Genomic DNA, 72,089 nt, shown 5'->3' with positions numbered 1-72,089 from the left:
TTGCTTCCTTGAAGAGGTCATTCACAAAGTGTGTGCCGTTATCTGATCTTATCACATCACATATTCCCCAGCGAGAAAATACTTCTTGCACCAGGAACTTCGCTGCACACTTCGCGTCTGGGTGGGGACATGGACCCGCTTCCACCCACCTTGAAAAAGGACATACCACCACAATTAAATACCTTGCTCCGTTACATCGCTCTCCCATGTCCGCGTAATCTACGTGGAGTTCCCTAAATGGTCCTGTTGGTCGGGGCAGGGTACCACGCAGTGTTCTCAATGTCATCCCTGAATTGTATGTTTGACATGTTACACACTCTGCAACGAATTTTGACAAGTGTTCCTGTAAATTAGGAACAAACCAATGTTCCTGGATGTCTGCGGCAATGTGTTGTTTTGCTACATGACCTGGGAAGTGCAGCTGTTGGAATGCTACTTCTAGTAATTCTACTGGCATCACTACCTTTCCCGTTGTCTCTTGTCTACAAATTAGGTCTGTGGCTGATTGTTTGCACTCCCGTTTGCTCCACAACTCTTGCTCCTCCTGTGGTGCTCTCCTTTGTAGTTCTATTATCTGCGCTATTGGTGTGTTACTGTACACCTCTTCTAGTGGCTCTGTAATGGTTGTCTTTACAACGCATTCGATTGTTGGTGTTGTATTGAAATACGAGGCCTCCTTCACTGCTGCGTCGGCTGCCGCGTTTCCCAATGAGACTGCATCTGTGTTGTTGGTATGGGCTTGGCATTTCACCACTGCCACTACCGATGGTACTGCTAATGCATCTATCAATTCATTCAATAATGTGGCGTGCTGTACTGGAGAGCCATCTGCTCGTCTGAATCCCCTTCTACGCCAGCGGGATAGTCCTGAATGCACTGTGGTTGTTACGTATGCTGAATCTGAATATATAGTCACTGCGCACCCCTTGGCTGTACGCAATGCTTCAATCAATGCAGTTAATTCCACTGCCTGTGCGGAGTAATGTGATGGGAGGCGCTTTTGGACAATTGTTTCATAGTTATCTTCTTCCATTCGTACTACTGCCATTCTCACATTCTTCTCCCGTCTCTGGGTTTATCATTGCTGACCCATCTATGAAGTATATTTCTCCCTCCTTCAGGGCATTTTCACTCGCTTTGGGAATGTCATCACCCTCCCCCTCGTAGGTGGCGCAGTCGTGTTCCTGCATGTCCTGTGTTGTACACGCCTCTGTAATGAATGTCGCCGGGTTCACTGTCTTACACCTGACCACGTGCACGTTGGGACTCAAAATTATTATCTCATATGCAGTTGCTCTCTGGGTTGTCAGTGTTGATTTTGATCGCTCAAGAATTGCAAATAATGAATGCTCTGCATATAATGTCACTGAACATCCCATCACAATCATAGCACTCTTTTCAATTGCGAAGGCCGCAGCTGCGAGGGCCTGTTCGCACGCGAAGTGACCTTGCATCACCGGGTCTAGTGTTCCGCTATAATAGGCCAATGGTTTGTGGCCTAGTGATGTTTTTTGTGTCAGTACTGCTGTCATCAGTGTTCCATTACAGTGTGAGAACAAGAAAAATTCCCTCTCATAATCAGGGTTCGCGAGAACTGGGGCATCCGCAATATGGTATTTTAGTTTGAAATACTGGGTCATCATATCATGTGTCCATTTTATTGCGGCTCTACTCTTCTGTGCTTCTTTTAATGCTTGTAGTAATGCACGTGTGTATGCCGCGTAATCAAGGATCCATTCTCGGCAATAGTTACATATGCCAAGAAATTTTTGCATGCCCTTTACCGTTTTTGATATGATTATGTTGCGTATGGCAGCTGCTCTGTCTGGAAGTATTCGTTTTCCATCTTTTGATATTAACTGTCCGAGGAATACAACCTCGGCAAGGCAGTATTGTAGTTTCCCTTTGTCCACCTTGTACCCCTTGGTTGTTAACACATTTAACAATGTTATGGAGTCTTCTCTGCATTTTTCTTCTGTTTGGCTGCAGACGAGCAAATCGTCTACGCATTGTATAATGGTGCTCTCTACATCTATATTTCCAATATCTTCACGTAGTACTCTGTTAAAAATACTAGGGCTCTCGCAATACCCCTGTGGGAGTCTGCGATGTTCGTACCTGTTGTTCCCTAATGTGAATGCTGTCAGGCATTGTGATCCTGGGTCAAGTGGTATAGAGAAGAAAGCATTCTTTAAGTCAACCACAGTAAAACATGTAGATTCTTTAGGTATGCTGCACAGTATTGATGCCGGGTAAGGCACTAATGGGAACTCTTTTTGAATGACGTCATTGAGTGGGCGGAGATCTTGGATCATCCTCCACGCCCCTCCTTTTGCTTTTTTGATTGGGAAGATAGCTGTGTTACACAGGGAGTTTGATGGCACTATAATACCTTGTTTTATGAGTGCATGTATTGTTTCCCTAATCCCTTCCTCTGCTTCTCTGGATATGGGATATTGCTTCACTCGTGGCGGTATGGCACCTGGTTTTAGTTTTATCTTTATTGGTGTCACCTCATGGAGTAATTCTACATCGTGGGGGCCTGTAGTCCAAATTTCAGGCGCCACCTTTGCCATGTCTTCCTCAAATATTGTCGGTGGGGCATTAACACTAGCCATGAGTGGATTGTGTACCTCTCTGTACTGGATCATGATGTCACATTGTATACTTATTTCCATTATTACCTCTCCATCATCTTCGTTATCAGTGAATAATTCCTCATCAGTTATGTCTCTTAGCATTATGTTTGAGCCTATGCATAACACAGTTCTCCACTCACACCCATGCGCGTCCAATCCTATGACGACAATACGTTTGCTTGATACCTGAACTGCCTCAATGTCTATGGACATGATCGTGCCTGGCACGACATCTGTGTGTGCAATTGGGCGGAATATAAAATCTGATGGTGTTCTCCATTCTTTTCTCGTTATCTCTGGTACTACTCGGGCTAAAACTTTGATACCATAGATAAATATGTCTATGTCCATGGGTATTCCTCGCACACAATAAATTGATTGGCGCGTCTTCGTGGTACAGTAAGGGTGCGCGCACGGTTTCCCCCCCCCACCGTTATATCAAGATCTTTGGTGTAAGGAACTTTTAAAATAGCCCCAGAGAAACCCTGCGTTTCCAAATTCCTGCCTGAGAGCGGAAACTGCCCTTCCATAAGACATGATTTTTCTGCTCCCGAGTCTACCATGAAGATAAACTGCTTGTTTCCTATCTCTGCCCCCACTAGTGGTTCCTCTTCTGCACGTAGGGTGGTGGATAGGACTGGACAAGCAAGTGCTCCCTGTGCGTCAGTGGAATGCACCACGGTTCCATGGCCCATACGAGGTCGTGTTTTGCACGCCTACGGCAGTAAAGGTAAAGGGCCTAAAGTACTGGGTGCATTTGACCGACGTACGAAGAGCGTATAGCACTGTACAGGAGGAGGTACAGGAGGAGGCACAGACAACAGCAAACAGTGACGCCGAGAAGAAAGACTGAATATGGGTTTGTGCGTGTGACAGTGGTGAACTTGAATAAAACAGTGGCTGACAGGTGTGCTTGGAGTGAAGAGATGGTACCAAAACGAAAAAAAATATATATATATATATAATGATTTTTTTTTCCTTTTGAAAGAGTTTTTTTTTTATTTTACGTGTGAACTTATGTGTAATTATTGGTGTAATTAAATGTACGAACTGTTTACTACCTTGTCTGTGAATACCCTTCCCTGCAACCCTTCCCGCTTCCATTCCCCGTCAAAATATACTTGGCACTGGTATTGCCAACAAAATGTTTACATCCATGCACTTAATGCACTTTTATATCTCGAACAGGAACTACCATGGCATCTAACGGGCAGCCCGCAACGGATAGAGTTACTAGAATTAGAGAGTGGTTAACTGAAAAATGCAGATACTCGTATGAATGTGGACTATCAGTGTGCATTATATTGTTTTTTACACTAATGGTTGGCCTGATTACATACTGGTTCGTAGCGTTCATCTCTATCGAGATGAACGAGGGGGGAGGGAATAACAGCACTATCTTAAATAATGCAACTGCAAGTGTAAATGCTAAGGAAGGTGATTTCTTGGTATGGGACGGAACTAAACTTGCGTGGGGCTATTATACTACACCAGCCAATGCTGTTATCTCACAAAATGGGGGGCCACAAGGTAACATGCAAAATAACACAAGGTCCCCGCCAGAGATGTCTGATTACAATGCTCACAGCCTAAACGACCGAAACCCCTCCGCCATATCCTGGTTATATAACACCCCTACCAGCCAACCTGCCCCCATGGCCATAGATACATCAGCGGATAACAAAATGGAAGAAAATAAGAGAATGAAAGCAACACACGAAATATTATATGATGATTGGGCTAAGGGGGGCGGGAATGAGGAAGGGGGGTCTATTTTGTCCATTACTCAGAAGGCTGGGAGGCACCTAAGGAATAAGAATAACAGACGGAAAAGGGAAGCGGGGAGGAGGAAGTATGATGAATACTACGGGTTGGGGCTAGATAAGATGGAAGACCCTCGACAGCCCCACCAAACAAATAAGTGGTATGCAGACATGAGTGCAACAGCCAAACAAACAACAAACGAGAGCTGCTATGTCTGCTCGCTCATTCCCCATGCTTCAGGCACACCCAAAGTATTGTTACCGAAAGAATTGCCTATTGTGGATGCCCAATGTCTCCTTCATCTCACGCTATGCAGAATTAAGAACACCTTCCAGGCACATGAAGTAACTTTTAGAATGCTGCAGAATGAGAAAACTTGTTATCCAAAGACAGTAGGAGTGGTATGTCTTAAGGAACCATTTTTTGTAATACAAGGGACACTTTTTTCTGACAACAAGTGGAAGGATGAAAAAGTAATGTGTAAAGCTGAAGCACTGAGGGGTGTGGCACCAGAGAAGTTGCAATGGATAGAAGAAACGTGCACACCAATATGGAAGGAACACATTTCAAAATTAACATGGGTAACAGCCATTGAAAAGCCCTTCAAGTTGCAAAGTGAAATAGACTATGAACTGTGTTTTAAAGGAGAAGGGAGAACGTCCATGGGGACGAACAAGAATTGCAACAAGACCCTCACCATCCCAGATCTGAAAAAAGGGACAGCGGCACTAATGGACACATATTGGGTATGCGGTAACCAGGCATACCTGCACCTTCCCCAGTCGTGGAGTGGCAGCTGCTCAATGGCCACTCTGCACTCAGCCCTAATGGTGATCCCAGAAAGCCATATTAACGGGAACAAAAGAGGACAAGGAACAGTGCAACAGAGTGCGGCCCAGCCTACTGCAGAATCACATATCTATGTCCTGTCTTCCGGGGACAAAGGAGAAGCACTATCACGAAACAAACGAACATCAAACTACATATCAAAGGCATCATCTGAATTGTTGGCACAGATCCCAGACAGGTATCGATTATTCAGCTCTGCAGAAACATTTTTTGCTTCACTCATCTCAAGTGTCCAAGCAAGAGCAAACGCAAAATGGCTCCAGATAACACGCTGGGAACTGATTCAGCTACCAAATGACACTGAAGAGGGGTTCAACGTCATAAAGGTGGAACTAAGAGCTTTACGACTGATGACCATGCAAAACAGGTATGTCCTGGACCTGTTGACAGCGATGGATGGAGGTGTTTGCCGAAAAATCGGAAGTGCCTGCTGCACTTTCGTACCTTCTGAAGACGCAGAAAATGGCTCCCTGTCCCATGTGATCGAAGCAGTGCACAACCTAGGCGAAAGAATGAAGATGGAAGGTGGAGCAGAAGACAGCACGTGGTTTGACAATATTTTTTCCTGGGTCCCCTCTTGGCTTGGAATGACTGTGAAATTTTTGGTGCCAGCCGTGGTGTTCCTCCTTGTCATTTTTTGCCTGTGCCAGGCGGGTCTTCGATGTTGTGCTAACGCAGTGCCAAATGGTGCAATGATGATGGTGACAATGGGCAACTCCCACGGTACAATAAAAACGATGCAAGAAGCACAAGTCCAAACAGGAACAGATAACACACCTAGATACCAGCTGGTACCTATGTACCACGATAAGGATGTTGTAGATAAATTGTGGCACACCACCATCAAAGAGCCCCGTATCCTAGAATGGTACGAGGAAGTTTGGGTAGATTTGGAAGGAGATGGTGGATGTATATATTTAACGTGTACCCCAGATGAGTACGCCAGGAGAGGTGAGAGCTTAAGGGGGGTGTGCAGAGCATGGATGCCCATAAAAGGAACTCCTGCATGGGATGAGGCAGTGATGGACGAAGCAGAGTGTAGGAGGATAGAGGATTTAAAGTGTTTGTTACGTAAGTAACGAAAGGGGGGAAACGTAGGGGAGGGAAGGTCTAAAAAGGCCCCCCCCTTGCCTACATCCGTCCCCAGGTGAGGGCCATGGCTCGTTGGGTGTCCCCTCGTCCACCCGGGCCCAGGTGGTGGAGGGTTCACCTGCTGAAAACATTGCCCACACGTACTGAATTTAGCTAGGCCTCAGAAACCATTTTGTCTGACAAAGATGGTGTGAGCTCAGCGCACTGTAGCGCGGCCCCCACCCTCGGAGAGTTTCAATTATTTCTGCTGCCACAGCACCCTGGCAGATCCACTGTGAGCCCGTTCCCACGAACAAGACGGACATGAACTAGCATAAGATACTAACACTGTAACATTTCACCTTCCACAATGTGTTACTGCTCCCAGCATGACCCGGTCAGCAAGGTCTGGGCGATGGGGAAAAACTGTAGAATGGCCATCCGACAAAAGCAGTAAAATACCCAAGTATGAATGCCAAAAATTACTTGTAATACGCGTCCCTGCTCCACAAAACTACTTCTACTAAAGGAACCTGTAAAATTATGTAATGATTATGAATACGCATGCTTACATAACACCAGCCATGAAGGATCCACACCCCGCGGTCCCGCGCCACAACTGAACTAATGCTGCTATAATAAAAGGGAGAACGAATGCAACTGTACATAAGGCTTGTGTGAAAGACGTGTGCAAATGCGCCAGTCATATGTATGTGTCCAAGCCCTTATATGTCATTACCGCCACGCATAGTGGCGGGTCTCGTTCTCTGCGCTCCACCAACCATGTCACTACCTCACTTAATGCAAACGCATATGCATATAACTAAATGTTGTAATTGTTGAAATATAATGTACTCATAAGGTGCTCAGACTGAATATATCCAAAAAACGTTTAATGAAGCTGAAATGTATGTCCTAGAGTGATCTAAGTGAATATTATAAGAGTGTTTAAATGTTTGTAAATGTTTTCACATTAAAGTTGGCAACACACGGGGAAAATACCTTTGTGAATATGCACAAGGCCATTTTCCCTCCCACCCTGCGAGGTCTGCCAAACAAGAGAGCTGAGGCCTGCGCCGTACTGCCCCACCTCCCCCCTACTAGGCTGGAGCCGCTTCAAAGATTTGTAGGTCCCGCTACAGCACCCAAGGCCACGGCCTGCCACCTGCGTTATTTACAGTTTAGCAGTAAACCTCTGCTTGAATCCACAGATCCACCAGCGCCCCCTCGTAAACCCCTCAGTCCACCAGATCATCTTAAGACTTATGACTCTGTGTAATCAAGACACCCAACACTGGGGTAATATACAGCGGCCATTCATAATAACTTCTAACAAGACAGAAAGACACGTACCGGCCGTCCCATGCCCCAGGACCCGGCCCCTCGACCTATGATACCGGTCAACAGGACACAGGTAATCATGCCCTGACAAACGGCCACCAGGCCCCTCACAAGGTGCATTCCTCCTGTGTTGCATTAACCTGTAGAATAACCTATTGAAAGATTTACTAAAGAGAATAATATTCCCATGACTGAATGACTGCGGTGTGCATGGCCTAGGGCAAATAAGTCAAGAAAGGCATTCATCTCTGCCACAAGCCACGTTGGCACAACAACACCGCCCGGATGAACTCAAGCCGACCTACCAGGCCCAGCCCAACCCACGAGGCTGACCAGTGACGTCTTCCAGCCAAGACCAACCACGCCGCAGCAGCACCTATAGTTAGTCGTCGCCACCCAATCCCAATGAACTTGTGCCCCCTATAGTATGTAGGTTTTTGATGACGTTTTTTGTAAATATATACGCCTGTCTTTGCTATTGTCAGACAGAGCGCTCTCGGAGTTTGCAGAGTTCTTTGCATGCCCTATTCTGTTGATAAACTCCGATTTACGCTCACCCGCACTCTGTCTTGGCCTTATCATTGCGGGGAGGATCGTGCTGGTTGGGGACGCTTGCCTTCATCCGTTATACATTTATTTCAGTTATGGAGAGAGAGAGAGAGAGAGAGAGAGAGAGAGAGAAGACGAAAGAGGGAGAGAGAGAGACGAAGAAAGAGAAAGAGAACGAGAAAGAGAAAAAGATAGAAAAAACATGGTACATGTCATAAATTTTTTTTTCGCAGATTCTTTTTCATCAAATAATCTTGTCATTACTTTTCAATCTCATTTGTAGTATTACTAGCACGTTCCTGTTCGCTCTGAGGGTTTGCACTATCGCGTGCTCTCCTCACATCTGAGAGGTGCACCCAATATTTCAATCCCTTAACTTTCACTGCAGTGGGTGTACTATATACGACCTCGTAAGGGCCGTGAAACCTGGGTGAATTCCATCTCCTTACAAAACTCCTGACATAGACCTGTGCTCCTGGCATCAGTGGTCCACTTGGGCTGTCTGCAGCTGGCGTTGTAGTATCAGTTGCTACATTCTCAGTAAATGGTGGTGCAATTTGTCGCGCTATGCTGCGGACTGCGCGCGTCAACTGGGTTAGATATTCCTTCAATTCCTCCCCCAGCACTGCGGCAGCTCTGTGTGCGTCTGACGCTCTCCGAATTGGGGAAACTGGTGTGTGTATTCGCCTCCCATTTACAATCTCATGGGGGCTGAGATGGTGGTCCTTACATGGTTGTGTTCTGAGTTGGAACAGTGCTAGGGGTAAGCAATATACCCCATTTTTTTTTCAGTGTATTACACAATTTTGATAATTTGCTCTTGACTAATCCATTGATCTTTTCCACCATCCCATTGGCCATCGGATGATAAATGGAACACAGTTTGTGCTTCACCCCCAAAAGTGACGTTACTTCCTTGAAGAGGTCATTCACAAAGTGTGTGCCGTTATCTGATCTTATCACATCACATATTCCCCAGCGAGAAAATACTTCTTGCACCAGGAACTTCGCTGCACACTTCGCGTCTGGGTGGGGACATGGACCCGCTTCCACCCACCTTGAAAAAGGACATACCACCACAATTAAATACCTTGCTCCGTTACATCGCTCTCCCATGTCCGCGTAATCTACGTGGAGTTCCCTAAATGGTCCTGTTGGTCGGGGCAGGGTACCACGCAGTGTTCTCAATGTCATCCCTGAATTGTATGTTTGACATGTTACACACTCTACAACAAATTTTGACAAGTGTTCCTGTAAATTAGGAACAAACCAATGTTCCTGGATGTCTGCGGCAATGTGTTGTTTTGCTACATGACCTGGGAAGTGCAGCTGTTGGAATGCTACTTCTAGTAATTCTACTGGCATCACTACCTTTCCCGTTGTCTCTTGTCTACAAATTAGGTCTGTGGCTGATTGTTTGCACTCCCGTTTGCTCCACAACTCTTGCTCCTCCTGTGGTGCTCTCCTTTGTAGTTCTATTATCTGCGCTATTGGTGTGTTACTGTACACCTCTTCTAGTGGCTCTGTAATGGTTGTCTTTACAACGCATTCGATTGTTGGTGTTGTATTGAAATACGAGGCCTCCTTCACTGCTGCGTCGGCTGCCGCGTTTCCCAATGAGACTGCATCTGTGTTGTTGGTATGGGCTTGGCATTTCACCACTGCCACTACCGATGGTACTGCTAATGCATCTATCAATTCATTCAATAATGTGGCGTGCTGTACTGGAGAGCCATCTGCTCGTCTGAACCCCCTTCTACGCCAGCGGGATAGTCCTGAATGCACTGTGGTTGTTACGTATGCTGAATCTGAATATATAGTCACTGCGCACCCCTTGGCTGTACGCAATGCTTCAATCAATGCAGTTAATTCCACTGCCTGTGCGGAGTAATGTGATGGGAGGCGCTTTTGGACAATTGTTTCATAGTTATCTTCTTCCATTCGTACTACTGCCATTCTCACATTCTTCTCCCCTGTCTCTGGGTTTATCGTTGCTGACCCATCTATGAAGTATATTTCTCCCTCCTTCAGGGCATTTTCACTCGCTTTGGGAATGTCATCACCCTCCCCCTCGTAGGTGGCGCAGTCGTGTTCCTGCATGTCCTGTGTTGTACACGCCTCTGTAATGAATGTCGCCGGGTTCACTGTCTTACACCTGACCACGTGCACGTTGGGACTCAAAATTATTATCTCATATGCAGTTGCTCTCTGGGTTGTCAGTGTTGATTTTGATCGCTCAAGAATTGCAAATAATGAATGCTCTGCATATAATGTCACTGAACATCCCATCACAATCATAGCACTCTTTTCAATTGCGAAGGCCGCAGCTGCGAGGGCCTGTTCGCACGCGAAGTGACCTTGCATCACCGGGTCTAGTGTTCCGCTATAATAGGCCAATGGTTTGTGGCCTAGTGATGTTTTTTGTGTCAGTACTGCTGTCATCAGTGTTCCATTACAGTGTGAGAACAAGAAAAATTCCCTCTCATAATCAGGGTTCGCAAGAACTGGGGCATCCGCAATATGGTATTTTAGTTTGAAATACTGGGTCATCATATCATGTGTCCATTTTATTGCGGCTCTACTCTTCTGTGCTTCTTTTAATGCTTGTAGTAATGGACGTGTGTATGCCGCGTAATCAAGGATCCATTCTCGGCAATAGTTACATATGCCAAGAAATTTTTGCATGCCCTTTACCATTTTTGATATGATTATGTTGCGTATGGCAGCTGCTCTGTCTGGGAGTATTCGTTTTCCATCTTTTGATATTAACTGTCCGAGGTATACAACCTCGGCAAGGCAGTATTGTAGTTTCCCTTTGTCCACCTTGTACCCCTTGGTTGTTAACACATTTAACAATGTTATGGAGTCTTCTCTGCATTTTTCTTCTGTTTGGCTGCAGACGAGCAAATCGTCTACGCATTGTATAATGGTGCTCTCTACATCTATATTTCCAATATCTTCACGTAGTACTCTGTTAAAAATACTAAGGCTCTCGCAATACCCCTGTGGGAGTCTGCGATGTTCGTACCTGTTGTTCCCTAATGTGAATGCTGTCAGGCATTGTGATCCTGGGTCAAGTGGTATAGAGAAGAAAGCATTCTTTAAGTCAACCACAGTAAAACATGTAGATTCTTTAGGTATGCTGCACAGTATTGATGCCGGGTAAGGCACTAATGGGAACTCTTTTTGAATGACGTCATTGAGTGGGCGGAGATCTTGGATCATCCTCCACGCCCCTCCTTTTGCTTTTTTGATTGGGAAGATAGCTGTGTTACACAGGGAGTTTGATGGCACTATAATACCTTGTTTTATGAGTGCATGTATTGTTTCCCTAATCCCTTCCTCTGCTTCTCTGGATATGGGATATTGCTTCACTCGTGGCGGTATGGCACCTGGTTTTAGTTTTATCTTTATTGGTGTCACCTCATGGAGTAATTCTACATCGTGGGGGCCTGTAGTCCAAATTTCAGGCGCCACCTTTGCCATGTCTTCCTCAAATATTGTCGGTGGGGCATTAACACTAGCCATGAGTGGATTGTGTACCTCTCTGTACTGGATCATGATGTCACATTGTATACTTATTTCCATTATTATCTCTCCATCATCTTCGTTATCAGTGAATAATTCCTCATCAGTTATGTCTCTTAGCATTATGTTTGAGTCTATGCATAACACAGTTCTCCACTCACACCCATGCGCGTCCAATCCTATGACGACAATACGTTTGCTTGATACCTGAACTGCCTCAATGTCTATGGACATGATCGTGCCTGGCACGACATCTGTGTGTGCAATTGGGCGGAATATAAAATCTGATGGTGTTCTCCATTCTTTTCTCGTTATCTCTGGTACTACTCGGGCTAAAACTTTGATACCATAGATAAATATGTCTATGTCCATGGGTATTCCTCGCACACAATAAATTGATTGGCGCGTCTTCGTGGTACAGTAAGGGTGCGCGCACGGTTTCCCCCCCCACCGTTATATCAAGATCTTTGGTGTAAGGAACTTTTAAAATAGCCCCAGAGAAACCCTGCGTTTCCAAATTCCTGCCTGAGAGCGGAAACTGCCCTTCCATAAGACATGATTTTTCTGCTCCCGAGTCTACCATGAAGATAAACTGCTTGTTTCCTATCTCTGCCCCCACTAGTGGTTCCTCTTCTGCACGTAGGGTGGTGGATAGGACTGGACAAGCAAGTGCTCCCTGTGCGTCGGTGGAATGCACCACGGTTCCATGGCCCATACGAGGTCGTGTTTTGCACGCCTACGGCAGTAAAGGTAAAGGGCCTAAAGTACTGGGTGCATTTGACCGACGTACAAAGAGCGTATAGCACTGTACAGGAGGAGGTACAGGAGGAGGCACAGACAACAGCAAACAGTGACGCCGAGAAGAAAGACTGAATATGGGTTTGTGCGTGTGACAGTGGTGAACTTGAATAAAACAGTGGCTGACAGGTGTGCTTGGAGTGAAGAGATGGTACCAAAACGAAAAAAAAATATATATATATATAATGATTTTTTTTTCCTTTTGAAAGAGTTTTTTTTTATTTTACGTGTGAACTTATGTGTAATTATTGGTGTAATTAAATGTACGAACTGTTTACTACCTTGTCTGTGAATACCCTTCCCTGCAACCCTACCCGCTTCCATTCCCCGTCAAAATATACTTGGCACTGGTATTGCCAACAAAATGTTTACATCCATGCACTTAATGCACTTTTATATCTCGAACAGGAACTACCATGGCATCTAACGGGCAGCCCGCAACGGATAGAGTTACTAGAATTAGAGAGTGGTTAACTGAAAAATGCAGATACTCGTATGAATGTGGACTATCAGTGTGCATTATATTGTTTTTTACACTAATGGTTGGCCTGATTACATACTGGTTCGTAGCGTTCATCTCTATCGAGATGAACGAGGGGGGAGGGAATAACAGCACTATCTTAAATAATGCAACTGCAAGTGTAAATGCTAAGGAAGGTGATTTCTTGGTATGGGACGGAACTAAACTTGCGTGGGGCTATTATACTACACCAGCCAATGCTGTTATCTCACAAAATGGGGGGCCACAAGGTAACATGCAAAATAACACAAGGTCCCCGCCAGAGATGTCTGATTACAATGCTCACAGCCTAAACGACCGAAACCCCTCCGCCATATCCTGGTTATATAACACCCCTACCAGCCAACCTGCCCCCATGGCCATAGATACATCAGCGGATAACAAAATGGAAGAAAATAAGAGAATGAAAGCAACACACAAAATATTATATGATGATTGGGCTAAGGGGGGCGGGAATGAGGAAGGGGGGTCTATTTTGTCCATTACTCAGAAGGCTGGGAGGCACCTAAGGAATAAGAATAACAGACGGAAAAGGGAAGCGGGGAGGAGGAAGTATGATGAATACTACGGGTTGGGGCTAGATAAGATGGAAGACCCTCGACAGCCCCACCAAACAAATAAGTGGTATGCAGACATGAGTGCAACAGCCAAACAAACAACAAACGAGAGCTGCTATGTCTGCTCGCTCATTCCCCATGCTTCAGGCACACCCAAAGTATTGTTACCGAAAGAATTGCCTATTGTGGATGCCCAATGTCTCCTTCATCTCACGCTATGCAGAATTAAGAACACCTTCCAGGCACATGAAGTAACTTTTAGAATGCTGCAGAATGAGAAAACTTGTTATCCAAAGACAGTAGGAGTGGTATGTCTTAAGGAACCATTTTTTGTAATACAAGGGACACTTTTTTCTGACAACAAGTGGAAGGATGAAAAAGTAATGTGTAAAGCTGAAGCACTGAGGGGTGTGGCACCAGAGAAGTTGCAATGGATAGAAGAAACGTGCACACCAATATGGAAGGAACACATTTCAAAATTAACATGGGTAACAGCCATTGAAAAGCCCTTCAAGTTGCAAAGTGAAATAGACTATGAACTGTGTTTTAAAGGAGAAGGGAGAACGTCCATGGGGACGAACAAGAATTGCAACAAGACCCTCACCATCCCAGATCTGAAAAAAGGGACAGCGGCACTAATGGACACATATTGGGTATGCGGTAACCAGGCATACCTGCACCTTCCCCAGTCGTGGAGTGGCAGCTGCTCAATGGCCACTCTGCACTCAGCCCTAATGGTGATCCCAGAAAGCCATATTAACGGGAACAAAAGAGGACAAGGAACAGTGCAACAGAGTGCGGCCCAGCCTACTGCAGAATCACATATCTATGTCCTGTCTTCCGGGGACAAAGGAGAAGCACTATCACGAAACAAACGAACATCAAACTACATATCAAAGGCATCATCTGAATTGTTGGCACAGATCCCAGACAGGTATCGATTATTCAGCTCTGCAGAAACATTTTTTGCTTCACTCATCTCAAGTGTCCAAGCAAGAGCAAACGCAAAATGGCTCCAGATAACACGCTGGGAACTGATTCAGCTACCAAATGACACTGAAGAGGGGTTCAACGTCATAAAGGTGGAACTAAGAGCTTTACGACTGATGACCATGCAAAACAGGTATGTCCTGGACCTGTTGACAGCGATGGATGGAGGTGTTTGCCGAAAAATCGGAAGTGCCTGCTGCACTTTCGTACCTTCTGAAGACGCAGAAAATGGCTCCCTGTCCCATGTGATCGAAGCAGTGCACAACCTAGGCGAAAGAATGAAGATGGAAGGTGGAGCAGAAGACAGCACGTGGTTTGACAATATTTTTTCCTGGGTCCCCTCTTGGCTTGGAATGACTGTGAAATTTTTGGTGCCAGCCGTGGTGTTCCTCCTTGTCATTTTTTGCCTGTGCCAGGCGGGTCTTCGATGTTGTGCTAACGCAGTGCCAAATGGTGCAATGATGATGGTGACAATGGGCAACTCCCACGGTACAATAAAAACGATGCAAGAAGCACAAGTCCAAACAGGAACAGATAACACACCTAGATACCAGCTGGTACCTATGTACCACGATAAGGATGTTGTAGATAAATTGTGGCACACCACCATCAAAGAGCCCCGTATCCTAGAATGGTACGAGGAAGTTTGGGTAGATTTGGAAGGAGATGGTGGATGTATATATTTAACGTGTACCCCAGATGAGTACGCCAGGAGAGGTGAGAGCTTAAGGGGGGTGTGCAGAGCATGGATGCCCATAAAAGGAACTCCTGCATGGGATGAGGCAGTGATGGACGAAGCAGAGTGTAGGAGGATAGAGGATTTAAAGTGTTTGTTACGTAAGTAACGAAAGGGGGGAAACGTAGGGGAGGGAAGGTCTAAAAAGGCCCCCCCTTGCCTACATCCCTCCCCAGGTGAGGGCCATGGCTCGTTGGGTGTCCCCTCGTCCACCCGGGCCCAGGTGGTGGAGGGTTCACCTGCTGAAAACATTGCCCACACGTACTGAATTTAGCTAGGCCTCAGAAACCATTTTGTCTGACAAAGATGGTGTGAGCTCAGCGCACTGTAGCGCGGCCCCCACCCTCGGAGAGTTTCAATTATTTCTGCTGCCACAGCACCCTGGCAGATCCACTGTGAGCCCGTTCCCACGAACAAGACGGACATGAACTAGCATAAGATACTAACACTGTAACATTTCACCTTCCACAATGTGTTACTGCTCCCAGCATGACCCGGTCAGCAAGGTCTGGGCGATGGGGAAAAACTGTAGAATGGCCATCCGACAAAAGCAGTAAAATACCCAAGTATGAATGCCAAAAATTACTTGTAATACGCGTCCCTGCTCCACAAAACTACTTCTACTAAAGGAACCTGTAAAATTATGTAATGATTATGAATACGCATGCTTACATAACACCAGCCATGAAGGATCCACACCCCGCGGTCCCGCGCCACAACTGAACTAATGCTGCTATAATAAAAGGGAGAACGAATGCAACTGTACATAAGGCTTGTGTGAAAGACGTGTGCAAATGCGCCAGTCATATGTATGTGTCCAAGCCCTTATATGTCATTACCGCCACGCATGTTGGCGGGTCTCGTTCTCTGCGCTCCACCAACCATGTCACTACCTCACTTAATGCAAACGCATATGCATATAACTAAATGTTGTAATTGTTGAAATATAATGTACTCATAAGGTGCTCAGACTGAATATATCCAAAAAACGTTTAATGAAGCTGAAATGTATGTCCTAGAGTGATCTAAGTGAATATTATAAGAGTGTTTAAATGTTTGTAAATGTTTTCACATTAAAGTTGGCAACACACGGGGAAAATACCTTTGTGAATATGCACAAGGCCATTTTCCCTCCCACCCTGCGAGGTCTGCCAAACAAGAGAGCTGAGGCCTGCGCCGTACTGCCCCACCTCCCCCCTACTAGGCTGGAGCCGCTTCAAAGATTTGTAGGTCCCGCTACAGCACCCAAGGCCACGGCCTGCCACCTGCGTTATTTACAGTTTAGCAGTAAACCTCTGCTTGAATCCACAGATCCACCAGCGCCCCCTCGTAAACCCCTCAGTCCACCAGATCATCTTAAGACTTATGACTCTGTGTAATCAAGACACCCAACACTGGGGTAATATACAGCGGCCATTCATAATAACTTCTAACAAGACAGAAAGACACGTACCGGCCGTCCCATGCCCCAGGACCCGGCCCCTCGACCTATGATACCGGTCAACAGGACACAGGTAATCATGCCCTGACAAACGGCCACCAGGCCCCTCACAAGGTGCATTCCTCCTGTGTTGCATTAACCTGTAGAATAACCTATTGAAAGATTTACTAAAGAGAATAATATTCCCATGACTGAATGACTGCGGTGTGCATGGCCTAGGGCAAATAAGTCAAGAAAGGCATTCATCTCTGCCACAAGCCACGTTGGCACAACAACACCGCCCGGATGAACTCAAGCCGACCTACCAGGCCCAGCCCAACCCACGAGGCTGACCAGTGACGTCTTCCAGCCAAGACCAACCACGCCGCAGCAGCACCTATAGTTAGTCGTCGCCACCCAATCCCAATGAACTTGTGCCCCCTATAGTATGTAGGTTTTTGATGACGTTTTTTGTAAATATATACGCCTGTCTTTGCTATTGTCAGACAGAGCGCTCTCGGAGTTTGCAGAGTTCTTTGCATGCCCTATTCTGTTGATAAACTCCCATTTACGCTCACCCGCACTCTGTCTTGGCCTTATCATTGCGGGGAGGATCGTGCTGGTTGGGGACGCTTGCCTTCATCCGTTATACATTTATTTCAGTTATGGAGAGAGAGAGAGAGAGAGAGAGAAGACGAAAGAGGGAGAGAGAGAGACGAAGAAAGAGAAAGAGAACGAGAAATAGAAAAAGATAGAAAAAACATGGTACATGTCATACATTTTTTTTTCGCAGATTCTTTTTCATCAAATAATCTTGTCATTACTTTTCAATCTCATTTGTAGTATTACTAGCACGTTCCTGTTCGCTCTGAGGGTTTGCACTATCGCGTGCTCTCCTCACATCTGAGAGGTGCACCCAATATTTCAATCCCTTAACTTTCACTGCAGTGGGTGTACTATATACGACCTCGTAAGGGCCGTGAAACCTGGGTGAATTCCATCTCCTTACAAAACTCCTGACATAGACCTGTGCTCCTGGCATCAGTGGTCCACTTGGGCTGTCTGCAGCTGGCGTTGTAGTATCAGTTGCTACATTCTCAGTAAATGGTGGTGCAATTTGTCGCGCTATGCTGCGGACTGCGCGCGTCAACTGGGTTAGATATTCCTTCAATTCCCCCCCCAGCACTGCGGCAGCTCTGTGTGCGTCTGACGCTCTCCGAATTGGGGAAACTGGTGTGTGTATTCGCCTCCCATTTACAATCTCATGGGGGCTGAGATGGTGGTCCTTACATGGTTGTGTTCTGAGTTGGAACAGTGCTAGGGGTAAGCAATATACCCAATTTGTTTTTCAGTGTATTACACAATTTTGATAATTTGCTCTTTACTAATCCATTGATCTTTTCCACCATCCCATTGGCCATCGGATGATAAATGGAACACAGTTTGTGCTTCACCCCCAAAAGTGACGTTACTTCCTTGAAGAGGTCATTCACAAAGTGTGTGCCGTTATCTGATCTTATCACATCACATATTCCCCAGCGAGAAAATACTTCTTGCACCAGGAACTTCGCTGCACACTTCGCGTCTGGGTGGGGACATGGACCCGCTTCCACCCACCTTGAAAAAGGACATACCACCACAATTAAATACCTTGCTCCGTTACATCGCTCTCCCATGTCAGCGTAATCTACGTGGAGTTCCCTAAATGGTCCTGTTGGTCGGGGCAGGGTACCACGCAGTGTTCTCAATGTCATCCCTGAATTGTATGTTTGACATGTTACACACTCTACAACGAATTTTGACAAGTGTTCCTGTAAATTAGGAACAAACCAATGTTCCTGGATGTCTGCGGCAATGTGTTGTTTTGCTACATGACCTGGGAAGTGCAGCTGTTGGAATGCTACTTCTAGTAATTCTACAGGCATCACTACCTTTCCCGTTGTCTCTTGTCTACAAATTAGGTCTGTGGCTGATTGTTTGCACTCCCGTTTGCTCCACAACTCTTGCTCCTCCTGTGGTGCTCTCCTTTGTAGTTCTATTATCTGCGCTATTGGTGTGTTACTGTACACCTCTTCTAGTGGCTCTGTAATGGTTGTCTTTACAACGCATTCGATTGTTGGTGTTGTATTGAAATACGAGGCCTCCTTCACTGCTGCGTCGGCTGCCGCGTTTCCCAATGAGACTGCATCTGTGTTGTTGGTATGGGCTTGGCATTTCACCACTGCCACTACCGATGGTACTGCTAATGCATCTATCAATTCATTCAATAATGTGGCGTGCTGTACTGGAGAGCCATCTGCTCGTCTGAACCCCCTTCTACGCCAGCGGGATAGTCCTGAATGCACTGTGGTTGTTACGTATGCTGAATCTGAATATATAGTCACTGCGCACCCCTTGGCTGTACGCAATGCTTCAATCAATGCAGTTAATTCCACTGCCTGTGCGGAGTAATGTGATGGGAGGCGCTTTTGGACAATTGTTTCATAGTTATCTTCTTCCATTCGTACTACTGCCATTCTCACATTCTTCTCCCCTGTCTCTGGGTTTATCGTTGCTGACCCATCTATGAAGTATATTTCTCCATCCTTCAGGGCATTTTCACTCGCTTTGGGAATGTCATCACCCTCCCCCTCGTAGGTGGCGCAGTCGTGTTCCTGCATGTCCTGTGTTGTACACGCCTCTGTAATGAATGTCGCCGGGTTCACTGTCTTACACCTGACCACGTGCACGTTGGGACTCAAAATTATTATCTCATATGCAGTTACTCTCTGTGTTGTCAGTGTTGATTTTGATCGCTCAAGAATTGCAAATAATGAATGCTCTGCATATAATGTCACTGAACATCCCATCACAATCATAGCACTCTTTTCAATTGCGAAGGCCGCAGCTGCGAGGGCCTGTTCGCACGCGAAGTGACCTTGCATCACCGGGTCTAGTGTTCCGCTATAATAGGCCAATGGTTTGTGGCCTAGTGATGTTTTTTGTGTCAGTACTGCTGTCATCAGTGTTCCATTACAGTGTGAGAACAAGAAAAATTCCCTCTCATAATCAGGGTTCGCGAGAACTAGGGCATCAGCAATATGGTATTTTAGTTTGAAATACTGGGTCATCATATCATGTGTCCATTTTATTGCGGCTCTACTCTTCTGTGCTTCTTTTAATGCTTGTAGTAATGGACGTGTGTATGCCGCGTAAGGAACAAGTTACTTACCTGTAACTGTTGTTCTCCAGCATGGGTCTGGCATGGATTCACATGCTCATGAATATTCCCCGTCGTCAGGCTGGGAATCCTCGGTAAAGAAAAAACCAGTATCAGTTTCGTTTCTGATCTGTCTTTCGTAGTAATAACCAATCACTGGTCTCTGCGTCATACTGACCACAGCCAATGACTGCCCTCTACCTAAGCACCGCCTCTGGCAGCCATCTTCAGATTTGGAAGCACGTGAAGTGGCAGTATGACCAAGTGAAGAGCCGCAGAGGGGTAGGCGGGAGGGTTCGCATGTGAATCCATGCCAGACCCATGCTGGAGAACAACAGTTACAGGTAAGTAACTTGTTCCTTCTCCAGCATGGGGTCTGGCATGGATTCACATGCTCATGAATAAAGAATACATAGCAGTACACACATGCACAACCACGGGAGGTGGCAAAGGCTCAACATTAAGCATCACATCAACTCAACATTAAGCATCTTACCTCCTCACCAGGCTCACCTCAGGCGAACAGGTTGCGCAGCACTGCTTGGCCGACCCTGGACTCCTCCCTGGAATCCCGGTCGACGCAGTAGAATTTCGTGAAGGTGTGCGTCGACCTCCACGTAGCAGCCCTGCATATGTCCAGCAGGGGCACACCAGATAGGAACGCCGTGGTAGCTGCGATCGCTCTGGTGGAATGGGCTCTCGGACGGCCAGGCAGCGGTCGGTTTGCCAACCGGTGACAGTACATGATACAGCCGGAGAGCCATCTGGAGATGGAAGCCTTCGAGAGAGCCTTCCCCTGATTGACAGGTCCAAAGTTCACAAAGAGTTGTGACGTCTTCCGAAAACCTTTCGTGCGGTCCACGTAGAACTTCAGCGCTCTAGCTACATCCAGCGAGTGCAAAGTCCTCTCAGCCGGCGACGAAGGCGACGGGAAGAACACAGGTAACACCAAGGGTTCGTTGAGATGAAAGTCCGACGGTACCTTGGGCATGAAGGAGGGGTGCGTCCTGAGCACTACCCTCGTGTCGTGGAAAGTCAAGTACGGTGCCTTGCAGGAAAGGGCCTGGATCTCTCCCACTCGTCGTGCGGAGGTGATGGCCACGAGAAAAGCTGTTTTCCACGATAGAAACTTCAACGGGGCCGAGTGCAGGGGCTCGAAAGGAGGTCCCATGAGTTTGGTCAGTACCACGTTGAGCTCCCACGCCGGGGCCGGAGCCTTCACCGGCGGGAACGATCTGAACAGTCCCTTCATGAACTCTTTCACCAGACGATGAGACCACAAGGACGTCCGGCCCGTGGTTCTGGTGTATCGGGAGATCGCAGCAAGATGAATCTTGATGGACGCGTGTGCCAGACCAGCTTTGGCCAGCGTCAGCAGGTACGGCAGCACTTGGGGAGCCGTAATCCGTAGAGGGTTAATCTTCTGTGCGTGGCACCAGACAGAGAACCTCTTCCATTTGTGTCCGTAGCATTTAAGAGTCGAGGACGCCCTGGCCTTTGCAAGAACCTCTCTGCAGTCGGCCGGTATGTCGTATCCTCCAAACTCTAGCGCTGCAGGAGCCAGGCCTGCAAGTTCAGCGACTTCGGGTCGTGGTGGAGGATGGCGCCTCCTTCCCTGGAGAGTAGATCCGCGTCCGCCGGCAGCTTGATTGGCGGGGACGCCGACAAGTCCAGAAGGTCCGGGAACCATATCTGCCTCGGCCACGCAGGTGCGACGAGGATCCAGAGGCAAGGGAGGGAACGCGTAGAGGAACAGGCCCTCCCAGGGGAACGAGAAAGCATCGCCCATGCTCCTCGTCTGGGGAAACCTGCTGGCGAACCTCCGGCACTTGGTGTTCGTCGCCGTCGCGAACAGGTCGATCTGGGGTGTGCCCCACCGTCGGAAGAGGCGATCCACCAGATCCTGCCGTAGTTCCCACTCGTGGCACGAGCGCAGCTCCCTGCTGAGTGAGTCGGCGATGGTGTTTTTTATCCCTGCCAGATGAAACGGCACCAGAAGAATCCCTTGGGCGACGGCCCAATGCCACAGGTCCTGCGCCTCCTTGGACAGCGCTGGGGACCTGGTTCCGCCCTGTTTCCTGATGTAAAACATGGTGGTGGTGTTGTCGGTGAAGATCCTCACCACCTTGCCCTTGAGGGACGGAAGGAAGGACCTGAGGGCCCAAAACACTGCACGGAGCTCCAGGACGTTGATATGCAGGGACTTCTCCGTCGGGAGCCAGAGTCCCCTTGCGTGCAGATTTTCGGTGTGCGCTCCCCACCCTTCTAGGGAGGCATCCGTGGTCACAGTCACCTGGTGGGCTGGGGTCTGGAAGTCCATGCCCGCCGTCAGATGCGCGCGGGTGCCCCACCACCGTATCGCTCGTCGGAAACTCTCGTCGAGCTTGATCCTTTCCTCGAAGCTGCCCGTCGTCTGGATCCAGCGCGCATCCAGGAACTCTTGCAACGGGCGCATCCGGAGCCTGCACATGGGAATGAGGTAGATGCAGGAAGACATCATCCCGAGGAGGGACTTGATGGACCTCACCTTGGCCGCGTCGGCCACCAACATCCGTTGCACCTTGCCCAAGATGGTCCTGGTCCTCTCCTCCGACGGGGAGGCCAGAAGGGACACTGTGTCGAGCCTCGCTCCCAGAAACAGTGCGACTTGCGCGGGCACCAGGTGGGATTTGGCGTAGTTCACGGAGAATCCCAGGTCCGTGAGGAGTTGGACGGTCCTTGCCGTGTGGACCACGGCGAGCTCCCTCGTCTTGGCGCGGATGAGCCAGTCGTCCAGGTAGGGGTAGACGTGAATCCCCTCGCGGCGCAGCTGCGCCGCCACCGGTGCGAGGCACTTGGTGAAAACCCTGGGTGCCGACCGCAGTCCGAAGGGAAGGGCTTTGAACTGGTAATGACGCCCTTGGACCACGAATCTGAGGAATTTTCGGTGCCCCTTTAGGATGGGAATGTGGAAGTAGGCATCCTCCAAATCCAACGACGATAGGAAGTCTCCTTCCTCCAGCTGACCCAGGACGTGCTGGAGGGTGACCATCCGGAACTTCTGCGCCTTGATGAACTTGTTCAGGCGTCGCAGGTCCAGGATGGGGCGCCATCCTCCCGTCTTCTTCTTCACGAGGAAGTAACGCGAGTAGACTCCGGAGCCCCGAAGCCTCTTTGGGACGAGTTCGATCTTTGAAACTCGAGCGCGTGGCCCCGGGCCAGGGCGTCCAGCACCCAACGGTCGGTGGAGATGGACTCCCACACGCTGACGAAGCCCGCCAGCCGGCCTCCCACCGGGGTGCTTCGGTGGGGGCCCGACCCCACGGCCGGTTCAATCCTGCTTGGACGCGGCCTTGCCGCCTTGGCCTCCTTGGCGACGACGGCGGGGGCCGCCAGACTTGCCTCGTCCTCTGTAGGCCTCTTGCGACGACGAGCGGGCCGCTTGACGGTAGGAAGCGAAACCGCCGCCGGAACCTTTGGAGGCGCCCTTGCCTCCGCCGCTCCGAAAGGGCGTCCGCCGTTGCTGCAGCACTCCAAGGGCCCGGGCCGTCTCAGTATCCGCCTTGATGGCCTGAAGGGAATCGTCCACTGTCTTCCCAAACAGGTTGTTCCCGTCGAAGGGCATGTCCAGGACCCTGTTCTGGACGTCCTGCCGAAAGTCCGTAGCCTTGAGCCATCCGCGACGTCGAAGGCAAACGCCGTTGCCCATCTGGCGGAACCCAGTGTCGGCGATGTCCGTCGCCACGGTGATGGCGTGGTCCGAGGCCACCTCACCTTCCTGCAGGATCTCAAGGGCCTCCGCCCTCTTGTCGTCCGGCAGAAAATCCAGCAGGGGAGCTATCTTGTACCAGAGTTCCCTGTCGTAGCGGGCCACGATAGCCAAGGCGTTGGCCGCTTTAATCGTCGTCGCCGCCGACGAGATGACTCTGCGTCCCATGGCATCCAATTTCTTTCCCTCGCCGTCCGGCGGGGAAGTCGACGTGGAGGCCGCACCCCCCCCCGCTTTCTTCCTGGCTGCCGCGGAGACGACGGAGTCCGGGGTAGGCTGCGCCCGGAGGCATAGGGGGGCCGAGTCCGGGACCCGGTACTTTTTCTCGTACCGGTCTCTTTTCGCTGGCGTCGTGGAAGGGTTCTTGAGGAGGGAAAGGCCCTCATCCCAAATGTCGTCCAACAGAGGCACTGCGAGGACCGTCTTCCTCTTGGTCTCGCGCCGTTGGTAAAGGAAGCCTTCCTTTTTCTTCTCCTCAGGGCAGAGTTGGAAAAGCTCGGATGCCCTGGCGATCATTGAGTGGAACGATCCAATCTCGTCGGGCGGAGAAGCCCTGGGGGGAGGCGACGACGGAAAATCCTCGTCGTATGCCTCGTCGTCCGTACCCGTCGCTGCCGTGTCAGTCCCCGTATCATCCCCTCGGGTGGACGGGGAGGAGGGCTGGACGGGGCGCGATGGTTGAAAAGGAGGCGGTGGATGGATCCTTCTTTTCTTGGTAGGGGGAACACCAGAAGGTCCCGGTTCTGGATCCCCCGACGGGAGAGGTTCCTCCGTCGGTAACGGTAGTCTCGTCCTTATCTCGGAGCATAAGGACTGTATAGCCAACAAAATGGCCGCTGAGTTGTCTTGCGGCGCTGGCAGAGGGGAATCCGACGGGCGAGCAGGGGCCCCGTCGGTATCCTCGACGATGTCGTCGTCGTCACCTGCGTCGGGGCCCATTCCGACGGGCTGGTCTTGTTCCACGCCTAGGCCGTGGCTTAAGACCTCGATCAGTTCCTCTTCTGAGGTTGAGGCCGAATCTACGACGACGCCCTGCCCCCCCTTCTTCCCCACGGAGGGTTTCACGGGGGTCCTATCGATGGGCACGAAAGAAGACTCCCTCCGAGGAGGCAGGGAGATTCTGGGCCCCGAGGCCGCCACCACTGGTGCAGCCTCCACAGGCTGGGCCAGGGCCGCCGCGACCGTTTCGATAGAGGGCTTGGTCGAATGGATCAAGGCCTTCACCACCTTAGGTGCGCTCACCGCCTTATCCTTGAGGGAGGGGGCACTGCCACGCTCCTCCTCTGCCTTAGAGCTCGACCGGGGTCTCTCCAGGAGCTTCGCCGGGTGCTCGGCCTTCCTCTTACCCGACCCAGAGCGTTGGCTCGTGGTTGATGGTGCCGGGGAGGGTGCGCCCTGCCTGGCGCCCGTAGAGCCCGACCGTTCGGCGCTCCCGGTGCCAGCGGACTCGCGGTGCTTGGCCTTATGTTGGGCCCCCGTCGCCGGGGCGCCCTCAAAGGTCTTAGAAGACCGCTCAGATTTCTTCTTCTTCTCGCCAGACGGGCTCTTACCCTCCAGCCAGCTGGCGAGACGTTGATGGCGGTCCTTCATGGTCCGTTCCGACATGTTGCCGCAAAACGCACAGTCCTTCTCCACGTGCGTCTTGTCCCCATGAAGGCAGTAAAGGCAGAAAGAGTGTTCGTCCTCCTTGAAGACGTTCTGCAGCTGGCATCCAGGGCAGGCCCTGAACAGCTTTCCGGGCGTCGAGCTTCCCTTCTCCTGGGCCATCTCCGAGACCGGGCCTGAGAAGCTTCTGGAGTCCTCCGAAGTGTAGCTCGACGAAATCTTCACCCTTGAGGGGCACAGATGAATCCGACACGGGTCCCCGTTGATCGGATGTAGGATCGGTGGAGCTTGAGGCTCTTTTGACCGAAAGAATCGAAGTTTTTGTGAAAAAGCGCGAAAAAATAGCACTAACGCTCGAGAGCAATAGCACGAGGATCCCAACACATGAACGTGCGGTAAAAATCTGAAGATGGCTGCCAGAGGCGGTGCTTAGGTAGAGGGCAGTCATTGGCTGTGGTCAGTATGACGCAGAGACCAGTGATTGGTTATTACTACGAAAGACAGATCAGAAACGAAACTGATACTGGTTTTTTCTTTACCGAGGATTCCCAGCCTGACGACGGGGAATATTCATGAGCATGTGAATCCATGCCAGACCCCATGCTGGAGAATCAAGGATCCATTCTCGGCAATAGTTACATATGCCAAGAAATTTTTGCATGCCCTTTACCGTTTTTGATATGATTATGTTGCGTATGGCAGCTGCTCTGTCTGGGAGTATTCGTTTTCCATCTTTTGATATTAACTGTCCGAGGTATACAACCTCGGCAAGGCAGTATTGTAGTTTCCCTTTGTCCACCTTGTACCCCTTGGTTGTTAACACATTTAACAATGTTATGGAGTCTTCTCTGCATTTTTCTTCTGTTTGGCTGCAGACGAGCAAATCGTCTACGCATTGTATAATGGTGCTCTCTACATCTATATTTCCAATATCTTCACGTAGTACTCTGTTAAAAATACTAGGGCTCTCGCAATACCCCTGTGGGAGTCTGCGATGTTCGTACCTGTTGTTCCCTAATGTGAATGCTGTCAGGTATTGTGATCCTGGGTCAAGTGGTATAGAGAAGAAAGCATTCTTTAAGTCAACCACAGTAAAACATGTAGATTCTTTAGGTATGCTGCACAGTATTGATGCCGGGTAAGGCACTAATGGGAACTCTTTTTGAATGACGTCATTGAGTGGGCGGAGATCTTGGATCATCCTCCACGCCCCTCCTTTTGCTTTTTTGATTGGGAAGATAGCTGTGTTACACAGGGAGTTTGATGGCACTATAATACCTTGTTTTATGAGTGCATTTATTGTTTCCCTAATCCCTTCCTCTGCTTCTCTGGATATGGGATATTGCTTCACTCGTGGCGGTATGGCACCTGGTTTTAGTTTTATCTTTATTGGTGTCACCTCATGGAGTAATTCTACATCGTGGGGGCCTGTAGTCCAAATTTCAGGCGCCACCTTTGCCATGTCTTCCTCAAATATTGTCGGTGGGGCATTAACACTAGCCATGAGTGGATTGTGTACCTCTCTGTACTGGATCATGATGTCACATTGTATACTTATTTCCATTATTATCTCTCCATCATCTTCGTTATCAGTGAATAATTCCTCATCAGTTATGTCTCTTAGCATTATGTTTGAGTCTATGCATAACACAGTTCTCCACTCACACCCATGCGCGTCCAATCCTATGACGACAATACGTTTGCTTGATACCTGAACTGCCTCAATGTCTATGGACATGATCGTGCCTGGCACGACATCTGTGTGTGCAATTGGGCGGAATATAAAATCTGATGGTGTTCTCCATTCTTTTCTCGTTATCTCTGGTACTACTCGGGCTAAAACTTTGATAACATAGATAAATATGTCTATGTCCATGGGTATTCCTTGCACACAATAAATTGATTGGCGCGTCTTTGTGGTACAGTAAGGGTGCGCGCACGGTTTCCCCCCCCCACCGTTATATCAAGATCTTTGGTGTAAGGAACTTTTAAAATAGCCCCAGAGAAACCCTGCGTTTCCAAATTCCTGCCTGAGAGCGGAAACTGCCCTTCCATAAGACATGATTTTTCTGCTCCCGAGTCTACCATGAAGATAAACTGCTTGTTTCCTATCTCTGCCCCCACTAGTGGTTCCTCTTCTGCACGTAGGGTGGTGGATAGGACTGGACAAGCAAGTGCTCCCTGTGGGCTGTCCTAATCTGCATACCTTTCTTGCCCTGGTACTGAAAAGACGTTGTCTCCAACCACTGTCACGCCACAGAATGGTGCAGTTGCGCCATTTGCAGCCGTTGCAAAACAGTTACTGTTTGTGTTTCCTACAGTGGCGAGACAAAACGCTGTAGGAAACGGAAACAATAACTGTTTCGCAACGGCATGGGAGGGAATAACGTCAGACCGCTGGGTATTATCCACCATAGCCCACGGATACTGAAATCTGTACTGTCTCTGACTGTTCGCTGTGACCAAAATTGGCAGAACGAAGAGCGAACACAGAGGTAGCATCGTTTTCCACATCAACTTGAACGTCTACTTCAGTCTCAGCAGCTAGATCAAGAGCAGAACCTAAGCCTACAGTAGTGACTGATGTATGCCACCATTGTGGATTGTGTTTGGATATCAGAAGCTGGTATGTGTTCAAGCTCAGAGTTATGACAAACTGCTACACAGGAAATCTTAGGTAAAGGAGTGGCTTGTAAATCTTCAGCTAACTGCAATCCCTGACAAACAGCAGAACAATTGTCAGAAACTGTGCCCAGATTAAGCGCTGTGCTAGAAGAAAGACTTTCACTCCCAATAGATCTAACATATTGACAAATATCATGGTTTACCAAAGTCTCTGCACTCGGGGGCTGAACAGTGTTCACTTCATCAACATCAACGGATAAAGTCTGAGGTGTATTCAGTAAAGAGTGCAAGGTTTTATTCTCCTCTTGTAAAGAAATTAATTCTTGTCTTAACTCCTCAAGCTTAGCTCTTAGCATGCCCTGCATTAAATGTACATCACTATCAGTAGGCACAGGGGGAGGCATGGTGGCATCAGGGCTGGATCCTGCACTAGCAATCTGGATGTGCACCGATTGTACACTGTCATCTACTGCTTGCAGGTTCTGTGATTTATACTTTCTCTTACCAACTTGGTCTGTGTTTCCCTTAAGCAAACTATTGACATTAGACCTCTTGGCATTAGGGACTACAGTATGTACTTGTGCAAAGGAGTATGCTTTAGACTGAGGGTAGAAAACAGAAGTTATGCAAGGAACCCCTCCATTCTTTATGTTTGTATCATGAAACTGTTCAATCTGAGGTGAAGCACAACTGGAATCATGGGGTTCAACAACAGAGGTACTCTTGTATAATAAGTCTAACAGTGTGTTGTTTTCTGCTGCTAAGGCTTGTGCTGACATAGAATCTGGGTCAGAATAAAAGACAGATATAGGATCAGGCAATGTAAGATGTGCCATCCTGTGGGAAAAATACTCTGCACGTAAATGCCCATTCGTGACAAGGAGTTCATTTAAGTCAGGACTAGTGATTTGATTGTCACAGGTAAATGTAGGGGAAGCTTTCTGTACAAACTTGTTAGAGGCCTTGCTGCCTTTCTTTCTTTCTTAAACTTGCCATATTCAATGGGAATTTAGGGCTGGTCATTCTGTCAGGATTAATCAGGTGAGTACAAAGGCAGTGAATATGGCAAGGGAAATGTGCACAAAATCGCACAGTGAATAACCTTGAATCAAACAACGTGCACACAAGAACCAAGACTCATGTATACTAAAACCCAGGAGTGCAGATAGAGTGAAACAATAATACAAATATATGAAAAGGGATGTGGGGTAAGCACTTAGAACCTCCTTTTGACTGAAAGGAAAGTCGGCAAACTCCTTACCCGCTATGCTATTACAGATACTGACAGCGCTAAACCCACGTAGAGGGCAAGCAAGGACAGGATCTGTGAGCTGACACTCTTGATGATATTGAAATAAAGAACTTAAAAACAGTACTCACGAGGACTGGAAATACCACTAGAATGTCAGTAAGCCCACAAACCCGGTTGATCAAACAGGGACCCAGAAGGCTATAACATCAATAGGTGGAGGATAACTAAATACATAAGACTCAAGACAAGGGGCAAGTAAGAATTGTGATTATAGAATAGTGAGGAAAACAAAGGCATTCACACAGGAGCTAGCTACAACAGCACACCACACCTAATAATCAATGGAAATAAATGCAGAAGTGCAAGGGAAAACATGGAATGGATTCCAATAGAAAGTAAGGAGCAGGAGCAGGGAAAACGATATTACAAAAGGCAAACTTCTCCCACCCCTCCAAGGAATAAAGGCAGGAAGCTAAATCTATAAAGGGAAAGACTAAAGCATCAAGTTTTTCAGTAGCAAAGGACAACATCAAAGAAAAAGAGAACACAGGCAAATTGGGCTGCATCAAAGGGGAAAGCACTGAGAAAAAGGCTGCCTGCAGACAGAGGAAGACAGAAAGGGAAATCTAGAAAGCAGAAATCAATTAAGCACATCAATTAGAAATCCAGGGTAGAGGAACAAGAAACAGAAACTAGGCGCAAAGCTAAGAACCAGGAACAAGGGACCAGTCACAACAGGAACACTGCAACAATGACCAGCGCTGGACTGAAGCAAAGTGAGGCTTTTAAAGCTGCTTAACGAGCACACCCCTCAGGTGTGCCGCTTGCTGCACCTGCAGCCACAGGTGTTGCCTATCCTCCACCCAACCTTGTCCTGCAAGGGAGGAGATGAAGCAGTGAGCCAGGCATTCTGGGAAGCATAGTCATTAGATTAAAGAAGCATGCTGGCTGCCAAAAACCTGGAATGGATCCGGAAGGGAAGTAACTTGGAAAATAAGGTTTTAGCGCTCCCAATTCATCACAGCACTGTAGCATTAGGTTCGGAGGAAATGTCCAGTAGGGAATAAACCCCAAAACATGCCCCCAAGTGGCGGGAACGGGAGCGAAGGGAGCGAGTCATGACAGTATACCCCCTCCCACGGCCGTCTCCAGGTGACCGTCACCCGCACAAAACATCTTCGTTCCATGATAGGAGCGCTTTGTCTTTGGAGGTGGCACTGATGGAAACGGTGGCCTGTGGGCAAAAGCAGATGGACTGGAATGAATAGAATCAAGCTGCAGTCTAGAAGAGTCATAGGCAGGCTTATGGTGAGGAAGAGACTCATGGTTCGAAGAAAGGCATGAAGGACTTGCAGGACCTGAAGCAGAGTTGGAAGGTCCAGGAAGCTCAGTCACTGGGAGTGGACACTTATAAGTCTTTGAGGAGGGAGGCAGGCTGGTGCAACATGCCTTAGACAATGGTAGAAGCTCTGTTAGCCTTTCTGCCGAGAGCGGACATGCAGGAGGTGAGGAAACTGCAGGTTTCAGGAAATGTTTATGTTCAGCAAAAGAAGGTGGCGGCCGAGGTAGAGGTTTGGATCTTCTTCTGTCATCCATCTGGGAAAAGGCTTGTGGTTGAAAGTGACTAAGGTTTGACTGCATATGTTCCATGCCTTGGAGGCCTGGAAGTCCTATGGGTTGTTCGAGGCTGACACTCCCGGTGACAGTCGTGTAGCCACCTTGTTGCACGTGGGATACAACCGCAGGGACGTTTGGCATACTGATAGGAGTGATAGACGCAGTACTTGCAGCAGGAGCAATAACAGGCACATCTTGAACTGCAGCAGTCATTCCCCTCCTTTGGCTACTAGCACCCAACTGGTGCTGCTGCTGGGGGGCCGTGCCCGTCCCCTCCCTCAGGCTCATGTGTGATCCAGCAACAAAAAAGCTGTCAAGCGGCTGATCCGAACCGGGCCCCAGATGCAATTACCCAGCCCGCTATCCTGGTCGGCTACTTGTTCGGTGACTGGGCCGTGGCGGATGGTATCCGTCTCCCTCTCGTAATACTCCAGGCAAGTCCAATGGCCTAGCATGTAAGGCTCTCCCGAGTCATGATCCAGCTTGATGTTTCTGAAGTGAGAGCTGGCAGAAGTTTCAGACTCAGATGTTGCATATTCGGGAGGCTCTGATGCTACAGTCAAGCAGTTGGGAGAATCGTCTTGTGTAAAAGGCAGGCATTCTGGTGATCCCCCTGAAGCATAAGAAGGGCAGGCTGGATGTTCATCGGTAATAAATGGTTGGGATTCAGGAGGAATCTCTGGAGCAGAAGAATATGCAGCAGGATCTGACAGTGTAGACAGGTACACCTCCGATATTGGCAGCGAGGCTGAGCAGGATACAGGTCTCTCATGAACTGAAGCCAAACTAGCAGTAGGCTCTGGGACCGAAGACATGCACTTAGAATGTACTACCGGAGGCTCCATGGCTGAAGGATAATCTGCTGGATGAGTCACTGTAGCCAAAGACAGGCATGCCAGAGGAAATTCTGAGGCTGAAGGCATGCAAGCTGGAGCCATCTCGTTAGCTGAAGACAAACTTGTCAAGGTCTTTGGCACTGACCACGTACATGGTGAAGGCTCTTGAGTGAATGGCAGACATGGCAGTTGTTCATTGATTGAAGACACGTGTGCCAAAGATGACTGCAGAGCTGTGGACTGGATAATAGAAGAGTCAATGGTTGTAGGAGGACAGACTGAAGTCCCAGAAGTCGACAGACACATTTGTGGCTGAGGAATGAAAAACACCTTTAGGGCAGTTGACTCCTTGGCACCAGTAACCAAAGACTGAGCTGTACCCCTGCAGTCCCTCTCCTTAGTGGATGACACAGAGTCTCTTCCTTTGTAGAAGTCAATATCAACCAGAGGAATCACCATAGTAAAGTCTCTGTTAATCAGGATTTCGTCAATTGTCCATTCCTCTGTCTTAGCTTCTGAAAGTGGCAGATTAACAATCAACAGTTCAGGAATCGCCTGCCAGGTTTTTGGTTCAGTATACTGTGGAATGAGTCCATCAAAACCTGAAATCTGTACTGTCTCTGACTGTTCACTGTGACCAAAATTGGCAGAAGGAAGAGCGAACACAGAGGTAGCATAGTTTTCCACATCAACTTGAACGTCTACTTCAGTCTCAGCAGCTAGATCAAGAGCAGAACCTAAGCCTACAGTAGTGACTGATTCTGTGTATGCCACCATTGTGGATTGTGTTTGGATATCAGAAGCTGGTATGTGTTCAAGCTCAGAGTTATGACAAACTGCTACACAGGAAATCTTAGGTAAAGGAGTGGCTTGTAAATCTTCAGCTAACTGCAATCCCTGATAAACAGCAGAACAATTGTCAGAAACTGTGCCCAGATTAAGCGCTGTGCTAGAAGAAAGACTTTCACTCCCAATAGATCTAACATATTGATAAATATCATGGTTTACCAAAGTCTCTGCACTCAGGTGCTGAACAGTGTTCACTTCATCAACATCAAACGGATAAAGTCTGAGGTGTATTCAGTAAAGAGTGCAAGGTTTTATTCTTCTCTTGTAAAGAAATGAATTCTTGTCTTAACTCCTCAAGTTTAGCTCTTAGCATGCCCTGCATTAACTGTACATCACTATCAGTAGGCACAGGGGGAGGTATGGTGGCATCAGGGCTGGATCCTGCACTAGCAATCTGGATGTGCACCGATTGTACACTGTCATCTACTGCTTGCAGGTTCTGTGATTTATACTTTCTCTTACCAACTTGGTCTGTGTTTCCCTTAAGCAAACTATTGACATTAGACCTCTTGGCATTAGGGACTACAGTATGTACTTGTGCAAAGGAGTATGCTTTAGACTGAGGGTAGAAAACAGAAGTTATGCAAGGAACCCCTCCATTCTTTATGTTTGTATCATGAAACTGTTCAATCTGAGGTGAAGCAGAACTGGAATCATGGGGTTCAACAACAGAGGTACTCTTGTATAATAAGGCTAACAGTGTGTTGTTTTCTGCTGCTAAGGCTTGTGCTGACATAGAATCTGGGTCAGAATAAAAGACAGATCTAGGATCAGGCAATGTAAGATGTGCCATCCTGTGGGAAAAATACTCTGCACGTAAATGCCCATTCGTGACAAGGAGTTCATTTAAGTCAGGACTAGTGATTTGATTGTCACAGGTAAATATAGGGGAAGCTTTCTGTACAAACTTGTTAGAGGCCTTGCTGCCTTTCTTTCTTAAACTTGCCATATTCAATGGGAATTTAGGGCTGGTCATTCTGTCAGGATTAATCAGGTGAGTACAAAGGCAGTGAATATGGCAAGGGAAATGTGCACAAAATCGCACAGTGAATAACCTTGAATCAAACAACGTGCACACAAGAACCAAGACTCATGTATACTAAAACCCAGGAGTGCAGATAGAGTGAAACAATAATACAAATATATGAAAAGGGATGTGGGGTAAGCACTTAGAACCTCCTTTTGACTGAAAGGAAAGTCGGCAAACTCCTTACCCGCTATGCTATTACAGATACTGACAGCGCTAAACCCACGTAGAGGGCAAGCAAGGACAGGATCTGTGAGCTGACACTCTTGATGATATTGAATTAAAGAACTTAAAAACAGTACTCACGAGGACTGGAAATACCACTAGAATGTCAGTAAGCCCACAAACCCGGTTGATCAAACAGGGACCCAGAAGGCTATAACAGCAATGGGTGGAGGATAACTAAATACATAAGACTCAAGACAAGGGGCAAGTAAGAATTGTGATTATAGAATAGTGAGGAAAACAAAGGCATTCACACAGGAGCTAGCTACAACAGCACACCACACCTAATAATCAATGGAAATAAATGCAGAAGTGCAAGGGAAAACATGGAATGGATTCCAATAGAAAGTAAGGAGCAGGAGCAGGGAAAACGATATTACAAAAGGCAAACTTCTCCCACCCCTCCAAGGAATAAATGCAGGAAGCTAAATCTATAAAGGGAAAGACTAAAGCATCAAGTTTTTCAGTAGCAAAGGACAACATCAAAGAAAAAGAGAACACAGGCAAAATGGGCTAAAAATGAACCAACTGCATGGTCAGACCACCACGCCATCTCCTTCTCTATCCATAGCAATACATAGAGGCTCCATAGGAAGAGCCTCTATGTATTGCTGACGCTGTGGGCGAGGACACGTATACCTATCATATACTTTAGAGAGCCAGAGCCCACCCACCAGCGATTCTGTCCTACATTCTTTTGTGACCCTGTTCCTTCTACACCCGTTCTTCCTCATTACACACCTTGCTTCCCCTCTCCATTCATGTACCCTTTGTTCCCCAACCCACCTTCTGTTCCTGTACTCCTCTTGTGCACTGTCATTTCTCCACTCTCCCTCTCTTAGCATTGATTGCCTTTCTTTTTCTCATGATTCCAGGGATCATCTACCTCACCCTGTCAAACTCCTGCAAGACAGATGACCGAATACAGCTACTTGAGGTACTGTTGGAGCGCCAGTGCAACATTTGAGAAAAGGAGGCCTTGTAAACTAATAAATGTAAAGGGGGCTGGTGCAGCACCTTGCTGCTAACATATCTTTGCTAAGCCTTTTAGGTGGATGCGGGAAGAAGGCATAACCTAGAGTCATTTCTACAGTTTGGCAGTGGTGGAGGAAATAGGAATAGGAATAAGTAATAAGGAACTAGTACAAACAATAATGCGACTCCTCGAAAGGGAATTCACCGATGAGGGACAACAATTGACCTCCGATCAGGGACAACAATTGACCTCCGATCAGGGACAACTTTTAAATTATTTACCGCCAATAATTACTTCGGTGATTGTTTTGGTCATTGTCAACACTATCCTCCAGTTTTTCTGAGGTAAGTTTTTCTGAGGTAATGGCTGTTTGTCAATGTGTATTACGTGTGTATTACCAGCGCACATTACATTACCGTCGGTTATATGTGTTTAAGTTATACAGAGCGCTTTTCGAAGCCAAACTAGCAATAGGCTCTGGGACCGAAGACATGCACTTAGAATGTACTACCGGAGGCTCCATGGCTGAAGGATAATCTGCTGGATGAGTCACTGTAGCCAAAGACAGGCATGCCAGAGGAAATTCTGAGGCTGAAGGCATGCAAGCTGGAGCCATCTCGTTAGCTGAAGACAAACTTGTCAAGGTCTTTGGCACTGACCACGTACATGGTGAAGGCTCTTGAGTGAATGGCAGACATGGCAGTTGTTCATTGATTGAAGACACGTGTGCCAAAGATGACTGCAGAGCTGTGGACTGGATAATAGAAGAGTCAATGGTTGTAGGAGGACAGACTGAAGTCCCAGAAGTCGACAGACACATTTGTGGCTGAGGAATGAAAAACACCTTTAGGGCAGTTGACTCCTTGGCACCAGTAACCAAAGACTGAGCTGTACCCCTGCAGTCCCTCTCCTTAGTGGATGACACAGAGTCTCTTCCTTTGTAGAAGTCAATATCAACCAGAGGAATCACCATAGTAAAGTCTCTGTTAATCAGGATTTCGTCAATTGTCCATTCCTCTGTCTTAGCTTCTGAAAGTGGCAGATTAACAATCAACAGTTCAGGAATCGCCTGCCAGGTTTTTGGTTCAGTATACTGTGGAATGAGTCCATCAAAACCTGAAATCTGTACTGTCTCTGACTGTTCACTGTGACCAAAATTGGCAGAAGGAAGAGCGAACACAGAGGTAGCATTGTTTTCCACATCAACTTGAACGTCTACTTCAGTCTCAGCAGCTAGATCAAGAGCAGAACCTAAGCCTACAGTAGTGACTGATTCTGTGTATGCCACCATTGTGGATTGTGTTTGGATATCAGAAGCTGGTATGTGTTCAAGCTCAGAGTTATGACAAACTGCTACACAGGAAATCTTAGGTAAAGGAGTGGCTTGTAAATCTTCAGCTAACTGCAATCCCTGACAAACAGCAGAACAATTGTCAGAAACTGTGCCCAGATTAAGCGCTGTGCTAGAAGAAAGACTTTCACTCCCAATAGATCTAACATATTGATAAATATCATGGTTTACCAAAGTCTCTGCACTCAGGTGCTGAACAGTGTTCACTTCATCAACATCAAACGGATAAAGTCTGAGGTGTATTCAGTAAAGAGTGCAAGGTTTTATTCTTCTCTTGTAAAGAAATGAATTCTTGTCTTAACTCCTCAAGTTTAGCTCTTAGCATGCCCTGCATTAACTGTACATCACTATCAGTAGGCACAGGGGGAGGTATGGTGGCATCAGGGCTGGATCCTGCACTAGCAATCTGGATGTGCACCGATTGTACACTGTCATCTACTGCTTGCAGGTTCTGTGATTTATACTTTCTCTTACCAACTTGGTCTGTGTTTCCCTTAAGCAAACTATTGACATTAGACCTCTTGGCATTAGGGACTACAGTATGTACTTGTGCAAAGGAGTATGCTTTAGACTGAGGGTAGAAAACAGAAGTTATGCAAGGAACCCCTCCATTCTTTATGTTTGTATCATGAAACTGTTCAATCTGAGGTGAAGCAGAACTGGAATCATGGGGTTCAACAACAGAGGTACTCTTGTATAATAAGGCTAACAGTGTGTTGTTTTCTGCTGCTAAGGCTTGTGCTGACATAGAATCTGGGTCAGAATAAAAGACAGATCTAGGATCAGGCAATGTAAGATGTGCCATCCTGTGGGAAAAATACTCTGCACGTAAATGCCCATTCGTGACAAGGAGTTCATTTAAGTCAGGACTAGTGATTTGATTGTCACAGGTAAATATAGGGGAAGCTTTCTGTACAAACTTGTTAGAGGCCTTGCTGCCTTTCTTTCTTAAACTTGCCATATTCAATGGGAATTTAGGGCTGGTCATTCTGTCAGGATTAATCAGGTGAGTACAAAGGCAGTGAATATGGCAAGGGAAATGTGCACAAAATCGCACAGTGAATAACCTTGAATCAAACAACGTGCACACAAGAACCAAGACTCATGTATACTAAAACCCAGGAGTGCAGATAGAGTGAAACAATAATACAAATATATGAAAAGGGATGTGGGGTAAGCACTTAGAACCTCCTTTTGACTGACAGGAAAGTCGGCAAACTCCTTACCCGCTATGCTATTACAGATACTGACAGCGCTAAACCCACGTAGAGGGCAAGCAAGGACAGGATCTGTGAGCTGACACTCTTGATGATATTGAATTAAAGAACTTAAAAACAGTACTCACGAGGACTGGAAATACCACTAGAATGTCAGTAAGCCCACAAACCCGGTTGATCAAACAGGGACCCAGAAGGCTATAACAGCAATGGGTGGAGGATAACTAAATACATAAGACTCAAGACAAGGGGCAAGTAAGAATTGTGATTATAGAATAGTGAGGAAAACAAAGGCATTCACACAGGAGCTAGCTACAACAGCACACCACACTTAATAATCAATGGAAATAAATGCAGAAGTGCAAGGGAAAACATGGAATGGATTCCAATAGAAAGTAAGGAGCAGGAGCAGGGAAAACGATATTACAAAAGGCAAACTTCTCCCACCCCTCCAAGGAATAAATGCAGGAAGCTAAATCTATAAAGGGAAAGACTAAAGCATCAAGTTTTTCAGTAGCAAAGGACAACATCAAAGAAAAAGAGAACACAGGCAAAATGGGCTAAAAATGAACCAACTGCATGGTCAGACCACCACGCCATCTCCTTCTCTATCCATAGCAATACATAGAGGCTCCATAGGAAGAGCCTCTATGTATTGCTGACGCTGTGGGCGAGGACATGTATACCTATCATATACTTTAGAGAGCCAGAGCCCACCCACCAGCGATTCTGTCCTACATTCTTTTGTGACCCTGTTCCTTCTACACCCGTTCTTCCTCATTACACACCTTGCTTCCCCTCTCCATTCATGTACCCTTTGTTCCCCAACCCACCTTCTGTTCCTGTACTCCTCTTGTGCACTGTCATTTCTCCACTCTCCCTCTCTTAGCATTGATTGCCTTTCTTTTTCTCATGATTCCAGGGATCATCTACCTCACCCTGTCAAACTCCTGCAAGACAGATGACCGAATACAGCTACTTGAGGTACTGTTGGTGCGCCAGTGCAACATTTGAGAAAAGGAGGCCTTGTAAACTAATAAATGTAAAGGGGGCTGGTGCAGCACCTTGCTGCTAACATATCTTTGCTAAGCCTTTTAGGTGGATGCGGGAAGAAGGCATAACCTAGAGTCATTTCTACAGTTTGGCAGTGGTGGAGGAAATAGGAATAGGAATAAGTAATAAGGAACTAGTACAAACAATAATGCGACTCCTCGAAAGGGAATTCACCGATGAGGGACAACAATTGACCTCCGATCAGGGACAACTTTTAAATTATTTACCGCCAATAATTACTTCGGTGATTGTTTTGGTCATTGTCAACACTATCCTCCAGTTTTTCTGAGGTAAGTTTTTCTGAGGTAATGGCTGTTTGTCAATGTGTATTACGTGTGTATTACCAGCGCACATTACATTACCGTCGGTTATATGTGTTTAAGTTATACAGAGCGCTTTTCGAAGCCAAACTAGCAGTAGGCTCTGGGACCGAAGACATGCACTTAGAATGTACTACCGGAGGCTCCATGGCTGAAGGATAATCTGCTGGATGAGTCACTGTAGCCAAAGACAGGCATGCCAGAGGAAATTCTGAGGCTGAAGGCATGCAAGCTGGAGCCATCTCGTTAGCTGAAGACAAACTTGTCAAGGTCTTTGGCACTGACCACGTACATGGTGAAGGCTCTTGAGTGAATGGCAGACATGGCAGTTGTTCATTGATTGAAGACACGTGTGCCAAAGATGACTGCAGAGCTGTGGACTGGATAATAGAAGAGTCAATGGTTGTAGGAGGACAGACTGAAGTCCCAGAAGTCGACAGACACATTTGTGGCTGAGGAATGAAAAACACCTTTAGGGCAGTTGACTCCTTGGCACCAGTAACCAAAGACTGAGCTGTACCCCTGCAGTCCCTCTCCTTAGTGGATGACACAGAGTCTCTTCCTTTGTAGAAGTCAATATCAACCAGAGGAATCACCATAGTAAAGTCTCTGTTAATCAGGATTTCGTCAATTGTCCATTCCTCTGTCTTAGCTTCTGAAAGTGGCAGATTAACAATCAACAGTTCAGGAATCGCCTGCCAGGTTTTTGGTTCAGTATACTGTGGAATGAGTCCATCAAAACCTGAAATCTGTACTGTCTCTGACTGTTCACTGTGACCAAAATTGGCAGAAGGAAGAGCGAACACAGAGGTAGCATCGTTTTCCACATCAACTTGAACGTCTACTTCAGTCTCAGCAGCTAGATCAAGAGCAGAACCTAAGCCTACAGTAGTGACTGATTCTGTGTATGCCACCATTGTGGATTGTGTTTGGATATCAGAAGCTGGTATGTGTTCAAGCTCAGAGTTATGACAAACTGCTACACAGGAAATCTTAGGTAAAGGAGTGGCTTGTAAATCTTCAGCTAACTGCAATCCCTGACAAACAGCAGAACAATTGTCAGAAACTGTGCCCAGATTAAGCGCTGTGCTAGAAGAAAGACTTTCACTCCCAATAGATCTAACATATTGATAAATATCATGGTTTACCAAAGTCTCTGCACTCAGGTGCTGAACAGTGTTCACTTCATCAACATCAAACGGATAAAGTCTGAGGTGTATTCAGTAAAGAGTGCAAGGTTTTATTCTTCTCTTGTAAAGAAATGAATTCTTGTCTTAACTCCTCAAGTTTAGCTCTTAGCATGCCCTGCATTAACTGTACATCACTATCAGTAGGCACAGGGGGAGGTATGGTGGCATCAGGGCTGGATCCTGCACTAGCAATCTGGATGTGCACCGATTGTACACTGTCATCTACTGCTTGCAGGTTCTGTGATTTATACTTTCTCTTACCAACTTGGTCTGTGTTTCCCTTAAGCAAACTATTGACATTAGACCTCTTGGCATTAGGGACTACAGTATGTACTTGTGCAAAGGAGTATGCTTTAGACTGAGGGTAGAAAACAGAAGTTATGCAAGGAACCCCTCCATTCTTTATGTTTGTATCATGAAACTGTTCAATCTGAGGTGAAGCATAACTGGAATCATGGGGTTCAACAACAGAGGTACTCTTGTATAATAAGGCTAACAGTGTGTTGTTTTCTGCTGCTAAGGCTTGTGCTGACAGAATCTGGGTCAGAATAAAAGACAGATCTAGGATCAGGCAATGTAAGATGTGCCATCCTGTGGGAAAAATACTCTGCACGTAAATGCCCATTCGTGACAAGGAGTTCATTTAAGTCAGGACTAGTGATTTGATTGTCACAGGTAAATATAGGGGAAGCTTTCTGTACAAACTTGTTAGAGGCCTTGCTGCCTTTCTTTCTTAAACTTGCCATATTCAATGGGAATTTAGGGCTGGTCATTCTGTCAGGATTAATCAGGTGAGTACAAAGGCAGTGAATATGGCAAGGGAAATGTGCACAAAATCGCACAGTGAATAACCTTGAATCAAACAACGTGCACACAAGAACCAAGACTCATGTATACTAAAACCCAGGAGTGCAGATAGAGTGAAACAATAATACAAATATATGAAAAGGGATGTGGGGTAAGCACTTAGAACCTCCTTTTGACTGAAAGGAAAGTCGGCAAACTCCTTACCCGCTATGCTATTACAGATACTGACAGCGCTAAACCCACGTAGAGGGCAAGCAAGGACAGGATCTGTGAGCTGACACTCTTGATGATATTGAATTAAAGAACTTAAAAACAGTACTCACGAGGACTGGAAATACCACTAGAATGTCAGTAAGCCCACAAACCCGGTTGATCAAACAGGGACCCAGAAGGCTATAACAGCAATGGGTGGAGGATAACTAAATACATAAGACTCAAGACAAGGGGCAAGTAAGAATTGTGATTATAGAATAGTGAGGAAAACAAAGGCATTCACACAGGAGCTAGCTACAACAGCACACCACACCTAATAATCAATGGAAATAAATGCAGAAGTGCAAGGGAAAACATGGAATGGATTCCAATAGAAAGTAAGGAGCAGGAGCAGGGAAAACGATATTACAAAAGGCAAACTTCTCCCACCCCTCCAAGGAATAAATGCAGGAAGCTAAATCTATAAAGGGAAAGACTAAAGCATCAAGTTTTTCAGTAGCAAAGGACAACATCAAAGAAAAAGAGAACACAGGCAAAATGGGCTAAAAATGAACCAACTGCATGGTCAGACCACCACGCCATCTCCTTCTCTATCCATAGCAATACATAGAGGCTCCATAGGAAGAGCCTCTATGTATTGCTGACGCTGTGGGCGAGGACACGTATACCTATCATATACTTTAGAGAGCCAGAGCCCACCCACCAGCGATTCTGTCCTACATTCTTTTGTGACCCTGTTCCTTCTACACCCGTTCTTCCTCATTACACACCTTGCTTCCCCTCTCCATTCATGTACCCTTTGTTCCCCAACCCACCTTCTGTTCCTGTACTCCTCTTGTGCACTGTCATTTCTCCACTCTCCCTCTCTTAGCATTGATTGCCTTTCTTTTTCTCATGATTCCAGGGATCATCTACCTCACCCTGTCAAACTCCTGCAAGACAGATGACCGAATACAGCTACTTGAGGTACTGTTGGTGCGCCAGTGCAACATTTGAGAAAAGGAGGCCTTGTAAACTAATAAATGTAAAGGGGGCTGGTGCAGCACCTTGCTGCTAACATATCTTTGCTAAGCCTTTTAGGTGGATGCGGGAAGAAGGCATAACCTAGAGTCATTTCTACAGTTTGGCAGTGGTGGAGGAAATAGGAATAGGAATAAGTAATAAGGAACTAGTACAAACAATAATGCGACTCCTCGAAAGGGAATTCACCGATGAGGGACAACAATTGACCTCCGATCAGGGACAACAATTGACCTCCGATCAGGGACAACTTTTAAATTATTTACCGCCAATAATTACTTCGGTGATTGTTTTGGTCATTGTCAACACTATCCTCCAGTTTTTCTGAGGTAAGTTTTTCTGAGGTAATGGCTGTTTGTCAATGTGTATTACGTGTGTATTACCAGCGCACATTACATTACCGTCGGTTATATGTGTTTAAGTTATACAGAGCGCTTTTCGAAGCCAAACTAGCAGTAGGCTCTGGGACCGAAGACATGCACTTAGAATGTACTACCGGAGGCTCCATGACTGAAGGATAATCTGCTGGATGAGTCACTGTAGCCAAAGACAGGCATGCCAGAGGAAATTCTGAGGCTGAAGGCATGCAAGCTGGAGCCATCTCGTTAGCTGAAGACAAACTTGTCAAGGTCTTTGGCACTGACCACGTACATGGTGAAGGCTCTTGAGTGAATGGCAGACATGGCAGTTGTTCATTGATTGAAGACACGTGTGCCAAAGATGACTGCAGAGCTGTGGACTGGATAATAGAAGAGACAATGGTTGTAGGAGGACAGACTGAAGTCCCAGAAGTCGACAGACACATTTGTGGCTGAGGAATGAAAAACACCTTTAGGGCAGTTGACTCCTTGGCACCAGTAACCAAAGACTGAGCTGTACCCCTGCAGTCCCTCTCCTTAGTGGATGACACAGAGTCTCTTCCTTTGTAGAAGTCAATATCAACCAGAGGAATCACCATAGTAAAGTCTCTGTTAATCAGGATTTCGTCAATTGTCCATTCCTCTGTCTTAGCTTCTGAAAGTGGCAGATTAACAATCAACAGTTCAGGAATCGCCTGCCAGGTTTTTGGTTCAGTATACTGTGGAATGAGTCCATCAAAACCTGAAATCTGTACTGTCTCTGACTGTTCACTGTGACCAAAATTGGCAGAAGGAAGAGCGAACACAGAGGTAGCATCGTTTTCCACATCAACTTGAACGTCTACTTCAGTCTCAGCAGCTAGATCAAGAGCAGAACCTAAGCCTACAGTAGTGACTGATTCTGTGTATGCCACCATTGTGGATTGTGTTTGGATATCAGAAGCTGGTATGTGTTCAAGCTCAGAGTTATGACAAACTGCTACACAGGAAATCTTAGGTAAAGGAGTGGCTTGTAAATCTTCAGCTAACTGCAATCCCTGACAAACAGCAGAACAATTGTCAGAAACTGTGCCCAGATTAAGCGCTGTGCTAGAAGAAAGACTTTCACTCCCAATAGATCTAACATATTGATAAATATCATGGTTTACCAAAGTCTCTGCACTCAGGTGCTGAACAGTGTTCACTTCATCAACATCAAACGGATAAAGTCTGAGGTGTATTCAGTAAAGAGTGCAAGGTTTTATTCTTCTCTTGTAAAGAAATGAATTCTTGTCTTAACTCCTCAAGTTTAGCTCTTAGCATGCCCTGCATTAACTGTACATCACTATCAGTAGGCACAGGGGGAGGTATGGTGGCATCAGGGCTGGATCCTGCACTAGCAATCTGGATGTGCACCGATTGTACACTGTCATCTACTGCTTGCAGGTTCTGTGATTTATACTTTCTCTTACCAACTTGGTCTGTGTTTCCCTTAAGCAAACTATTGACATTAGACCTCTTGGCATTAGGGACTACAGTATGTACTTGTGCAAAGGAGTATGCTTTAGACTGAGGGTAGAAAACAGAAGTTATGCAAGGAACCCCTCCATTCTTGATGTTTGTATCATGAAACTGTTCAATCTGAGGTGAAGCAGAACTGGAATCATGGGGTTCAACAACAGAGGTACTCTTGTATAATAAGGCTAACAGTGTGTTGTTTTCTGCTGCTAAGGCTTGTGCTGACATAGAATCTGGGTCAGAATAAAAGACAGATCTAGGATCAGGCAATGTAAGATGTGCCATCCTGTGGGAAAAATACTCTGCACGTAAATGCCCATTCGTGACAAGGAGTTCATTTAAGTCAGGACTAGTGATTTGATTGTCACAGGTAAATATAGGGGAAGCTTTCTGTACAAACTTGTTAGAGGCCTTGCTGCCTTTCTTTCTTAAACTTGCCATATTCAATGGGAATTTAGGGCTGGTCATTCTGTCAGGATTAATCAGGTGAGTACAAAGGCAGTGAATATGGCAAGGGAAATGTGCACAAAATCGCACAGTGAATAACCTTGAATCAAACAACGTGCACACAAGAACCAAGACTCATGTATACTAAAACCCAGGAGTGCAGATAGAGTGAAACAATAATACAAATATATGAAAAGGGATGTGGGGTAAGCACTTAGAACCTCCTTTTGACTGAAAGGAAAGTCAGCAAACTCCTTACCCGCTATGCTATTACAGATACTGACAGCGCTAAACCCACATAGAGGGCAAGCAAGGACAGGATCTGTGAGCTGACACTCTTGATGATATTGAATTAAAGAACTTAAAAACAGTACTCACGAGGACTGGAAATACCACTAGAATGTCAGTAAGCCCACAAACCCGGTTGATCAAACAGGGACCCAGAAGGCTATAACAGCAATGGGTGGAGGATAACTAAATACATAAGACTCAAGACAAGGGGCAAGTAAGAATTGTGATTATAGAATAGTGAGGAAAACAAAGGCATTCACACAGGAGCTAGCTACAACAGCACACCACACCTAATAATCAATGGAAATAAATGCAGAAGTGCAAGGGAAAACATGGAATGGATTCAAAGTAAGGAGCAGGAGCAGGGAAAACGATATTACAAAAGGCAAACTTCTCCCACCCCTCCAAGGAATAAATGCAGGAAGCTAAATCTATAAAGGGAAAGACTAAAGCATCAAGTTTTTCAGTAGCAAAGGACAACATCAAAGAAAAAGAGAACACAGGCAAAATGGGCTAAAAATGAACCAACTGCATGGTCAGACCACCACGCCATCTCCTTCTCTATCCATAGCAATACATAGAGGCTCCATAGGAAGAGCCTCTATGTATTGCTGACGCTGTGGGCGAGGACACGTATACCTATCATATACTTTAGAGAGCCAGAGCCCACCCACCAGCGATTCTGTCCTACATTCTTTTGTGACCCTGTTCCTTCTACACCCGTTCTTCCTCATTACACACCTTGCTTCCCCTCTCCATTCATGTACCCTTTGTTCCCCAACCCACCTTCTGTTCCTGTACTCCTCTTGTGCACTGTCATTTCTCCACTCTCCCTCTCTTAGCATTGATTGCCTTTCTTTTTCTCATGATTCCAGGGATCATCTACCTCACCCTGTCAAACTCCTGCAAGACAGATGACCGAATACAGCTACTTGAGGTACTGTTGGTGCGCCAGTGCAACATTTGAGAAAAGGAGGCCTTGTAAACTAATAAATGTAAAGGGGGCTGGTGCAGCACCTTGCTGCTAACATATCTTTGCTAAGCCTTTTAGGTGGATGCGGGAAGAAGGCATAACCTAGAGTCATTTCTACAGTTTGGCAGGGGGGGGAGGAAATAGGAATAGGAATAAGTAATAAGGAACTAGTACAAACAATAATGCGACTCCTCGAAAGGGAATTCACCGATGAGGGACAACAATTGACCTCCGATCAGGGACAACAATTGACCTCCGATCAGGGACAACTTTTAAATTATTTACCGCCAATAATTACTTCGGTGATTGTTTTGGTCATTGTCAACACTATCCTCCAGTTTTTCTGAGGTAAGTTTTTCTGAGGTAATGGCTGTTTGTCAATGTGTATTACGTGTGTATTACCAGCGCACATTACATTACCGTCGGTTATATGTGTTTAAGTTATACAGAGCGCTTTTCGAAGCCAAACTAGCAGTAGGCTCTGGGACCGAAGACATGCACTTAGAATGTACTACCGGAGGCTCCATGGCTGAAGGATAATCTGCTGGATGAGTCACTGTAGCCAAAGACAGGCATGCCAGAGGAAATTCTGAGGCTGAAGGCATGCAAGCTGGAGCCATCTCGTTAGCTGAAGACAAACTTGTCAAGGTCTTTGGCACTGACCACGTACATGGTGAAGGCTCTTGAGTGAATGGCAGACATGGCAGTTGTTCATTGATTGAAGACACGTGTGCCAAAGATGACTGCAGAGCTGTGGACTGGATAATAGAAGAGTCAATGGTTGTAGGAGGACAGACTGAAGTCCCAGAAGTCGACAGACACATTTGTGGCTGAGGAATGAAAAACACCTTTAGGGCAGTTGACTCCTTGGCACCAGTAACCAAAGACTGAGCTGTACCCCTGCAGTCCCTCTCCTTAGTGGATGACACAGAGTCTCTTCCTTTGTAGAAGTCAATATCAACCAGAGGAATCACCATAGTAAAGTCTCTGTTAATCAGGATTTCGTCAATTGTCCATTCCTCTGTCTTAGCTTCTGAAAGTGGCAGATTAACAATCAACAGTTCAGGAATCGCCTGCCAGGTTTTTGGTTCAGTATACTGTGGAATGAGTCCATCAAAACCTGAAATCTGTACTGTCTCTGACTGTTCACTGTGACCAAAATTGGCAGAAGGAAGAGCGAACACAGAGGTAGCATCGTTTTCCACATCAACTTGAACGTCTACTTCAGTCTCAGCAGCTAGATCAAGAGCAGAACCTAAGCCTACAGTAGTGACTGATTCTGTGTATGCCACCATTGTGGATTGTGTTTGGATATCAGAAGCTGGTATGTGTTCAAGCTCAGAGTTATGACAAACTGCTACACAGGAAATCTTAGGTAAAGGAGTGGCTTGTAAATCTTCAGCTAACTGCAATCCCTGACAAACAGCAGAACAATTGTCAGAAACTGTGCCCAGATTAAGCGCTGTGCTAGAAGAAAGACTTTCACTCCCAATAGATCTAACATATTGATAAATATCATGGTTTACCAAAGTCTCTGCACTCAGGTGCTGAACAGTGTTCACTTCATCAACATCAAACGGATAAAGTCTGAGGTGTATTCAGTAAAGAGTGCAAGGTTTTATTCTTCTCTTGTAAAGAAATGAATTCTTGTCTTAACTCCTCAAGTTTAGCTCTTAGCATGCCCTGCATTAACTGTACATCACTATCCTTCTACACCCGTTCTTCCTCATTACACACCTTGCTTCCCCTCTCCATTCATGTACCCTTTGTTCCCCAACCCACCTTCTGTTCCTGTACTCCTCTTGTGCACTGTCATTTCTCCACTCTCCCTCTCTTAGCATTGATTGCCTTTCTTTTTCTCATGATTCCAGGGATCATCTACCTCACCCTGTCAAACTCCTGCAAGACAGATGACCGAATACAGCTACTTGAGGTACTGTTGGTGCGCCAGTGCAACATTTGAGAAAAGGAGGCCTTGTAAACTAATAAATGTAAAGGGGGCTGGTGCAGCACCTTGCTGCTAACATATCTTTGCTAAGCCTTTTAGGTGGATGCGGGAAGAAGGCATAACCTAGAGTCATTTCTACAGTTTGGCAGTGGTGGAGGAAATAGGAATAGGAATAAGTAATAAGGAACTAGTACAAACAATAATGCGACTCCTCGAAAGGGAATTCACCGATGAGGGACAACAATTGACCTCCGATCAGGGACAACAATTGACCTCCGATCAGGGACAACGTTTAAATTATTTACCGCCAATAATTACTTTGGTGATTGTTTTGGTCATTGTCAACACTATCCTCCAGTTTTTCTGAGGTAAGTTTTTCTGAGGTAATGGCTGTTTGTCAATGTGTATTACGTGTGTATTACCAGCGCACATTACATTACCGTCGGTTATATGTGTTTAAGTTATACAGAGCGCTTTTCGTTGCGTTGCTTAGCAGTGACTGTAGCGTTTGTTTAAAAAAAAAAAAAAATGCTCCAGTCACTGTTAAGCAACGCAACGAAAAGCACTTTGTATAACTTAAACACATATAACCGACGGTAATGTAATGTGCTCTGTGGCTCTAACCTGGCACTATGTAGCATTGCAAGAGTCGGGGGTGGGGCGGCAGGCCACGAAAAAAGTAATGCTACTTTCCCCCCAAATGCATTGCGCGCAATTCCATATGGTCTCATTCGCGCCCATATCCGCCCACCCCTGCCCCAATCTACTTTTTTGGTTAGATTAGTGGTAGATGGCATGTTAACACAACACAAATAAAGCTGCAGAATCATTACAGATGCAGGAAACGCACCTGTTACAGTTCTATCCAAGCGCTCTGGGCAAAATACATACAGACCTCATAATTTGAATATGGATTGCACCAACAGAAGTGACTTCACAGAAAAGGACACTGCAAGGAGCATGATCAGTCTTTGATACTTAGAGGCACAATGGAAGCACTTTAGAATAAGTTGCCATAAGTAAGCCAAGTGGCAAATAACTTTGTGGATCAAAATACCTAAATTGCACTATTGTTATTTATGGAGCAACTCTATAGTTGGAATTTTTTAAGTAACAGCTCGATATATTAACATAAGCTCTGAAGTGAATCACAGAGCTGCAGATAAGACACAGTGTTATCAAATGATCTGCCCAAGATCACACATTTTGGTTAAATGGTGAAACCGGGATGTGGACAATTTAAGCAACTGAGCACATCTTCCCAGGTTTAGTTAATATAGATATTTCCCTTTGCATTTCATGTGCTTAAAAAATACTTTATTTAAAGCAATGCCTTGGAAGCGAACCACATTACATAAGAACGACCCTTTCATAAATTACTTCACACTTTATACATCCTGATGACTTTAGTTTTATTCTCCCCATCCCATTCTGCATGCAAGGTCACAATAGCATCATACAGATTAATGTTAAAGCATCCCCCTTGGTTAAAGCCATAGTCATTATTTCATAAAGCCTGTAGCATCATGCACCGTTCTCATTGCTGATCACTCCCTCCCATGCACATTTCTAAAGGGACAAAAGTCCCTGCTAATAGTCCCGCTCCCTCCCTTCAATGCTTAATGGCTCACATTAGCTCACTGAGCTCCTTGAGGCATTGTCCTGGCAGCAGGACATGTCTCCCCTTTCAGAAAGGGTAAGGTGTCCTGCTGCCAGGACAATGACAGTGCTGAGCAGGAATTGCTCAGCACACTTTGTCCTCCCAGCGGGACACCTTTCCTGTTGGGCACGCTCATTGAGGTGCGGAACGGGAAAGGTGTCCCAGCATAGATGCCAACATTCAGACGCACCTAAGAGGGAGTTTTGAGAGAGAAAATCAGGAGACGTAGTTTTTCCCATAGGAATGTATTGGCACAGGAATTATCTTAGGCGGGAGAACGTGAGAAAAAGCAATATTTCTCACTGAAAAGTCGGGAGTCTCCCGCCTAAATCGGGAGGGTTGGCATGCATGGTCCCAGTGACAAAAGTCCTGGCCAGGCTCTCTAAAGATGTGACCACAAAAGTGATGGGTGGAAGGTTTTGAATTAATCTGAACCACTGGCATTGCTCTGGCCAACCTTCCACAACACCATTTTTTAGCCCGTCTGCGCCATTGCAAAATGGGTCCAGCCAAGTGCAAATCAGTAGCTGCCGCCACCCATCACTTTTGTAGTCACAGTTTGTCTCACTATGTGAGAGAGGGTATGCCCAGACGTGGGTCCCTTGCTCGCTGCGCCATAGGGAATCAAGCTGCACCTCACTGAGGAGGCCCAACAAGGACGAAACATGTCTGGGGTTGCTTGTGTTTCCGTGCAGAGGGGACCTGGGCTAGCAGTTCGGGCTGGGCTGCTACCATTGGTGGCAGTACCTGACTGATTTGCATATGGCTGGACCCCTTTTGCAATGGCGCAGACGGGCTAAAAAACGGTGGTGTGGAAGGTTGCCCAGAGCAATGCCAGTGGTTCAGATTAATTCAAAACCTTCCACCCATCACTTTTGTGGTCTACGGCTCTCAAAAGAGCCTGTGGTGGGGCAGCTTGCCCCCCCTGCCTACTCGGTACACCACTGCAGAGCACATTACATTACCGTCGGTTATATTTGCTTATGTTTTACTTTTCCATTGTACAGAGCGTTGAACCATGTACTGTACTTAACATTTTTTTCTTTATCGTTACCTAGAAAAAATTTTCATTATCATCACCTAGCTAAGTGACCTGTTTCTCGAAACAGGTCACTTAGCTAGGTGCTTACCAGGAAATACTAGAGTTCACCGTCGGTTAGCGGTGAACTCTAGTATTTCCCTAGGGTGCTGCTAGGAGACTTAGGGTCGGAAGTAGGCAGTGTGTGTTTAGTCTAGGGTTGGAGTATAAATAGTGTGGAGTTTGGAAAAGAAGCAGCATGAAAGAAATTGTGCCGTTTTAAAACTTTTATTTTGAAAATTTCCTTTGATCGGAGGTCAACTGGTAGCTCCAACCCCCTCTGAACTCTGCCTCCTCAGAACTCCGCCCCTTCCTCCAAACTCCACCCCAGCCCTTGTGGGATCCCCGCCACATTTTTCCCATTTCCACCACTGTGTATTACGTGAGTGAGTGTGGCACGTGAATGGAAGCAGGACTTGTGAGGATGAGAGCGTGCAGTGTGGGATTGCGTGGATAGATTCTAAGGTTGACAGTTTGAGTTAACTGTTACTGCCAGTGTAATGCAGACATGCCAACCCTCCCGATTTGGGCGGGAGGCTCCCGAAAATCCTCCCGACTCCCGATTGAAAAGCGTTCCAACCCGATTTGTTTTCATTTCATTCAGTAACACTAGTGAAGTCAAGGAAAACCAATAGGATTGTAAAACAATTGATTGACAGTCTGGCTGTCAGCACTCTCAGCACAATCTCATGCTTGAGGGGGCGAAACAATATTGAACTGGATTCAGTGTTCCTCCCCGTGAAGCATCTGATTGGCTGAAAGATGCTTGGCACACTTGCGATTACTGTCACTGATCCAGTTTGTGTGTGAGCAATACACAGCACGAGCTCCGGATTGACAACAAGGCCACGTAGCCAGTGAGAACATCCCCGGTACTTAACCCGCTCCAGGTTGCCACCGACGAGCCGGCTCGTCGGTTTTGGTACTGTGCTTTGCTCGATCCCTGCAGCAAAACTGTAATCCAACCCCCGGGCTATGTGAGGGGGAGATCCCCCCCCCCTTACTGCCAGGGGTCTGGATTACCTTCAGTTTCACGTCGGCGTGCGTAAAGCCGGCGTGAAAGTAATTTTCACTGCAGCAGCCATTTCGGTAAGCGGCCCCCTTCCCCCCCTGGGTTCTCCCCTTTCCAAGGACACCACTTATATGACGCATTGCTGGTCACGAATCAGCGCAGAACGCACGATCCGTGACCAGCAACCACTGGACCACCATGGAAACGTTTGTCACGTGGGGGAGAGGGGGGCTGCCTCAAGTAAGCAGCCTTCCCCCCCCTGACCCCCAAAGCATGGGGGCACATATGTGCACAACTCTGGGGGCAGATGGCTGATCATCTGTCCCCAGGGAAGGGGGGCAAAAAAAATAATAAATAGAACGGGGGTGGGGGGCCTGGGATTTTTTTTGCCCCCAAGAAATGGTGGCCCTCCCCCTCCCACACCAAGTGGAAATGGGGTGGCACCCCTTGTAGCTCTCCCTGGGTGCCGATTTATGGCCCCAGGAGTACATGGGGTGGTCCCCCATCCAATTAGGGGGTGGGGGGGCTACCAGGAATTAGTGTGCCTGCATGTTAGGCCCCCCGGGGGGCAGATGGCTGATCATCTGCCACAGGGAAGGGGGCAAAACCAAAAAAAAATTATGAAAATTTCAAAAGGGAATTTTGGGTGGGATTGGGGGGCCCACTAGCCACCAGGGATAGATTTTACAGAAATGGGGGCGGGGGTGGCCCTCTCCCCCTCACCCCAAGGGGAAATGGGAGCACCCCTTGTAGCCCTCCCTGGGGGCAGATATCTGCTCCTAGGAAGGGGCATCTGACCCCAGGGAGGGCTGAATGAGATGCCCCCCTGCATTTTGTGTGGGGGGGTACAGGCTCTCCCCCATTACATTAGAAAGTTACCTGGCGGTTTAGGGAGCCCCTCAGCCCGCCCTAAAGTGTAGTGTACCATTTTCCATTTTTTTCTTTGTTTACGAAAAACTTGCCTTGGCGCACATTGGTGTGCCAATCTGGCGCCGGGGTGCCCAAACCTTACTGCCCCACCCACTGGGGGGCATGTCCCACCATTTTTGGGGGCCCTCTCCCCCCTCACCCACTCTGGGGCTCTTCTTCTCACTCCTCCACTATGGGGTTTCCTCAGTCCCTTCCCCATGTAGTGCCCTTCTTTTCACTCCTCCACTCTGGGCACTCTGGGGTGGTCTCACGCTCGACCCTCTCTGGGGCTCTTCTCACTCCCCACTCTGGGGTTTTCTCAGTCCCTCCCCACTATAGGGCCCTTCTTCTCACTCCTCCACTCTGGGGTGTTCTCACGCTCTACCCATCTGGGGCTCTTCTTCTCACTCCTCCACTCTGGGGTGGTCTCACACTCTGCCCACTCTGGGGCTCTTCTTCCCACTCCCCCCTCTGGGGTGGTGGCACGCTCTACCCATCTGGGGCTCTTCTTCTTCTCACTCCTCCACTCTGGGGTGTTCTCACGCTCTACCCATCTGGGGCTTTTCTTCTTCTCACTCCTCCACTCTGGGGTGGTCTCACGCTCTACCCATCTGGGGCTCTTCTTCTCACTCCTCCACTCTGGGGTGGTCTCACACTCTACCCACTCTGGGGCTCTTCTTCTTCTCACTCCTCCACTCTGGGGTGGTGGCACGCTCTCCCAACTCCGGGGCCCTTCTTCTCACACCTCCACTCTGGGGTGGTCTCACACTCTACCCACTCTGGGGCTCTTCTTCTTCTCACACCTCCACTCTGGGGTGTTCTCACGCTCTACCCATCTGGGGCTCTTCTTCTTCTCACTCCTCCACTCTGGGGTGGTCTCACACTCTACCCACTCTGGGGCTCTTCTTCTTCTCACACCTCCACTCTGGGGTGTTCTCACGCTCTCCCAACTCCGGGGCCCTTCTTCTTCTCACACCTCCACTCTGGGGTGTTCTCACACTCTCCCAACTCCGGGGCCCTTCTTCTTCTCACACCTCCACTCTGGGGTGTTCTCACGCTCTACCCATCTGGGGCTCTTCTTCTTCTCACTCCTCCACTCTGGGGTGGTGGCCCGCTCTCCCCACTCTGGGGTCCTTCTTCCCACTCCCCACTCTGGGGTGGTGGCACGCTCTCCCCACTCTGGGGTCCTTCTTCTTCTCACTCCTCCACTATGGTGTTTCCTCACTCCCTCCCACTATAGGGCCATTCTTCTTCTCACTTCTCCACTCTGGGGTGTTCTCACGCTCTACCCACTCTGGGGTCCTTCTTCTCACTCCCCACTTTGGGGTGGTCTCACGCGCTCTCCAGTCTGGGGCTCTTCTTCTCACTCCCCACTCTGGGGTGGTCTAACGCTCTACCCATCTGGGGCTCTTCTTCTTCTCACTCCTCCACTCTGGGGTTTCATCAGTCCCTTCCCCATGTAGTGCCCTTCTTCTTTTCACTCCTCCACTCTGGGCACTCTGGGGTGGTCTCACGCTCGACCCTCTCTGGGGCTCTTCTCACTCCCCACTCTGGGGTTTTCTCAGTCCCTCCCCACTATAGGGCCCTTCTTCTCACTCCTCCACTCTGGGGTGTTCTCACGCTCTACCCATCTGGGGCTCTTCTTCTCACTCCTCCACTCTGGGGTGGTCTCACACTATAACCATCTGGGGCTCTTCTTCTTCTCACTCCTCCACTCTGGGGTGGTCTCACGCTCTACCCATCTGGGGCTCTTCTTCTCACTCCTCCACTTTGGGGTGTTCTCACGCTCTACCCATCTGGGGCTCTTCTTCTTCTCACTCCTCCACTCTGGGGTGGTCTCACACTCTGGGGCTCTTCTTCTCACTCCCCACTCTGTGGTGGTCTCACACTCGGCCCACTCTGGGGTTCTTCTTCTTCTCACTCCCCACTCTGCGGTGGTGGCACGCTCTTCCCCACTCTGGGGTTCTTCTTCTTTTCAATCCCCACTCTGGGGAGGTCTCACGCTCTCTCCACTCTGGGGCTCTTCTTCTCACTCCCCACTTTGGGGTGGTCTCACGCTCTCTCCAGTCTGGGGCTCTTCTTCTCACTCCCCACTCTGGGGTTCTTCTTCTACTCCCTCCCCACTCTGGGGTGGTCTCACGCTCTACCCACTCCGGGGCCCTTCTTCTTTTCACACCCACTCTGGGGTTTTCACACGCTCTCCCCACTCTGGGTCTTGCTCAATCTCTGTATATTCCAGGGTTCTTTCCCTTCTTACGCCCCTTCTCCCGGGTATGCTTCTCCTTACTCTTTCACCAGCCTCCCTCTCCAGTTGAGCCACTGCCTCGAGCGGTGATCCTCGGGAGGTGTGTTGAGTCTGGACGGCTCTCCTCTCGCTGCAGAGTCACTTAGGTGACATTTCAGCTGCACTTAACTTCGACCTGCCAAGGATCTTCTCCCTCGTTCTCGCATTTTCTTGAGGCTGCTCCGGCAGGCTGTGAGCCGCACACACCCCGTGCGCGTCACGCTACTGCCCGCCACCACTAGCGCTCCTCCTCTCTCTCTAAGGGACGTAATTTCACCAAAATGCCTGGGGTAGCATAAGTGACCTTACACGACCCTTGACCTCTGATGACATCACAGGAAGTGATGTCATTTGACCCCACCCCAAAGTGAATTCACGATAAGCGATGGAACACAACCTTTCACCCCTTGACTAAACAGGAAGTGGCATCACGTAGCTTTGTTCCTAAGTACACTGCGAAAAATATGGTTACGATATCACTGTAATGTGATATACATTTCATACAAGAATGGATCACCATATGTATCATTAATATCAGTGTGTATAGGCCCATATTACTGTGAATGCAGGCAGATGTCCAAGGCCAAATGCTGTGTTATTATATAGCATTCACGCTTAAGCTCTTTTTATAGAACAAATATACATAATATTACCCAACCTGTGTTGGTACTCATTTATCAACCTCAGAAGGACGAAGGGCTGAGTTGGCCTTGCCGGAATTCAAACCTGCAACTTGCAGATCACACACACATCGCAGCAGCGAACGCTCAACCTACTGAGCTATCTTACCGGCTATAGCTATCTTACCAGCTATAGTAAAATTAGCAAGAACATGCCTGAATGTTCTCAAAGTCAGAAAGCAAATTACACTCTGTAGTGGATATCATTAAACTGGTACCTGAGATTTAACAGCAGGCCAGTTCATCTGCAGGTCTGGTGCAAAGTTGGCCACATGTCAAGCCTGCGTGGATCTACTTTTTAGGCTTCAGAAGTTGGCAACATACATACCATTGGGAGGGTTCATAACTGTGTATTAAAGAATTTAGAGTAGCGCAGGGCAAGCAGCTCACTCACACGGCATCTCGTTCTCTGGGCACTCCTTACCTCAAACATGCAAACAAACATCCCAAACAGCATGCCATGCAGATAGGAAAGATAGACACATTACAACAAAGCATTAATTGTGGCACAATGAAATCAAGGGCCACTTTATGTGTTATGGTCAAACATTCATACACTGTACACAACCTTTTAGGCACAAGGATTTTGTCAAGTGACCGAGGACACACAGATGGAATGTCTTGTGATGATCGTAACAGAGACAGGAACGGCAGAATAAAGCATGCTAAAACTGCAACTTGCGAAAAGCAAATTACGTGGTCCGAAATGGATGCTTATTCTACTCTAAATGCTTTTTGGACGTTTGTGTATGCATATTGAATTTGAGGTGTTTAAGAACAGACTAAATCAGTGACTCACACCTTGAATAAACCTTTAATGAGTCTAGCAATTATTGTATAGAATTCTAGAAAGACAAATTATTTGTTATTCCTATGTTTCTTATTTAGTGTCACTGCTCAAAGTGTTAGACTTGAGGAACCCCCTGTTTTTTATAGGATAGGAGGCCTGAACAAGAAAGCCAACCACTCCAGAAACAAAGAGCCACATGTCGCATGCGGACAGCCCAGGAGCTTCCATTTAAAAAAATTTAAAAATATATATATATATTTATATATATATATCTTATTTTATTTTTACGGATAGCAAGCCAGATCACAGGGTTTTTTTATGGATAGCAAGCCAGATCACAGGGTTTTTTTATGGATAGCAAGGCAGACCACAGGGTTTTTTTTTTATGGATGGAAAGGCAGACCACAGGGGCAGCGAGTGAGACCTGCCTGTTAATACATATGCATTGTTGAAAAGGACAATGGGCATTCTATCCAGCAGGAAGTAAAGCAGGAATGTATTGTGTTGGGTGCTGATTTTTATGGGCACGCTTGAACTTGTACGTTTGGGGAGACTGGGGTCGGGCTCAACACTCTTGTTCCCTGCAGTGCTTTGCAGATGACGATATATGGCGCCCGGGTTCATCTGTTGGTTTCTTTCGAGGGATTCTGCGAAGTAGCCATCTCCTGTGTACATCAACTTCCCATTTCAGATGGTCTGGGTAGGATGGGGGAGTGTAGGGGCCCGAGCTCTATTTGGCTGGCAGCAACCAGTCACTGGGTAAGGTGACCTCATCAGGGCTACAGATAGCTCCTGCCCTGGTAGACTACAACTCCCATCAGCCCTAGACGGTATAGCCAATGGTGAGGTATAATGGGAATCCTAGTCCAAAACATCTGGAGGAGCCACATGTTGCAAACCTCTCCCCTGGATCCTGTAGGTGTTTTTCGCACCCTGCTGAGGACAGAATGCCCAGAGCTCCCTTTTCTGTTGGTGTACTTCAGGTGGCACCTTATGCTTTCGGATTCTTTCATCCAGTTATGCCTGAAGGGTGTATAACATCCTCAGGTGAGGTTGGCTGTGAACATGATATGATATGTTATTTATAACGCGCTTAATACCCAGAGGTTTCTAAGTGCGGACCCGGGGATCGAACCTGTGGTGCGCCGTGTCGTCTTGCTTCCAAGGCGAGCACGTTGCCGCTGAGCTATCCTCCCGGATGTTTGCCAGCTTTCATAGTGTGTGCAGTGCAGTGCAGTGCTGTGTTATGTTGAGGACAGGTGCATGATCTGCATCCCCCTTCCCCCCCCCCCGCACTGGTACTAATAGTTCATCAGAAGCGGCAGTTGTGTGACGTGCAGTTCTGGCTGCTTCTGGATATGTTAGTTGCAGCAGCGCACTGACTGGGGTGATGAGGAGTGGGTTATTACTATGTGTGTGTGTGGTGGGTGGGTATCCGAGGACATTTTATGTAGGACAGAGGTCCTTGTTGGTGGGTTGCACACAGTATTGGCATAGTTGACCTAAGGCCAACTGACCTACTCCAATTTAAACGCAGCTTTTTGACCTAATTCAGTAGGTCAAATGGTACATTTTACTTTAAAAAATTGTTGTGGGGTGGGGTAAGGGAATAGGTTGAGGTGGGGGAAAGTTGGGGAGGGAAGCTGGGGGTCTCCCCCCCCCCCCGCATTAAGGGGTTTGCGGGGGTCTCCCTCCGCATTAGGTCAAAAAGAATTGGGTCAGCAAAGTGGGGTGAAATGGGCAGTTAGTCACATTTTTTGGGTCAAACACCCCATATGCTTACACATATCAGGCTAGTGAGTTTATGGTCAGAGTACAATGTTTTGGCCTGGTAAGGGTTTTGAGTCGGCTATGCAGTCTGCTAAAGGGGATGTTGAGTTTGTGTGTGTGTGGTCCCCACCCTGCGCTTTGTGCCGGGGTGAAAAATGGGTGCTTCTTGTTGGATGGTGTGGATGGTTAGGAATGCTGTGGTTGTGGGCTAGAGGGGTCTGACAGGTTTGGGATTATGCAAGGGGGGTTAAGTGGGAGATGGGGATTAGGGTGAAGATGAAGTGTGGATTTACACGCGCTCTGAATCACTTGTGTACGAGCGCGATTAAATATCATATCACATCATATCATGAGGGGGTGTGATCTATGTGTTGTCAATAAGTGATGGATGTAGAGTTTAGAGTGCACATAGTGGGAGACTGTCAAGAGAAAGGTGATGGCTTGGCAAGCTGCTATGTATCCTGCAATCTGCAGCCCCTTCCTGGTAGTTTCATTTCCGGGAAATTGGGTGGGGTGAGGAGGGTGTTTTTGCCCACCTACCCGATTGTCTTTTTCCACCTTATTCAGCTGACACTACTGTTCCGATTTCGGCTTCTAACATGGGGAAAGGTTTGTCAGGGCATACCTTACTGGCTCTTTTAGGGTACAGTGGCATTTGCTGGCAGGCGATCTGTGTTGTTTGAGGGAGAGTATTGAGCCTTGTGTAGTTGTCAGATGTACCTCAGGTCAGTCACTTGGTTCCTGTGAAGTCCCATTGTGGATTATGTTTGGAAATCAGAAGCTGGTATGTGTTCAAGCTCAGAGTTATGACAAACTGCTACACAGGAAATCTTAGGTAAAGGAGTGGCTTGTAAATCTTCAGCTAACTGCAATCCCTGACAAACAGCAGAACAATTGTCAGAAACTGTGCCCAGATTAAGCGCTGTGCTAGAAGAAAGACTTTCACTCCCAATAGATCTAACATATTGACAAATATCATGTTTTACCAAAGTCTCTGCACTCAGGGGCTGAACAGTGTCCACTTCATCAACATCAACGGATAAAGTCTGAGGTGTATTCAGTAAAGAGTGCACGGTTCTATTCTCCTCTTGTAAAGAAATTAATTCTTGTCTTAACTCCTCAAGCTTAGCTCTTAGCATGCCCTGCATTAACTGTACATCACTATCAGTAGGCACAGGGGGAGGCATGGTGGCATCAGGGCTGGATCCTGCACTAGCAATCTGGATGTGCACCGATTGTACACTGTCATCTACTGCTTGCAGGTTCTGTGATTTATACTTTCTCTTACCAACTTGGTCTGTGTTTCCCTTAAGCAAACTATTGACATTAGACCTCTTGGCATTAGGGACTACAGTATGTACTTGTGCAAAGGAGTATGCTTTAGACTGAGGGTAGAAAACAGAAGTTATGCAAGGAACCCCTCCATTCTTTATGTTTGTATCATGAAACTGTTCAATCTGAGGTGAAGCACAACTGGAATCATGGGGTTCAACAACAGAGGTACTCTTGTATAATAAGTCTGACAGTGTGTTGTTTTCTGCTGCGCTAAGGCTTGTGCTGACATAGAATCTGGATCAGAATAAAAGACAGAACTAGGATCAGGCAATGTAAGATGTGCCATCCTGTGGGAAAAATACTCTGCACGTAAATGCCCATTCGTGACAAGTAGTTCATTTAATTCAGGACTAGTGATTTGATTGTCACAGGTAAATGTAGGGGAAGCTTTCTGTACAAACTTGTTAGAGGCCTTGCTGCCTTTCTTTCTTTCTTAAACTTGCCATATTCAATGGGAATTTAGGGCTGGTCATTCTGTCAGATTAATCAGGTGAGTACAAAGGCAGTGAATTTGGCAAGGGAAATGTGCACAAAATGCGAATAACCTTGAATCAAACAACGTGCACACAAGAACCAAGACTCATGTATACTAAAACCCAGGAGTGCAGATAGAGTGAAACAATAATACAAATATATGAAAAGGGATGTGGGGTAAGCACTTAGAACCTCCTTTTGACTGAAAGGAAAGTCGGCAAACTCCTTACCCGCTATGCTATTACAGATACTGACAGCGCTAAACCCACGTAGAGGGCAAGCAAGGACAGGATCTGTGAGCTGACACTCTTGATGATATTGAAATAAAGAACTTAAAAACAGTACTCACAAGGACTGGAAATACCACTAGAATGTCAGTAAGCCCACAATCCCGGTTGATCAAACAGGGACCCAGAAGGCTATAACAGCAATGGGTGGAGGATAACTAAATACATAAGACTAAAGACATGGGGCAAGTAAGAATTGTGATTATAGAATAGTGAGGAAAACAAAGGCATTCACACAGGAGCTAGCTACAACAGCACACCACACCTAATAATCAATGGAAATAAATGCAGAAGTGCAAGGGAAAACATGGAATGGATTCCAATAGAAAGTAAGGAGCAGGAGCAGGGAAAACGATATTACAAAAGGCAAACTTCTCCCACCCCTCCCAAGGAATAAAGGCAGGAAGCTAAATCTATAAAGGGAAAGACTAAAGCATCAAGTTTTTCAGTAGCAAAGGACAACATCAAAGAAAAAGAGAACACAGGCAAATTGGGCTGCATCAAATGGGAACGCACTGAGAAAGGAGGCTGCCTGCAGACAGAGGAAGACAGAAAGGGAAATCTAGAAAGCAGAAATCAATTAAGCACATCAATTAGAAATCCAGGGTAGAGGAACAAGAAACAGAAACTAGGAACTAGGCGCAAAGCTAAGAACCAGGAACAAGGGACCAGTCACAACAGGAACACTGCAACAATGACCAGCGCTGGACTGAAGCAAAGTGAGGCTTTTAAAGCTGCTTAACGAGCACAGCCCTCAGGTGTGCCGCTTGCTGCACCTGCAGCCACAGGTGTTGCCTATCCTCCACCCAACCTTGTCCTGCAAGGGAGGAGATGAAGCAGTGAGCCAGGCATTCTGGGAAGCATAGTCATTAGATTAAAGAAGCATGCTGGCTGCCAAAAACCTGGAATGGATCCGGAAGGGAAGTAACTTGGAAAATAAGGTTTTAGCGCTCCCAATTCATCACAGCACTGTAGCATTAGGTTCGGAGGAAATGTCCAGTAGGGAATAAACCCCAAAACATGCCCCCAAGTGGCGGGAACGGGAGCGAAGGGAGCGAGTCGTGACAGTATACCCCCTCCCACGGCCGTCTCCAGGTGACCGTCACCCGCACAAAACATCTTCGTTCCATGATAGGAGCGCTTTGTCTTTGGAGGTGGCACTGATGGAAACAGTGGCCTGTGGGCAAAAGCAGATGGACTGGAATGAATAGAATCAAGCTGCAGTCTAGAAGAGTCATAGGCAGGCTTCTGGTGAGGAAGAGACTCATGGTTCGAAGAAAGGCATGAAGGACTTGCAGGACCTGAAGCAGAGTTGGAAGGTCCAGGAAGCTCAGTCACTGGGAGTGGACACTTATAAGTCTTTGAGGAGGGAGGCAGGCTGGTGCAACATGCCTTAGACAATGGTAGAAGCTCTGTTAGCCTTTCTGCCGAGAGCGGACATGCAGGAGGTGAGGAAACTGCAGGTTTCAGGAAATGTTTATGTTCAGCAAAGGAAGGTGGCGGCCGAGGTAGAGGTTTGGATCTTCTTCTGTCATCCATCTGGGAAAAGGCTTGTGGTTGAAAGTGACTAAGGTTTGACTGCATATGTTCCATGCCTTGGAGGCCTGGAAGTCCTATGGGTTGTTCGAGGCTGGCACTCCCGGTGACAGTCGTGTAGCCACCTTGTTGCACGTGGGATACAACCGCAGGGACGTTTGGCATACTGATAGGAGTGATAGACGCAGTACTTAGTACATCAGGCACACTCGCAGCAGGAGCAATAACAGGCACATCTTGAACTGCAGCAGTCATTCCCTTCCTTTGGCTACTAGCACCCAACTGGTGCTGCTGCTGGGGGGCCGTGCCCGTCCCCTCCCTCAGGCTCATGTGTGATCCGGCAACAAAAAAGCTGTCAAGAGGCTGATCCGAACCGGGCCCCAGATGCAATTACCCAGCCCGCTATCCTGGTCGGCTACTTGTTCGGTGACTGGGCCGTGGCGGATGGTATCCGTCTCCCTCTCGTAATACTCCAGGCAAGTCCAATGGCCTCGCATGTAAGGCTCTCCTGAGTCATGATCCAGCTCGATGTTTCTGAAGTGAGAGCTGGCAGAAGTTTCAGACTCAGATGTTGCATATTCGGGAGGCTCTGATGCTACAGTCAAGCAGTTGGGAGAATCGTCTTGTGTAAAAGGCAGGCATTCTGGTGATCCCCCTGAAGCATAAGAAGGGCAGGCTGGACGTTCATCGGTAATAAATGGTTGGGATTCAGGAGGAATCTCTGGAGCAGAAGAATATGCAGCAGGATCTGACAGTGCAGACAGGTACACCTCCGATATTGGCAGCGAGGCTGAGCAGGATACAGGTCTCTCATGAACTGAAGCCAAACTAGCAGTAGGCTCTGGGACCGAAGACATGCACTTAGAATGTACTACCGGAGGCTCCATGGCTGAAGGATAATCTGCTGGATGAGTCACTGTAGCCGAAGACAGGCATGCCAGAGGAAATTCTGAGGCTGAAGGCATGCAAGCTGGAGCCATCTCGTTAGCTGAAGACAAACTTGTCAAGGTCTTTGGCACTGACCATGTACATGGTGAAGGCTCTTGAGTGAATGGCAGACATGGCAGTTGTTCATTGATTGAAGACACGTGTGCCAAAGATGACTGCAGAGCTGTGGACTGGATAATAGAAGAGTCAATGGTTTTAGGAGGACAGACTGAAGTCCCAGAAGTCGACAGACACATTTGTGGCTGAGGAATGAAAAACACCTTTAGGGCAGTTGACTCCTTGGCACCAGTAACCAAAGACTGAGCTGTACCCCTGCAGGCCCTCTCCTTAGTGGATGACACAGAGTCTCTTCCTTTGTAGAAGTCAATATCAACCAGAGGAATCACCATAGTAAAGTCTCTGTTAATCAGGATTTCGTCAATTGTCCATTCCTCTGTCTTAGCTTCTGAAAGTGGCAGATTAACAATCAACAGTTCAGGAATCGCCTGCCAGGTTTTTGGTTCAGTATACTGTGGAATGAGTCCATCAAAACCTGAAATCTGTACTGTCTCTGACCGTTCGCTGTGACCAAAATTGGCAGAAGGAAGAGCGAACACAGAGGTAGCATCGTTTTCCACATCAACTTGAACGTCTACTTCAGTCTCAGCAGCTAGATCAAGAGCAGAACCTAAGCCTACAGTAGTGACTGATTCTGTGTATGCGTCCATTGTGGATTGTGTTTGGAAATCAGAAGCTGGTATGTGTTCAAGCTCAGAGTTATGACAAACTGCTACACAGGAAATCTTAGGTAAAGGAGTGGCTTGTAAATCTTCAGCTAACTGCAATCCCTGACAAACAGCAGAACAATTGTCAGAAACTGTGCCCAGATTAAGCGCTGTGCTAGAAGAAAGACTTTCACTCCCAATAGATCTAACATATTGACAAATATCATGGTTTACCAAAGTCTCTGCACTCAGGGGCTGAACAGTGTTCACTTCATCAACATCAACGGATAAAGTCTGAGGTGTATTCAGTAAAGAGTGCACGGTTCTATTCTCCTCTTGTAAAGAAATTAATTCTTGTCTTAACTCCTCAAGCTTAGCTCTTAGCATGCCCTGCATTAACTGTACATCACTATCAGTAGGCACAGGGGGAGGCATGGTGGCATCAGGGCTGGATCCTGTACTAGCAATCTGGATGTGCACCGATTGTACACTGTCATCTACTGCTTGCAGGTTCTGTTATTTATACTTTCTCTTACCAACTTGGCCTGTGTTTCCCTTAAGCAAACTATTGACATTAGACCTCTTGGCATTAGGGACTACAGTATGTACTTGTGCAAAGGAGTATGCTTTAGACTGAGGGTAGAAAACAGAAGTTATGCAAGGAACCCCTCCATTCTTTATGTTTGTATCATGAAACTGTTCAATCTGAGGTGAAGCACAACTGGAATCATGGGGTTCAACAACAGAGGTACTCTTGAATAATAAGTCTGACAGTGTGTTGTTTTCTGCTGCTAAGGCTTGTGCTGACATAGAATCTGGATCAGAATAAAAGACAGAACTAGGATCAGGCAATGTAAGATGTGCCATCCTGTGGGAAAAATACTCTGCACGTAAATGCCCATTCGTGACAAGGAGTTAATTTAAGTCAGGACTAGTGATTTGATTGTCACAGGTAAATGTAGGGGAAGCTTTCTGTACAAACTTGTTAGAGGCCTTGCTGCCTTTCTTTCTTTCTTAAACTTGCCATATTCAATGGGAATTTAGGGCTGGTCATTCTGTCAGGATTAATCAGGTGAGTACAAAGGCAGTGAATATGGCAAGGGAAATGTGCACAAAATCGCACAGTGAATAACCTTGAATCAAACAACGTGCACACAAGAACCAAGACTCATGTATACTAAAACCCAGGAGTGCAGATAGAGTGAAACAATAATACAAATATATGAAAAGGGATGTGGGGTAAGCACTTAGAACCTCCTTTTGACTGACAGGAAAGTCGGCAAACTCCTTACCCGCTATGCTATTACAGATACTGACAGCGCTAAACCCACATAGAGGGCAAGCAAGGACAGGATCTGTGAGCTGACACTCTTGATGATATTGAATTAAAGAACTTAAAAACAGTACTCACGAGGACTGGAAATACCACTAGAATGTCAGTAAGCCCACAAACCCGGTTGATCAAACAGGGACCCAGAAGGCTATAACAGCAATGGGTGGAGGATAACTAAATACATAAGACTCAAGACAAGGGGCAAGTAAGAATTGTGATTATAGAATAGTGAGGAAAACAAAGGCATTCACACAGGAGCTAGCTACAACAGCACACCACACTTAATAATCAATGGAAATAAATGCAGAAGTGCAAGGGAAAACATGGAATGGATTCCAATAGAAAGTAAGGAGCAGGAGCAGGGAAAACGATATTACAAAAGGCAAACTTCTCCCACCCCTCCAAGGAATAAATGCAGGAAGCTAAATCTATAAAGGGAAAGACTAAAGCATCAAGTTTTTCAGTAGCAAAGGACAACATCAAAGAAAAAGAGAACACAGGCAAAATGGGCTAAAAATGAACCAACTGCATGGTCAGACCACCACGCCATCTCCTTCTCTATCCATAGCAATACATAGAGGCTCCATAGGAAGAGCCTCTATGTATTGCTGACGCTGTGGGCGAGGACACGTATACCTATCATATACTTTAGAGAGCCAGAGCCCACCCACCAGCGATTCTGTCCTACATTCTTTTGTGACCCTGTTCCTTCTACACCCGTTCTTCCTCATTACACACCTTGCTTCCCCTCTCCATTCATGTACCCTTTGTTCCCCAACCCACCTTCTGTTCCTGTACTCCTCTTGTGCACTGTCATTTCTCCACTCTCCCTCTCTTAGCATTGATTGCCTTTCTTTTTCTCATGATTCCAGGGATCATCTACCTCACCCTGTCAAACTCCTGCAAGACAGATGACCGAATACAGCTACTTGAGGTACTGTTGGTGCGCCAGTGCAACATTTGAGAAAAGGAGGCCTTGTAAACTAATAAATGTAAAGGGGGCTGGTGCAGCACCTTGCTGCTAACATATCTTTGCTAAGCCTTTTAGGTGGATGCGGGAAGAAGGCATAACCTAGAGTCATTTCTACAGTTTGGCAGTGGTGGAGGAAATAGGAATAGGAATAAGTAATAAGGAACTAGTACAAACAATAATGCGACTCCTCGAAAGGGAATTCACCGATGAGGGACAACAATTGACCTCCGATCAGGGACAACAATTGACCTCCGATCAGGGACAACTTTTAAATTATTTACCGCCAATAATTACTTCGGTGATTGTTTTGGTCATTGTCAACACTATCCTCCAGTTTTTCTGAGGTAAGTTTTTCTGAGGTAATGGCTGTTTGTCAATGTGTATTACGTGTGTATTACCAGCGCACATTACATTACCGTCGGTTATATGTGTTTAAGTTATACAGAGCGCTTTTCGAAGCCAAACTAGCAGTAGGCTCTGGGACCGAAGACATGCACTTAGAATGTACTACCGGAGGCTCCATGACTGAAGGATAATCTGCTGGATGAGTCACTGTAGCCAAAGACAGGCATGCCAGAGGAAATTCTGAGGCTGAAGGCATGCAAGCTGGAGCCATCTCGTTAGCTGAAGACAAACTTGTCAAGGTCTTTGGCACTGACCACGTACATGGTGAAGGCTCTTGAGTGAATGGCAGACATGGCAGTTGTTCATTGATTGAAGACACGTGTGCCAAAGATGACTGCAGAGCTGTGGACTGGATAATAGAAGAGACAATGGTTGTAGGAGGACAGACTGAAGTCCCAGAAGTCGACAGACACATTTGTGGCTGAGGAATGAAAAACACCTTTAGGGCAGTTGACTCCTTGGCACCAGTAACCAAAGACTGAGCTGTACCCCTGCAGTCCCTCTCCTTAGTGGATGACACAGAGTCTCTTCCTTTGTAGAAGTCAATATCAACCAGAGGAATCACCATAGTAAAGTCTCTGTTAATCAGGATTTCGTCAATTGTCCATTCCTCTGTCTTAGCTTCTGAAAGTGGCAGATTAACAATCAACAGTTCAGGAATCGCCTGCCAGGTTTTTGGTTCAGTATACTGTGGAATGAGTCCATCAAAACCTGAAATCTGTACTGTCTCTGACTGTTCACTGTGACCAAAATTGGCAGAAGGAAGAGCGAACACAGAGGTAGCATCGTTTTCCACATCAACTTGAACGTCTACTTCAGTCTCAGCAGCTAGATCAAGAGCAGAACCTAAGCCTACAGTAGTGACTGATTCTGTGTATGCCACCATTGTGGATTGTGTTTGGATATCAGAAGCTGGTATGTGTTCAAGCTCAGAGTTATGACAAACTGCTACACAGGAAATCTTAGGTAAAGGAGTGGCTTGTAAATCTTCAGCTAACTGCAATCCCTGACAAACAGCAGAACAATTGTCAGAAACTGTGCCCAGATTAAGCGCTGTGCTAGAAGAAAGACTTTCACTCCCAATAGATCTAACATATTGATAAATATCATGGTTTACCAAAGTCTCTGCACTCAGGTGCTGAACAGTGTTCACTTCATCAACATCAAACGGATAAAGTCTGAGGTGTATTCAGTAAAGAGTGCAAGGTTTTATTCTTCTCTTGTAAAGAAATGAATTCTTGTCTTAACTCCTCAAGTTTAGCTCTTAGCATGCCCTGCATTAACTGTACATCACTATCAGTAGGCACAGGGGGAGGTATGGTGGCATCAGGGCTGGATCCTGCACTAGCAATCTGGATGTGCACCGATTGTACACTGTCATCTACTGCTTGCAGGTTCTGTGATTTATACTTTCTCTTACCAACTTGGTCTGTGTTTCCCTTAAGCAAACTATTGACATTAGACCTCTTGGCATTAGGGACTACAGTATGTACTTGTGCAAAGGAGTATGCTTTAGACTGAGGGTAGAAAACAGAAGTTATGCAAGGAACCCCTCCATTCTTGATGTTTGTATCATGAAACTGTTCAATCTGAGGTGAAGCAGAACTGGAATCATGGGGTTCAACAACAGAGGTACTCTTGTATAATAAGGCTAACAGTGTGTTGTTTTCTGCTGCTAAGGCTTGTGCTGACATAGAATCTGGGTCAGAATAAAAGACAGATCTAGGATCAGGCAATGTAAGATGTGCCATCCTGTGGGAAAAATACTCTGCACGTAAATGCCCATTCGTGACAAGGAGTTCATTTAAGTCAGGACTAGTGATTTGATTGTCACAGGTAAATATAGGGGAAGCTTTCTGTACAAACTTGTTAGAGGCCTTGCTGCCTTTCTTTCTTAAACTTGCCATATTCAATGGGAATTTAGGGCTGGTCATTCTGTCAGGATTAATCAGGTGAGTACAAAGGCAGTGAATATGGCAAGGGAAATGTGCACAAAATCGCACAGTGAATAACCTTGAATCAAACAACGTGCACACAAGAACCAAGACTCATGTATACTAAAACCCAGGAGTGCAGATAGAGTGAAACAATAATACAAATATATGAAAAGGGATGTGGGGTAAGCACTTAGAACCTCCTTTTGACTGAAAGGAAAGTCAGCAAACTCCTTACCCGCTATGCTATTACAGATACTGACAGCGCTAAACCCACATAGAGGGCAAGCAAGGACAGGATCTGTGAGCTGACACTCTTGATGATATTGAATTAAAGAACTTAAAAACAGTACTCACGAGGACTGGAAATACCACTAGAATGTCAGTAAGCCCACAAACCCGGTTGATCAAACAGGGACCCAGAAGGCTATAACAGCAATGGGTGGAGGATAACTAAATACATAAGACTCAAGACAAGGGGCAAGTAAGAATTGTGATTATAGAATAGTGAGGAAAACAAAGGCATTCACACAGGAGCTAGCTACAACAGCACACCACACCTAATAATCAATGGAAATAAATGCAGAAGTGCAAGGGAAAACATGGAATGGATTCAAAGTAAGGAGCAGGAGCAGGGAAAACGATATTACAAAAGGCAAACTTCTCCCACCCCTCCAAGGAATAAATGCAGGAAGCTAAATCTATAAAGGGAAAGACTAAAGCATCAAGTTTTTCAGTAGCAAAGGACAACATCAAAGAAAAAGAGAACACAGGCAAAATGGGCTAAAAATGAACCAACTGCATGGTCAGACCACCACGCCATCTCCTTCTCTATCCATAGCAATACATAGAGGCTCCATAGGAAGAGCCTCTATGTATTGCTGACGCTGTGGGCGAGGACACGTATACCTATCATATACTTTAGAGAGCCAGAGCCCACCCACCAGCGATTCTGTCCTACATTCTTTTGTGACCCTGTTCCTTCTACACCCGTTCTTCCTCATTACACACCTTGCTTCCCCTCTCCATTCATGTACCCTTTGTTCCCCAACCCACCTTCTGTTCCTGTACTCCTCTTGTGCACTGTCATTTCTCCACTCTCCCTCTCTTAGCATTGATTGCCTTTCTTTTTCTCATGATTCCAGGGATCATCTACCTCACCCTGTCAAACTCCTGCAAGACAGATGACCGAATACAGCTACTTGAGGTACTGTTGGTGCGCCAGTGCAACATTTGAGAAAAGGAGGCCTTGTAAACTAATAAATGTAAAGGGGGCTGGTGCAGCACCTTGCTGCTAACATATCTTTGCTAAGCCTTTTAGGTGGATGCGGGAAGAAGGCATAACCTAGAGTCATTTCTACAGTTTGGCAGGGGGGGGAGGAAATAGGAATAGGAATAAGTAATAAGGAACTAGTACAAACAATAATGCGACTCCTCGAAAGGGAATTCACCGATGAGGGACAACAATTGACCTCCGATCAGGGACAACAATTGACCTCCGATCAGGGACAACTTTTAAATTATTTACCGCCAATAATTACTTCGGTGATTGTTTTGGTCATTGTCAACACTATCCTCCAGTTTTTCTGAGGTAAGTTTTTCTGAGGTAATGGCTGTTTGTCAATGTGTATTACGTGTGTATTACCAGCGCACATTACATTACCGTCGGTTATATGTGTTTAAGTTATACAGAGCGCTTTTCGAAGCCAAACTAGCAGTAGGCTCTGGGACCGAAGACATGCACTTAGAATGTACTACCGGAGGCTCCATGGCTGAAGGATAATCTGCTGGATGAGTCACTGTAGCCAAAGACAGGCATGCCAGAGGAAATTCTGAGGCTGAAGGCATGCAAGCTGGAGCCATCTCGTTAGCTGAAGACAAACTTGTCAAGGTCTTTGGCACTGACCACGTACATGGTGAAGGCTCTTGAGTGAATGGCAGACATGGCAGTTGTTCATTGATTGAAGACACGTGTGCCAAAGATGACTGCAGAGCTGTGGACTGGATAATAGAAGAGTCAATGGTTGTAGGAGGACAGACTGAAGTCCCAGAAGTCGACAGACACATTTGTGGCTGAGGAATGAAAAACACCTTTAGGGCAGTTGACTCCTTGGCACCAGTAACCAAAGACTGAGCTGTACCCCTGCAGTCCCTCTCCTTAGTGGATGACACAGAGTCTCTTCCTTTGTAGAAGTCAATATCAACCAGAGGAATCACCATAGTAAAGTCTCTGTTAATCAGGATTTCGTCAATTGTCCATTCCTCTGTCTTAGCTTCTGAAAGTGGCAGATTAACAATCAACAGTTCAGGAATCGCCTGCCAGGTTTTTGGTTCAGTATACTGTGGAATGAGTCCATCAAAACCTGAAATCTGTACTGTCTCTGACTGTTCACTGTGACCAAAATTGGCAGAAGGAAGAGCGAACACAGAGGTAGCATCGTTTTCCACATCAACTTGAACGTCTACTTCAGTCTCAGCAGCTAGATCAAGAGCAGAACCTAAGCCTACAGTAGTGACTGATTCTGTGTATGCCACCATTGTGGATTGTGTTTGGATATCAGAAGCTGGTATGTGTTCAAGCTCAGAGTTATGACAAACTGCTACACAGGAAATCTTAGGTAAAGGAGTGGCTTGTAAATCTTCAGCTAACTGCAATCCCTGACAAACAGCAGAACAATTGTCAGAAACTGTGCCCAGATTAAGCGCTGTGCTAGAAGAAAGACTTTCACTCCCAATAGATCTAACATATTGATAAATATCATGGTTTACCAAAGTCTCTGCACTCAGGTGCTGAACAGTGTTCACTTCATCAACATCAAACGGATAAAGTCTGAGGTGTATTCAGTAAAGAGTGCAAGGTTTTATTCTTCTCTTGTAAAGAAATGAATTCTTGTCTTAACTCCTCAAGTTTAGCTCTTAGCATGCCCTGCATTAACTGTACATCACTATCCTTCTACACCCGTTCTTCCTCATTACACACCTTGCTTCCCCTCTCCATTCATGTACCCTTTGTTCCCCAACCCACCTTCTGTTCCTGTACTCCTCTTGTGCACTGTCATTTCTCCACTCTCCCTCTCTTAGCATTGATTGCCTTTCTTTTTCTCATGATTCCAGGGATCATCTACCTCACCCTGTCAAACTCCTGCAAGACAGATGACCGAATACAGCTACTTGAGGTACTGTTGGTGCGCCAGTGCAACATTTGAGAAAAGGAGGCCTTGTAAACTAATAAATGTAAAGGGGGCTGGTGCAGCACCTTGCTGCTAACATATCTTTGCTAAGCCTTTTAGGTGGATGCGGGAAGAAGGCATAACCTAGAGTCATTTCTACAGTTTGGCAGTGGTGGAGGAAATAGGAATAGGAATAAGTAATAAGGAACTAGTACAAACAATAATGCGACTCCTCGAAAGGGAATTCACCGATGAGGGACAACAATTGACCTCCGATCAGGGACAACAATTGACCTCCGATCAGGGACAACGTTTAAATTATTTACCGCCAATAATTACTTTGGTGATTGTTTTGGTCATTGTCAACACTATCCTCCAGTTTTTCTGAGGTAAGTTTTTCTGAGGTAATGGCTGTTTGTCAATGTGTATTACGTGTGTATTACCAGCGCACATTACATTACCGTCGGTTATATGTGTTTAAGTTATACAGAGCGCTTTTCGTTGCGTTGCTTAGCAGTGACTGTAGCGTTTGTTTAAAAAAAAAAAAAAATGCTCCAGTCACTGTTAAGCAACGCAACGAAAAGCACTTTGTATAACTTAAACACATATAACCGACGGTAATGTAATGTGCTCTGTGGCTCTAACCTGGCACTATGTAGCATTGCAAGAGTCGGGGTGGGGCGGCGAGCCACGAAAAAAGTAATGCTACTTTCCCCCCAAATGCATTGCGCGCAATTCCATATGGTCTCATTCGCGCCCATATCCGCCCACCCCTGCCCCAATCTACTTTTTTGGTTAGATTAGTGGTAGATGGCATGTTAACACAACACAAATAAAGCTGCAGAATCATTACAGATGCAGGAAACGCACCTGTTACAGTTCTATCCAAGCGCTCTGGGCAAAATACATACAGACCTCATAATTTGAATATGGATTGCACCAACAGAAGTGACTTCACAGAAAAGGACACTGCAAGGAGCATGATCAGTCTTTGATACTTAGAGGCACAATGGAAGCACTTTAGAATAAGTTGCCATAAGTAAGCCAAGTGGCAAATAACTTTGTGGATCAAAATACCTAAATTGCACTATTGTTATTTATGGAGCAACTCTATAGTTGGAATTTTTTAAGTAACAGCTCGATATATTAACATAAGCTCTGAAGTGAATCACAGAGCTGCAGATAAGACACAGTGTTATCAAATGATCTGCCCAAGATCACACATTTTGGTTAAATGGTGAAACCGGGATGTGGACAATTTAAGCAACTGAGCACATCTTCCCAGGTTTAGTTAATATAGATATTTCCCTTTGCATTTCATGTGCTTAAAAAATACTTTATTTAAAGCAATGCCTTGGAAGCGAACCACATTACATAAGAACGACCCTTTCATAAATTAC

The sequence above is a fragment of the Ambystoma mexicanum genome, chromosome 9 (assembly GCF_040938575.1).
Source record: "Ambystoma mexicanum isolate Mex_15411 chromosome 9, UKY_AmexF1_1, whole genome shotgun sequence".
Classification (NCBI taxonomy): Eukaryota; Metazoa; Chordata; class Amphibia; order Caudata; family Ambystomatidae; genus Ambystoma; species Ambystoma mexicanum.
Note: the sequence above shows the minus strand (reverse complement) of the source record.